This window comes from Dendrobates tinctorius, unplaced genomic scaffold (assembly GCF_039654945.1).
Source record: "Dendrobates tinctorius isolate UK_male_01 unplaced genomic scaffold, ASM3965494v1 ptg000251l, whole genome shotgun sequence".
NCBI classification, from domain to species: domain Eukaryota; kingdom Metazoa; phylum Chordata; class Amphibia; order Anura; family Dendrobatidae; genus Dendrobates; species Dendrobates tinctorius.
The window spans coordinates 9,475,499-9,547,587 of NW_027361918.1; the positions used below are offsets into that span (position 1 = coordinate 9,475,499).

At 46.6% G+C, this 72,089-nt stretch overlaps 3 non-coding genes across 3 annotated transcripts; 2 read left to right on the forward strand and 1 right to left on the reverse strand.

Annotated features, from left to right (window-relative positions):
- The first annotated feature begins 23,843 nt into the window (after positions 1–23,843).
- On the forward strand, positions 23,844–23,915 carry TRNAE-UUC (transfer RNA glutamic acid (anticodon UUC)). The gene has a single exon. It is a non-coding gene; the product is annotated as a tRNA-Glu (tRNA).
- An 8,943-nt stretch (positions 23,916–32,858) lies between these two features.
- TRNAN-GUU (transfer RNA asparagine (anticodon GUU)) lies at positions 32,859–32,932 on the reverse strand. The gene has a single exon. It is a non-coding gene; the product is annotated as a tRNA-Asn (tRNA).
- Positions 32,933–34,372: 1,440 nt separating this feature from the next.
- On the forward strand, positions 34,373–34,444 carry TRNAE-UUC (transfer RNA glutamic acid (anticodon UUC)). Its single transcript has one exon. It is a non-coding gene; the product is annotated as a tRNA-Glu (tRNA).
- Positions 34,445–72,089: the final 37,645 nt, after the last annotated feature.

Below are 72,089 nucleotides of genomic sequence, written 5' to 3' on the forward strand. Positions count from 1 at the left end.
TTAGCAGAGGATGGTTTCGATCCAATACCAATATCCAATACTCTGCTTGTGGTATTGGGTGTTCAGAGCCAAATTCTAATGACTGTTTGTGTTCAGGTCTATGACATGTAAATTATCAGCCATTGCATATTTGTTGGTGACTAGAGGAGATTTACTACAAATAATTCTAATGCTTATTTCTATGTCGCCAACATAGTCTGTAGCACATTATATCTTTGGCATGCTCGAATACTCTGTTTGAGCTGCAGGTCTCCTGGCTGTCCAACAGCTGTAAGACATGTACTAACAAACAGGCTATCCCTGCATGTGTTGTGGCTGTTGAACAGCTGCGGCGACTCGAACATAGTATTTGAGCACAGGGAAGATACTCTGCGAGCCCTGATAACTCCTTATCCGTCCACGCTCGCTTATCACTACTGGGCAGCTTCCTGGACCCGAAAGGTGAAGGATTTGTTCCCTGTGCCACTTACTTCCCACTTTTGCCTTCAGACACTGTCCATCATCTGGAGAAAGTATCATCACCATATTGCTCCTGGATGATCAGAGAAGTTGCTCTTGGGTTGAGTCTGTTCTTTATTTATGGTGAGTTCTTACGAAAAAATGAAGGGGCTTCATCAGAGAAAATAAGTGCAGGAAGTACATTGACTGGATGCCTCAGGCAGGTCAGATACAGTTCCTCAAATGACATTTTCAGCAACAATATGACAATAGAATGCACAAAAAAAATCTAAGAAACAATAGCAGAACCTCAGGAATATTCCAGTCTCTGATAACTCCAGAGGAAAGTATGACATGGGTGTGGTGCAGGATCCGTGTCTCCTCCTCTGAGTACATTGTGGAGTCAGTGACAGTACAGTAACTCCAGCACTTCACTGTCTGCAGGTAATGATCAAGTGACAGTGCCAAACATTATTACCAAAGCTATCTTACACCACGAGCCCATACTAGGAGGCGCCTGTCTGTATCCTGTCCATTTAGACACTGTTCACATGTTCAGGTCTTAAATACATTAGATAGGGACTGCTCCGTGAAGGGTTACCGTGACGAGGTGGAGCAGCTTGGCATATATTTTTTGTAAAAAACGTATCGACTAAATACCCTGTATTTTTTAATCCAGCACTTGCTGATTATTGTCATAATTTTTACTGCAGAGTATTTTTGCAAATTTGTCATTTTGTGTTTTCTTGTTGTATTATTACCAAAGCTGTAGTTGTGGCCGAGTGGTTAAGGCGATGGACAGGTTCGAATCCTGCTGATTACGAGTGATATTTTGGCCACAGAATTAAGCAGACGTTTTCTGTAGGAGGCCCTATGAACATTGTGCTTTTTTTTTACATCTAAAGTGGAACTTTCTTGGATTACTTGAAATACTTCAGCGGAATCGTCATAAAGAGTGGTTACCAGCCAGATCCTATTATGGAGAATCAGAAGCTTCCATGGATCTGGCCGACCTGTGATTGTATAAACCTCCCTCGTCGGTAATTATTCTAATGTACCAATATAATATTCTCCCTCCAGTTCAGCTCCAGGGTTCTCGGTCTGTGCTGCGTATGGAGCTGATTGCTTGGTGTCACATCTGGAGAGTTAGGAGACCACACCACCTATTAATACCCTGCAATCACACTGCCTAGGGTTTGATTGGGCAAGTGCATGAGCGCATCCACAATCCTGTCATTTACATGGATAAATATCAGTGACCTGAGTCCACTCCGGTGTTATACAGTGGCACCTGACCATATCAGAGGTGACCGGAGCCTGCGCCAAGCACCACACTATACAGTGTAAAGGTACATCAGAGTTTAAGACGGAAGTGTCATGATCTCAGTGCGGGTTTGACTCGCACACGTGGGGTTAATGTCTGGAACCAGTGCTGATGACTGGCATTCCTGGGGTTAAAGGTTGTGATCCCAATGCAGGCTTACCTGCACACCTGGGGCTATGATTGTGGCCTCTCCCTGGTTCTGGGGGAGGCTTCTTATAGCCTCAGGACGCTCCCATCCCTGTAGTTATACTTTCGCCCTTGGCATTGTGTGGTGACCCCTGAGTGTGTTTGTGCTGTGTTCTGGTTACTTGATTCTCTGTGTATGACTCGGTCTGTTCCCTGGATATTGCTTTGGATTCTGCCTGGTACCTTATATGTCTGTTTGGTTTGATCTCTGCTTGGCCCTGATTATCCGCTCTGTCTCCTCCCTGGTACTGTACTGTGATCCTGTGTATGACCTTTGGCTTTGTCTGACCCCCCGTCTGTTTATCCCTCCTGTGCCTCGTTTTCCCGGACTGCTGTGACCTCCGTTTTGCCTGACTCTGAGTTGTTGTATGGTGTCCTGTCATATCTGAAAGCAGGACGCTAAGCCACGCCCCCTTGCAGTCACATGACCATAGGTTCTGTGCAAGCTTGTTCATTTTCAGTGTCCGCAGGTCCCTTGCCTCTTTACTTTCCAGTGCTGACTGGACCCTGACACTAATAGTTGAAGCACGCTTTGTCACCTCTGCTGCCCTGCTCCCCAGGTAACTCTTAGCACTGCTTCTGTACTCAAGACACGCGCACTGGCTCTATGAGCAAGTGTAGTGCGGTGTCTTTGACAGGAAGGTTCTGCTTCTTCTCTGCTGACCGTGCATTCTGAGCCAGAGAGGAAGAGAAAAGTATAGGGAAGCTCATCCCAGAGCTCAGCACAAGAACTGGACACCGGATTCCGTGGCTGCAGAGCACTACGGTCTCAGAAGCTAAATCCAGAGAGCAGAAGAATGCAGGTCTTCTGGGCCCATCACACACCTGAAGGGAGAGCAGCAGGTTAGAGCCTGGAGATGCCACAAGGAGCGACACTTGTAAAAGGGCTCAAGCTGCCTGCCATGAGGGTAATGCTTTCTGACAGTGAGAGGAACAGAGGACTGAGCAGACCTTTAGGCACCAAGGACCTTAAATAGAGCAGCGCAGTAAGGAGGCCTCCAACCCACCTGAATTCTGAGTTACTTCAGGCTGCCAGACCTCCATTGTCATCTGTAACCAGTGCTCTGGTCTGCACCTCTATACCTCCAGTAAAGTTAAAGGAAACAACTACCCCGCTGTGTCCTCAGATTTGTTTGCTATACCATCTGCCCTGCACTACAACCACCATCATTTTACACCATAGTCTGCCCTGGGGTATAGCTCTGCCTGTGGAGAGCTGAACCAACTCTGCTGCATTAAACATCTACCCCAGGGGACTGAATCTGGAGCGTCGGCTAGCACCTTTACTTGCCGAGTACCACAGGTGGCATCACAAACTAATTCCCTTTTAAATCATACCCTATAAACTTTATTCGACATTTTCATTGGATGACCAGGGCCACGGACCAGATCACCGCTGTCATCACACTTCACCTTTAAGAACTGCCCGCTAACGAGTACCCCACGGCCCTGGCGGTAGCTCCAAATTCACTAGAAAAAAAGAATATTTGACTTGCCTTTATGCTCTGCTGCTGTCATCCAGCGGGATTGAGAAGACTTGACCAATCCAGGCCTTGTTCATTTAGAGACTAGTCAGCCTGTCAGTATTTTCAGATGATAGATGGATGCGCCTGTCAGTTATTATGCATCCACTAAAAACCCACAGAATCAACTTAAGAAGGGAGGGAGCAGTGACTGTGGCCTGCGAGCCTCAGATTTGCTTCAACTCTGTGTAAAATAAAAATAAAGATGCATTCATACAATGGTAGAAATGCCAAAATGGACCTCTTGTGTCATTAAATGGACAAAAACATGCAAAACACAAGCCGCGGAGACACCATCATGTTTCTCAACGCCAGCAATGACTAGCCAGGTCTTTCCCCGGGAAGGAACAACCACGGGAAGGGCAGTCTCCAATGAAGGACACCACCTATGCCAAAACATGGTATCCATCCACAGACGGCTGTTTCGGGGTATTGCCCCTCATCAGTGTGGAGTAGGAAACTGGCTAGTAGGAGCAATGCCTAGTAAAAGACTGTGAAAAATGAGGATGAATGAACTCATGGAGATCAACATCCAACACTGCGGAGACACCATCACATGTTTCTCAACGCAGTGATTCTAGAGCAATGCCCCCATCCCTTATGGGAAATATGCAAAAACATGCAAAACACAAGCCGCGGAGATTGTCTTGCGTTGAGAAACATGTGATGGTGTCTCCGCGGCTTGTGTTTTTCATGTTTTTGCATATTTCCCATAAGGGATGGGGCATTGCTCTGGAATCACTGCGTTGAGAAACATGTGATGGTGTCTCCGCAGTGTTGGATGTTGATCACCATGAGTTCATTCATCCTCATTTTTTACATTAAATGGACAAAAAACTTGAGGTGATCTTTCCACAGGATGAGATGGAGAATGTCATGTCCCACGACTTGGGAAATCATTTAATATTTGCATTGCTTGTGTTGTATCCCTGTTGCTAGGCAGAAGTTTGCCTTCCCCTGTATTTTGTCCCAACTCTCTCCCTGTAGTCCAGTGATGTATGTTTGTTCCCTCCTTTATTCTCCATTTTGTGATCGTCCCTCCATCTGTATGCATCCTGTTACATGTCCTCTGAAGAATATTCCTTTTTACCTGCTGCTTTCATCATAATACAAGAATTTCAGTTAAAGCATCCCTCTTTTCCTGGAGTCTTCTTACATGAGATCGTGGCTGAGTTAAGCTGTCTGATTAATCGGTATGAACGTGAGTACAGGTCGATATGGAAAGGGCCCAGAAAGAGAGGTCTATCCAGGCACCATACGTTCTACATATCCATGAGTCAGAATAGTAAAAAGGAATAACCTGCCTTCAGAGACAGTAACTCAAGGTCTGTGCTGAATCTCAGTGCAAAAGGACATTTCCCAGATAGACTGTAACCCAGTTCCAGCCAGACCCCAGCGTGCATAGAAGCCACACTGCAGCTGAACAGAGAGGAATATAACTCCCATTGTTACACAGGACCCTGCAGCTGCTCCAGCATTAGATACAAAGTATCAACTCTGTGCAGAGTCTGTGTATTTCCTGTTGCTGAACAGTGAGAAGTATAACCCTCATCATCCACTCTTCCTGCCTGCAATCTAATCATGTCTGAAGCAAGGAATACAATGTCCCTACCAGACTTACAAGCACAGGAAAGAGACCCAGACCCCCATCCACCATCTAGCGAAAGGGGAAAACGTACAGTCAAACCCACATGGAAAGTCATGGAGAATTTAGAGACTGCAAAATGTGAATTATATAGTGATGTGTCTTCAGTATGGAAGAAAGTGCTGAGTCACATAGACACTGTATCAAGGCCTGCTTCTCATGAGTTACCACCAGAGGGAGCCCTAGAACAATTATGCACAGCATACCAAATGTATATGGAGAAGAGTGACCAATACATTATTCTCCTGAAGAAACTGAATCTCCCAGAGACTTTAAACGAATTGCAACATTTCCAGCAGCTTAATTCTGAAAGAGACTGCACTGTACGTGACATTAAAGCCAAGATAGAGGCTAGAATCGCACGGACACCAGATGCATCAACTCGCTCATCCAAATCGTGTAAGCACTCAAAACGTTCATCTAGGTCAAGTTCATCAAAATATTCTACTCTTAGTGAGCAGCTTATAAGAGCACGTGCTAAGGCTGAAACTACTAAGGTATAAGCTGCCTTTGCACAAAAGAGAGCAGAAATGGATGCAGCTGCTGCACAAAAGAGAGCAGAAATGGATACTGAAGCGGCACGCATGGAAGCTCTAGAGAAGGAATGTGAGCATGCAACAGCCATGGCAGAATTAAAGGTACTTGAGCAGGCTATCAGTGGGAGTCAAAGAGACAGCGTCAGTTTGTTTGAAATGGAGGCAGAAGACCCTATTGAACGCACAAGAGACTACGTGCTAAGCCAAGATGGCGAACCGCAGATCATCACTAACACTCCTGATGGTGTTGACGCTTCTCCAGATCACCAGGATGCCGATCCACTTACAGAATCCTGCATTCAAGGTCAGTACAATGCTCCCAAACTTGAACTTCCTTCATATTCCAGTATGCGCCAAAACCCTGCATCTCACCAAACTCCACAGGCTAATACCTACATGCAACCTAATATGCCGGCAGGTCATTATACCCTCGACAACCACACAGTGCCACCTCCGCAGGTAGCAGAAACTATACCCACCAAACCAGTTGCTGGACTAAATGCATATGCCACTCCATACTTCCCCATGCTTCAAGGCCAAGACGTCTCCACCCCTATGTACAACACCGCTCAGCCTACAATTGTGCATCCTAAGTCAGAAAGAACAGACATGTCCGACTTCGCAAGGTACATGATTCACCGTGAACTTACTAAAACCGGTCTCACAAGGTTCGACGACCAACCTGACAATTACAGAGGTTGGAAAAGTGCCTTTAGAACCGTAACTAGTGACCTCGGCATCACTGCTGCGGAAGAGCTGGACCTGCTGATCAGATGGTTAGGACCACAATCCACAGAGCGTGTCAAGAGACTCAGGTCTGTACATATCAGTAATCCAACGGCTGGTCTCATGGCTACATGGGAAAGACTAGAGAGAAACTTTGGCAGTCCAGAAGCCATAGAGGATACACTGTTCAAGCGACTACAGAGTTTTCCAAAGATATCAAGCAAGGACAGTTCAAAGTTCCTAGAGCTCAGTGACCTGCTGTTAGAGCTCCAGCTGGCCAAGGCAGACACCCACCTACCTGGCCTCAGCTACCTGGACACTGCTCATGGAGTAAACCCCATTATCTCCAAGCTACCATACAATGTACAAGAGAAGTGGACTGCAATAGGGTCAAAATACAAGAAAGACCATCAAGTGTCATTTCCTCCGTTCTCCTACTTCTGTGAGTTTATAAAAGACATTGCAGAGCGTAAGAATGACCCAAGCTTTTCCTACGGAGAATCCAGTGGCCCAGCTTCACCTAATTCTAAATACGTGAGCACACGCTCGAATGACAGAAACCGCAGGGGTCCAGTGTCAGTGAAGAAGACGGATATTCTTCCCTTACCAACATCAGCCCCAGGCAAGAACAACAAGGGTGAAAAGATAGAGAACCCAAATCGTGAGTGTCCCATCCACAAGAAGCCACATCCCTTAAAAAAGTGCATCGGCTTCAGGAAGAAACCGCTCCAAGAACGCAAGGAACTTCTAAAGAAGTTTGGGGTATGCTACAGATGTTGTGCTTCTACTGAACACCTTGCTAAAGACTGTAAAACTACAATTAAGTGTATGGAGCGTGACAGTGAGGATCACGTACAAGCACTCCACCCATACCGTCCTGACTCTACACATACTCCTTCCCCCACCACGAGCCATGGCGGGGAGGACGCAGCTCAAACTGCAAGTCATACCACAATATCTTCTTCATGCACAGAAGTCTGCGGAGAAGGTCTCTGGGACAAGTCCTGTGCGAAGATTTGTCTGGTGAACGTATATCCCAACGATCACCCAGAGAAAGCCGTGAAGGTGTACGTCCTCTTGGATGATCAGAGCAACCGATCACTTGCAAGGTCAGAACTCTTTGATATGTTTAACTTAAAGGGAAATGCTTACCCTTACACCTTAAGTACCTGCAGCGGTGTTACAGAGGTCTCTGGGAGAAGGGCCAGTGGTCTTATAGCGACATCCCTCAAAAACACCGTAGAGATACCCTTACCTACACTTGTCGAGTGCAACCAGATTCCATCCAATCGAGAAGAGATCCCAACGCCAGAGGCTGCTCTTCATCACCCACATCTCAAGGGGATAGCAAACAAGATATCAGCCCTTAACAACAACGCAGACATCCTGATTCTGCTTGGAAGAGACATTCTCCGGCTGCACAAGGTACGTCAGCAAATTAACGGACCACACGACGCACCATTTGCCCAATGCTTTGATCTAGGCTGGGTAATTATAGGCAATGTTTGCATACTCAAGATGAAGAGACCTAATAACATCTCCTCTTACAAAACACACATCTTGCCAAATGGTCGCAGCACTCATTTTCAGCCATGCCCACATCATTACTGGGTGAAAGAGAAAGTGAGCAACACCAAGAGGCAACAGGAATCCTGCAACAACATGAACATGCTCCAGCCCTGGGACGAAAACCTCGGGTCAACAGTGTTCGATTCCACAAATGAAGACAACAAGTTAGCACCCACAAGGGAAGATAAAGAATTCATAAAGGTTATGGACAAAGAATTTGTTCAAGATGACTCCAACAGTTGGGTAGCTCCTTTACCCTTTCGTTTCCCAAGAGCGAGGTTGCCGAACAACCTGCAGCAAGCAACTGCAAGGTTCTCATCCTTAAAGCGTACCCTAAAGAGGAAACCAGAGATGGAGAAGCATTTCATTGACTTTATGCAGAACATCTTTGACAGAGATCATGCTGAACCTGCTCCACCACTGAAGGAAGGAGAAGAATGTTGGTACCTTCCATCCTTTGGTGTCTATCACCCTCACAAGCCTAACCAGATCAGAGTGGTGTTTGACTCCAGTGCTCAGTATGAAGGCCTCTCTCTCAACAACCTGCTACTAACTGGACCCAACCTGAACAACAGCCTCCTTGGAGTATTGATCCGCTTCAGACAAGAACCTGTTGCTATAATGGCCGACATTCAGCAGATGTTTCATTGCTTCATCATGAAGGAAGACAGCAGAAACTATCTTAGGTTCCTATGGCACAAAGACAACAATGAAGTCATAGACTACCGGATGAAGGTCCATGTCTTCGGCAACAGTCCTTCACCTGCTGTGGCGATCAACGGACTGAGACGGACAGCCCAGGAAGGTGAGAGAGAGTACGGATCCAATGCTCGTCAATTCATAGAGAAGAACTTCTACGTAGACGACGGGCTCAAGTCCTTGCCCACAAGTGAAGAGGCAATTGACCTACTCTCCAGGACACAGGAAATGCTATCCACATCAAACCTCAGACTCCACAAGATCATCTCTAACAGTCAAGAGGTAATGAGCGCGTTTCCATCTGAGGACCATGCCACGAACCTAAAGGACCTCAACCTAGGTTCTGATGTTCCTCCCACACAGCGCAGCCTTGGTCTACTGTGGGATATCAAACAGGACACCTTCACCTTCCAAGTGTCACCCTGTGACAAACCCTTTACCAAACGAGGAGTCATATCTGTCATAAACAGCATCTACGATCCTCTCGGGTTTGTAGCACCCATCACTATTCAAGGCAAGATACTGTTAAGACAGCTCACTGCCGAGAACACTGATTGGGACACCCCGCTGCCGACTCAGAAACAGCAAAGGTGGGAGACATGGAAGAAGTCCTTGAAATTCTTAGAGCAACTCCAAGTCCCACGTTGTTATTCTCCAAGATCATCTTTGGCTGCAATCAGAAGAGAAGTCCATATTTTCTGTGATGCATCTACAGAAGCCATAGCCGCAGTAGCTTATCTGAAGACCTTAGAAGCTAATAAGGTGCATTGTGGTTTCATCCTGGGTAAGGCCAAATTAACTCCAAAGCCTGCACACTCTGTACCCAGACTCGAACTTTGCGCTGCAGTACTGGCAGTAGAAATTGCTGAAGTTGTAAGAGACAAAATGGACATTGCAATTGATTCCTTTACCTTCTACGGAGACCTTGTTCTCTTAAAAGACAAAGAGGCACATCGTAACGACTGGCCAATGGGTCTTATCACCAAGGTCATGCCCAGCGAGGACGGAAAGACTCGTAAGACAGAAGTTAAGGTGACAAAAGGGGGCTCTACCCGAACCTTCTTCCGTCCGGTCACTGATCTCGTGCTGCTTCTACCAAAGGAGGACGTCACATGAACTGAACATTGCTCCTGGACGTTGCTCACGGCGGGGAGCATACCTACTCATCCCCCAGTTTTATTGAACATTGACATTTTCAATTGGATTGAACTTTGAACATTGCCATTGGATTGCTGGGTTGGTGGAAGAGTTGGCATGTTTGCGGCTTCCCCAATCCGAAGACAGGTTTAATAGACTTGGACTTATCTTCCGGTGTGATCTACGGGTCAACAACAACGAGTTGGACTTTAAAAATGTTTGATGTTTATTATTGCATGCATGTTTTTCTTTTCTATTGTTTTTCAGTTTCGAACGACTTCGAAGAATTAAGGACATCGTGAAATCCAAGGATTTCAGACGGGGAGTGTCATGTCCCACGACTTGGGAAATCATTTAATATTTGCATTGCTTGTGTTGTATCCTTGTTGCTAGGCAGAAGTTTGCCTTCCCCTGTATTTTGTCCCAACTCTCTCCCTGTAGTCCTGTGATGTATGTTTGTTCCCTCCCTTATTCTCCATTTTGTGATCGTCCCTCCATCTGTATGCATCTTCTTACATGTCCTCTGAAGAATATTCCTTTTTACCTGCTGCTTTCATCATAATACAAGAATTTCAGTTAAAGCATCCCTCTTTTCCTGGAGTCTTCTTACATGAGATCGTGGCTGAGTTAAGCTGTCTGATTAATCGGTATGAACGTGAGTACAGGTCGATACAGAAAGGGCCCAGAAAGAGAGGTCTATCCAGGCACCATACGTTCTACATATCCATGAGTCAGAATAGAGGTTTCCTTCACATGGTTCATGAGTTTTCATTGGCAAACGTCTCAGGAGAGATTAAAAATTTAGCCTCAGGGCTGTCTGATGCCCTTCGCCTCCACAAGAGGAACTGCTGTCCACCTTAGCTGGAGCAAAATTGAAGTTGGATGCCTGAAGGTCCTTGTTGTGCCAGTTGTACGCTGAGTAGTGGTCTGGAATCCTGGACTCCTAGTTGTTAGCCATAGAAGTCCCACTCCTTCTAAGGCCAGGGTCACACTTGTGAGTGCGATGTGAGAAACTCACGCGAGTCTCTCGCATCAATACCCGGCACTTGGGACCAGAGTGTGCAGCTGCATAGAAATACATGCAACTGCATACTCCAGTCCGAGTGCTGGCGGCAGTGCCGGGTAATGATGTGAGAGACTCGCGTGACTTTCTCGCATTGCACACACAAGTCTGATCCCGGCCTTAATGTAAATGTTTACTGAGGCTCCAATAATTCTGGAAAAGCTCTGATTGTAGAAACCTCCCTCATCGGTGATGGGTGTAACATCCTGGAGAGTTAGGAGATGGCATCACCTGTCGGTGCCCTGAAATTACTCCATGGAGACTAGATGGAGTTGATGTGCGACATCATTGACAGTTGTGCACTTAAATGACCAAACATCAGTGATCTGTTATAGACAGGTGTAACATTGTGTCTGAAGTGGAAGCTTCTGCTTCTTCTCTCCTGTCCATGCGTCTGATGTTCTGTGACACCTGTTGTCAGCTGCACGTCAGATATTATCCCCTCATGTGACTGCTGTCTCTTTTGTGCCACCTTTTATTTTGTCCATGCGATCTTGTGTATATGGCTGGGATTTGATTTTGGGATCTCTCCACATTTTTGCCTCCTGCTGAAAGGTAATGTCTGTGAGAATGTTACCAACAAAACAGAACACACCGAGGCCCAGAGATTATGCCGGATCGCTGCTCTGTCCTGCTGTTGGAAACCCCATGTAGACCCAAAAGACTTCCCGCTGCCTCCCGTATTAATGGGACCATTCACATTCAGAATAATATGTGCCAGTAATTAGCGAATCTTCAGGAATTTAAATTTATCAAAATCATCAGAATTTGGCTGAGAAGTTTGATTTAATTCAAATGTATTTATTAGTAAATTGAATGTTCCCACACTGATATGGACAGAGACTTTATAATATTGTGAGGTCTTCAGTGGTAATAGAACAGTAAGACGTCACCCCTAGGTCTCCTCTTCTCGGTCACCGCAGCTCCCACCCGTCCTCCGCTCGCTCCCATTGCTCCGTCCTTCTCTACTGTCTTTGCTGACACATCCTGTGCCGATTACACCATGAGATCATACCGTGTGCCGGGGCCGACACTTAACCCATTTCTATCATAAAAAATGTGAATTGTTCAGGATCCAATCTAAAGGAGCTTTTATGTAGGATCAATTTGATCATCATTATAAAAAATGTTCTACAAGTAAGTCCACAAAAACAACAAGCAAAACATACGTCTCTGTCCTGTGACACAACAGACGGAGAATGTTTCACAACATCTCCAGGACCCGCGGTATCGGCAGATTGTCCTGATCTGTCCATAGACATATTTTGCAGGTGGCCTCATCTGTGCAGTGGGAACCTGCTGTGATCGTCCGTCCTGTCGTAATTATCACAGCAAAGGATTATACAGGGTGGGCCATTTATATGGATACACCTAAATAAAATGGGAATGGTTGGTGACCCAGATCGGCTCGCTGAATTTGCAGAATAGGCAAAACAAAAATTGGAACAGGACCCATAAAGTTTACAATGAACATTATATTCAGTGATGAGTAGTGTTGAGCATTCCGATACCGCAAGTATCGGGTATCGGCCGATATTCGCTGTATCGGAATTCCGATACTTAGTTCTGATACTTTTTTCATATCGAATACCGGAATCGGAAGTTCCCATAATGCTAGGAGCCCGCTCGATTTGATTCAGCCAATGGGGATCCTCAGAAGTGTGGGCACATCCTGTTCGGCATGTAGGCATGTTAACTACTGGCATGGCTGTGATTGGCTGCTGAAATGATGTCATGATGCACTATAAAAACCGCAGCAGCCGCCATTACGGGTTCACTCTGCTGTGAATTCAGTTAGGGACAGGCTGCTGTTGAAGACTGTGAGGGACAGTTAGAAATAGCGATAATCAAACATATCTATTGCTCCACCCAGGCTACATAATCCACCACTGTAGCATTTTTGTAGCCCAGCAGTGCTGTTTTAATAGCTGTCTGCAAGGGCTGTGTGAGTGCAGACCCACGCTGTGTAGTGTGTCCTGCAGGCACGTCTGCTTGTAGGCCGCCCAGCGTGTGTCTCTGCCTCATACACCTTTTTCTTTTATTGCTGCTTTTTTTTCTCCTGTATAGTGTGCTTCCATACGTATCCATATACGTTGGTTGCAAACACTAAAGGAGTGGACAGTGGAGCCTTTCAGCAGCCTTTCAGTGCTATAGTCCATTTCTCTGCACTGTTTTTGGCTGTCTGATAGGTCTCTCTGTGTGTGAGTGCAGCTCACGTTGCAGTGTGTTCTACAGCCACCGCTGGTTGTAGTCCGCTCAGCGTGCGTCACTGCCTCATACATAGTCCTTTTTTTGCAGCTAATTTGTCCAGATTTTTGCTCCTATATTAGTGTGCTTCCATCCGCATCCAATGTCATTGGTTGGTTGCAAACACTATATAGGATTAGATAGAGGAGCCTTTTTGCTGGCTTGTGCCCTTCAGGGCCAGCCAGACTAGTATCACCCTATTTTTTGGAGCCTCATCAATTGCATTGTAGGTTAGCTTCCTGCATTGTAATTGCTCCAAAAAGTTTGTGATACTATAGCTCTCAAACTTTGGTCACATCCTTTTATTTCCCCCCCCAAAAAAAAGGAAATAAAGTTCACCAAACACTCCACTTTAGAGTTGTGTAGGCCACATTAGATCATATTAAAGTGTAGTACACACACTCTTAGCCAAATTAGTTTTTCTTATACTGGTTAGCAGGTGTTCAGGAATAAGAACACTAAGCCCCCCTTTTTTACTTTTCTGCCTATCTTTATCAGTCTACCAAGATGAAGAAGGCAGGGAGTAAGGCATGTGGTCGTTGCCGTGGAGTTTCAGCAGGGAGATGACGGGGGGATTCAGCAGGGAGAGGACGTGGGGATTCATTGTCTGCTGCGGCCACCAGTGACCCGGCATCCCCCACTTTTACCAGGCAACAGTCCTTCATGCGCAGCTTTGTAGGACCTCGCCGTACCCCACTGCTGCATGACGAACAAATTGAAGCCGTTGTCGGATGGATGGCAGCTAACGCATCCACTTCAATGACTTCCGCATCCTCCCAGGGCCAGAGCACTGAAGAGCAACTATCTGTCTCTTCACCACCTGCCAAATTGCCCAGGCAGTCTGAGAGCCCTGGACAGGAGCCATCTAAATCTTTACTTCTGTTCTCAGAATCTGTTGGCTTGGAAAGAGGTGGCCAGCCAAGCAGCATTCTAGAGCGTGAAGACGAGGGCGTATGCAGTGATGCGCAACTGCTTTGTCCCTCTGAATCTGAAGAGGCGGGTGGGCCAGTGCCTATTGTCAGCACACGTCAGTACTCATCTGATGATGATGAGACTCAGTTGCCAATTTCTGGTGCATACGGTGCTGGCGAGACAACCCAGGACCAGCCGATGCTTGAAGAGGGGAGTGGAGATGATGAGGTCCTTGACCCATTATGGCATCAGCCACAGGAAGGTGGTGGGAGCAGCTCTGAGGAAGAGATTCCCCGAATGGCCAAAAGAGGAGGGAGAGGGCGGGGGCAGACTTGGTTGCCTGTAGCCTCCACTTTGGCACCCGTGAGGAGCAATCAGGAGAGTCAGCATGGGTTTGTAACTAATAAGTCATGTCAGACTAATTTAATTTCCTTCTATGACGGTATTACTGATTGGGTGGATCAAGGAAATGCTGTAGATATAGTATATCTTGACTTCAGCAAAGCATTTGACAAAGTCTCTCATACAATCCTTATTGAAAAAATGACTAAGTATGGAATGGACAAGGCAACTGTTAGGTGGATTCATAACTGGCTTAGTGATCGGACCCAAAGAGTGGTCGTAAATGGCTGCACATCCAGTTGGAAGAATGTCTCAAGTGGGGTACCACAGGGCTCTGTCCTGGGCCCTGTATTGTTCAACATCTTTATCAACGATTTAGATGAAGGAATTGAGGGTAAACTGATTAAATTTGCTGATGACACAAAGCTAGGAGGGATAGCTAATACTAGAGAAGAGAGAGAGAGGATTCAAAAAGATTTAAATAAACTGGAGAAGTGGGCAGCAACTAACAGAATGGTTTTTAACAGGGAGAAATGCAAAGTACTACATCTGGGCAATAAAAATGAAAAAAGCATATATAGAATGGGAGGAATAGGGCTAAGTGACAGCACATGTGAAAAAGACTTGGGTATACTAATAGATCACAGACTGAATATGAGTCAACAGTGTGATGCAGCAGCAAAAAAGGCAAATGCAATTCTAGGATGTATTAACAGAAGCATACAGTCTAGATCACGTGAAGTCATTATTGCCCTCTACTCCTCTTTGGTCAGACCTCATCTGGAATATTGTGTCCAATTTTGGGCACCACATTTTAAAAAAGACATCAACAAACTGGAGCAAGTTCAGAAAAGAGCGACCAGAATGGTGACCGGTCTGCAAACCCTGTCTTATGAGGAAAGGTTGCAGGATTTGGGAATGTTTAGTTTGCAAAAGAGAAGACTGAGAGGAGACTTAATAGCTGTCTACAAATATCTAAAGGGCTGTCACATTGTAGAAGGATCAACTTTATTCTCATTTGCACAAGGAAAGACTAGAAGCAATGGGATGAAGCTGAATGGGAGGAGACACAGATTAGATATTAGAAAAAACTTTTTGACAGTTAGAGTGATCAATGAGTGGAACAGGCTGCCACGAGAAGTGGTGAGTTCTCCTTCCATGGAAGTCTTCAAACAGAGGCTGGACAGACATCTAACTGGGATGATTTAGCGAATCCTGCTTTGAGCAGGGGGTTGGACCAGATGGCCCAGGAGGTCCCTTCCAACTCTGCGATTCTATGATTCAATCCTCTTCCAAAACACAAAACGGGCGCTCCCAGGACTTGCAGTGCGTGGTCTTTTTTTGACACAGTTGCAGATGACATTTGCTTTGTCAAATGCAAGCTGTGTCATCAGAAAGTTAAACAAGGGAAAAATGTGAGCAACCTCAATACCACAAATATGTGGAAACATGTGCGTACCAAGCACAAGGTGGAGTTACACAGACACACTGAAGATGTAGGCCAACCATCAGCAGCACCTACCACCTCTTCAGCTCGTGTTGGGGCCTCTTCCTCCAGCTCACACACAGCTGGTTCGGCTTCCTCACTGGAACGCCATGGAAGAACCTCTGCCACTGTTGTCCAGAGACCCAGTGAAATTCCACCCACTGAACCACGTTCTCAGTCATCAGCACACTCCCAGGCCACTCACCAGCAATCGGTAGCACAGGCATGGGAGAAAAAGGGGCCATACTCGGCAAACCATCCCCGAGCACTGGCTCTGAATGCCGGCATTGCCAAACTACTGGCCCTTGAGATGCTATCATTCAGGCTGGTGGAGACTGACACCTTCCGGAACTTGATGTCATTGGTAGTTCCACAATACAATGTGCCCAGCCGCTTTTATTTCAGCAGGCAAGCTGTCCCTTCCCTGCAAAAGCATGTGGAGGGAAAAATTAAAAATGCGCTACTAAACGCCGTCAGTAGCAAGGTCCACCTGACCACCGATGCGTGGACCAGTAGCCATGGACAGGGACGATACCTTTCCCTCACTGCCCATTGGGTCAATGTTGTGGAGCCGGGTACAGATCTGGAGAGTGGCTCTGTACATATTCTGCCAACTCCAAGGATTGCAGGAATGCAGTCTGTACATATTGAGTCCTCCTCCTACTCTAGTTCCTCGGAATCAGCACTGCATGAGCCTGTTAGGCCAGATATGAGCACAGGTGTGGCCAAACGTCAACAGGCCGTCCTTAAATTAATTTCTTTGGGGAATCGGAGCCACACAGCACAGGAGCTCTGGAATGCCATCAAGCAGGAGAGCGATGTGTGGTTTGTGCCAGCGAATCTCCAGCCAGGTTTGGTAGTGAGTGACAATGGCTGAAATCTAGTGGCAGCTCTGGGCCTAGGCAACCTCACTCACATACCATGTCTGGCACACGTGCTCAATTTGGTCGTGCAGAGCTTTCTGAGGGACTATCCGGATCTTGATGCACTGCTGCACAAGGTTCGCCTAGAGTGTGCTCACTTGCGGCGTTCCAGCATGGCAAGATCGCGCATTGCATCTCTGCAACGCCGATTCCGCCTGCCAGAACATCGCGTCATATGTGACCTCCCCACCAGGTGGAATTCAACGTTACATATGTTGGAGCGGTTGTGTGAGCAGCAGGCAGCAGTAATGGAGTACCAGCTGCATCAGGCGCAAACAAGTCGCACTGTGCGCCGGACACACTTCACTACCACTGAGTGGGCCACTATGAGGGACATCTGCCAAGTTTTGCGTGCCTTCGATGACTCTATGCGGATGGCCAGTGCAGATGATGCACTAGTCAGCATGACTGTCCCCCTTATCTGTCTGCTTCAAAAAACCTTACAAGCACTAAGTGAGGAGGTTTTTGAAGAGGTCGAGGATGAGGAGTCCGAAATGCCATCTGCTTCTGGCAAGTCTGCGCAACGTGCTTCCACACAAAGGCCCAGGCAGGGGACACTTAGTGAGGAGGATGACGAGGAGTCAATGGAGGAGGAGGAACACATCTCTCCAGAGGAGGGAGGCACACAAGACTCTAGTAGTCAGTGTGTACAGCGAGGGTGGGGTGATGCTGAGCAGGCTGAGATGCTGCCTCAAGCTGGGGACAGCGTTTCCGGTCCAGTTGGCAGTCTGCAGCACATGGTTGATTTCATGCTGCAGTGCTTGTTAAATGACCGCCGCATCGCCAACATTCTCCAAATGGCTGATTATTGGGTGTACACCCTCTTAGGTCCTTGCTACCGGGACAACTTACAAAGCCTCATACCACAGTTGAACCGGGAGCGTAAAATGCGGGAGTACCAAGACACACTTGTGCAGGCCATCATGTTCTCCATTCCCCCCGCAAGTGTTGCTGGTAGTGCTTTTCAAAGCAGCCATGTGGGTAGAGGCAGTGGAGGAAGCTCTGCACAAAGAGGTAGCAGAGGCAGTGCCGCAGGACAAGGCAAGGCCAGTATGGCCCAAATGTGGAAAAGTTTTGTGGGACCGCCACAAACGGCTACACCATCACAGACGGCTCCAGTCAGCAGGAGGCAACGTTTCCGTCAGATGGTGACAGACTACTTGTCTTGCCCTGTTAGTGTACTCCCAGACGGCTCATCCCCGTTCAAGTATTGGGTCTCTAAGCTGGATACATGGCCAGAGCTTAGCCAGTATGCATTGGAGGTGCTGGCTTGCCCTGCTGCCAGTGTATTATCGGAACGTGTCTTTAGTGCTGCAGGTGGTGTGATAACAGACCGTCGCACGTGACTATCCGCCGATAATGTTGACCGGCTTACTTTTGTGAAAATGAACAAGGCCTGGATCTCACCTGAATTTGCCAGTCCTCTTCCAGAATAAATAATTGGCTGGCAACAGGATCCAGGTCTCCTGTTGTGTTCATGTTTCTATGACCTGAACTTTATTTCCTGGGCTACAGCAACGCCCGTTGTAGCTCAGAAGTGCTGTCCTCACAGACAAAACACTCGCTCATGAGTAAGTGGGGTTTGGTAACGTCTGCTGATCCCCTGCTGTGTGTATGGCAAAGTGTCCTGCTCCCTCCAAACTCAAAGTACCTCAGATTTACACCTGGCTCCAAGTAGGCCTCGGCCTACTACCTGATTTTCCCTGGGCTCCGACACCGCCAGTTGGTGCTCAGAAGTGCTGTACGCACAGACAAAACACTTGTTCATGTGAAAATGGGGTCGGTAATGTCAGCTGATCCCCTGCTGTGTGGAGGGCAAAGTGTCCTGCTCCCTCCAAAGTCAAACTACCTCCGATTTACACCTGGCTCCAAGTAGGCCTCGGCATGCACCATGATTGTCCCTGGGCTCCATCAACGCCAGTTGGTGCTCGGAAGTGCTGTCCACACAGAAAAAAACACTCGTTCATGTGAAAGTGGGGTTCGGTAACGTCTGCTGATCCCCTGCTGTGTGGAGGGCAAACTCTCCTGCTGCCTCCAAATTCAAACAACGTCTTATCTTAAACTGCCTCCAAGTAGGCCTCAGCCTACAAAATGACTATCCCTGGGCTCCAACATCGTCAGTTGTTGCTCGGAAGTGCTGTCCACACAGAAAAAAAACACTCGTTCATGTGAAAGTGGGGGTCAGTAACGTCAGCTGATCCCTGCTGTGTGGAGGGCAAACTGCTGCTGCCTCCATATTGTAACTACTTCAGATTTAAACATTCTCTGATTTGGCCTCTGTCTCCACTCTGTCTCTAGTATTTCCCCTGACCTCCAACACCGCCAGTTCCTGCTCACAGTTGCCGTCCACACATTCCACACTTGTTCCTGTGTTCCTGGTGTTCTGTAACGTGAGCTGATCCCCCAATGTGTGTCCGGCACTGTCTCCTGCGCTGTCCACCTTTATACTGCAAGTGGTGGGAATGTGGACAGAGCAGGAGACATTGGCAGACACACATCAGGGGATCTGCTGACATTACAGAACCCCAGTAACACAGGAACACGTGTGGATTGGGCAGACGGCTACTGTACGCATAAACTGGCGGTGTTGGTGGTCACGTGAAATCCTGGAAACAGAGTGGAGACAGATGCCTAATTGGAACACGTTGACAGTCTGTTGTAGCCTACAAACAAGCTAAAACTGCCACCAAGTAGGCCTCGGCCTACACCATGATTGTCCCTGGGCTCCAACAACGCCAGTTGGTGCTCGGAAGTGCTGTCCACACAGAAAAAAACACTTGTTCATGTGAAAGTGGGGATCGGTAACGTCAGCTGATCCCCTGCTGTGTGGAGGGCAAAGTGTCCTGCTCCCTCCAAAGTCAAAATACCTCCGATTTACACCTGGCTCCTAGTAGGCCCCGGCCTGCACCATGATTGTCCCTGGGTTCCAACAACGCCAGTTGGTGCTCGGAAGTGCTGTCTGTCATGATCCAGGACGGGATTTCGCTTTGACCCGTCCTGGTTAGACTATGGGTTAATTGTGCTGCCTCTCTCTGGCAGCAGGAGGCTATTTAGTGTTCACTGGACCTGGGTCCGGTGTCAGTTAAACTCCTGCCCTTGGCTGAGTTAAGTGACCCTCTTGTACTGCGCTACCTCTCGTGTATGACTCTCTGCTTGTGACCCGACTTCTCTCTGCTTGTCCCCTTGGTACCACTGCGCCCTCTTGTGTATGACCTTTGGCTCTGTCTGACTATCCAACTGTTTGTCCCTCCTGTACCTCGTTTGCCCGTACTGCTGTGACCTCTGTTTTGCCTGACTCCGAGTTGTTTGTGTGGTGTCCTGTCATATCTGAAAGCAGGACGCTAAGCCACGCCCCCTTGCAGTCACATGACCATAGGTCCCGTGCAGATCATTCAGTTTCAGTGTTCGCAGGTCCTATGCCTCTTTACTTTCCAGTGCTGACTGGACCCTGACACTGTTAGCCTGAAGCACGCATTGTCACTTCTGCTGCCCGTCTCCACAGGTATCTTTTAGCACTGCTTCTGCACTCAGGACACGCGCACTGGCTCTATGAACAAGTGCAGTGCGGTGTCTCTGACACTGTCCGCACAGAAAAAAAACAAACACTCGTTCATGTGAAAGTGGGGTTCGGTAACATCAGCTGATCCCCTGCTGTGTGGATGGCAAACTGCTGCTGCCTCCAAATTGTAACTACTTCAGATTTAAACATTCTCTGATTTGGCTTCTGTCTCCACTCTGTCTCTAGTATTTCCCCTGACCTCCAACACCGCCAGTTCCTGCTCACAGTCGCCGTCCACGCTTTCCACACTTGTTCCTGTGTTCCTGGTGTTCTGTAACGTGAGCTGATCCCCCAATGTGTGTCCGGCACTGTCTCCTGCGCTGTCCACCTTCCCACTGCAAGTGGTGGGAATGTGGACAGAGCAGGAGACATTGGCAGACACACATCAGGGGATCTGCTGACATTACAGAACCCCAGTAACACAGGAACACGTGTGGATTGGGCAGACGGCTACTGTACGCATAAACTGGCGGTGTTGGTGGTCACGTGAAATCCTGGAAACAGAGTGGAGACAGATGCCTAATTGTAGCACGTTGACAGTCTGTTGTAGCCTACAAACAATCTAAAACTACCACCAAGTAGGCCTCGGCCTACACCATGATTGTCCCTGGGCTCCAACAACGCCAGTTGGTGCTCGGCAGTGTCTTTGGCATGGGTACTCCCTGTTGCCCAGCCTGGTTCCAGCACGCCAGCTGTTTCCGGGTAGTGTCAAGGTCACTATGCCACCCAGCCGTTGTCCTGTCGTCTTGCAGCCGGGTTAGCCGACTCTACGGTGCCTGCAGTTTAGGTGACTCCTATGTGGGCTGCGGGAACTGGCACTGAAGGCTGGATCCGTAGTGCCAATCGGACATGGACCCCCTGTAGGATTGTGAGTTTCGGTAACTTGCCGCCGGCTTGCGGCCTGGCTACTTTGCTTTGGATGGATACCTTCTGCTACCCACCCGGGTTCCAGCACTGTCAGCTGGTTCTCGCCAGAGCCTTTGGCCTAGGTGCCTCCATCTCGGTATCCGAGGTCCAGCACCGTCAGCTGGTCCTTGGTAGTGCTTTTTAGCACAGGTACCTTCTGCTTAGTAACCGTGGTCAAGCACCGTCAGTTGGTCCTCGGTAGTGCCATTGGCTCTTGTTCCTTCTGCTACCCATCTGGGTTCCAGCACTGTCAGCTGGTTCTCGCCAGAGCCTTTGACCTAGGTGCCTCCATCTCGGTATCCGAAGGTCCAGCACCGTCAGCTGGTCCTTGGTAGTGCTTTCTAGCACAGGTACCTCCTGCCTAGTAACCATGGTCCAGCACCATCAGCTGTTCCTCGGTAGTGCCATTGGCCCTTGTAGCTTTTGCTACCCATCTGGGTTCCAGCACCATCAGCTGGTTCTCGGCAGTGTCTTTGGCACGGGTACTCCCTGTTGCCCAGCCTGTTTTCAGCACGCCTGCTGTTTCCGGGTAGTGTCAAGGTCACTATGCCACCAAGCCGTTGTCCTGTCGTCTTGCGGCCGGGTTAGCCGACTCTACGGTGCCTGCAGTTTAGGTGACTCCTATGTGGGCTGCGGGAACTGGCACTGAAGGCTGGATCCGTAGTGCCAATCGGACATGGACCCCCTGTAGGACTGTGGGTTTCGGTAACTGCGGCCAGCTTGTGGCCTGGCTACTTTGCTTTGGATGGGTACCTTCTGCTACCCACCCGAGTTCCAGCACTGTCAGCTGGTTCTCGCCAGAGCCTTTGGCCTAGGTGCTTCCATCTTCTTCCCCTTTTTGAAGATAGGAACAACATTTGCTCTTCTCCAGTCTTCTGGCACTTCTCCTGTTCTCCTTTGAAAATTCTTGGAGAACAGGAGAAGCGCCAGAAGACTGGAGAAGAGCAAATGTTGTTCCTATCTTCAAAAAGGGGAAGAAGGTGGACCCAGGCAACTATAGGCCGGTGAGTCTGACTTCTATACCAGGAAAGATCTTTGAACAAATTATTAAACAACATGTATGTCAGTACCTGGATAAGAATGAAGTGATTAAACAGAGTCTGCATGGGTTTGTAACTAATAAGTCCTGTCAGACTAACTTAATTTCCTTCTATGACGGTATCACTGATTGGGTGGATCAAGGAAATGCTGTAGATATAGTATATCTAGACTTCAGCAAAGCATTTGACAAAGTATCTCATACAATCCTTATTGAAAAAATGACTAAGTATGGAATGGACAAGGCAACTGTTAGGTGGATTCATAACTGGCTTAGTGATCGGACCCAAAGAGTGGTCGTAAATGGCTGCACATCCAGTTGGAAGAATGTCTCAAGTGGGGTACCACAGGGCTCTGTCCTGGGCCCTGTATTGTTCAACATCTTTATCAACGATTTAGATGAAGGAATTGAGGGTAAACTGATTAAATTTGCTGATGACACAAAGCTAGGAGGGATAGCTAATACTAGAGAAGAGAGAGAGGATTCAAAAAGATTTAAATAAACTGGAGAAGTGGGCAGCAACTAACAGAATGTCGCCTCCCTGAAAAAGTAGAAAGTGAACAAAATATCAAATGTTCCCCAACTTCATATCAATAAACGCGTCCGATCAACCCACAAACAGCTTGTTATAATAATTGTAATAAAGTCCTTTCTTTTATGTGTTTGTATTTATGTATGTGTGTATAGATACATGATTGCATGTATGATATTTAAGTTTCTTGACTTAGAAACTTTTCTGCTGACGTAATGTGAAGACATGGATGTAATGCTTAGTTTGCTTTCCTAATCTTACGTACAAATTTAGTGTCATCCCTTTTTCTTCTCTGGTAACGTAGATAAGGATTGCTGACAGTTAAGAATATTCCAACATATGTATTATTTGCAAACTTTGTATTTTGAACGCTCTTCTGTTGTTCTATTTAAACTCCTAGAATCTGTATTGGGGCAGACAGGTGACTGCTGACATCTGGTGCGGCCGTCATTCTTTCTCCACGCCGGCGTGATCAATAAAGAACAAATCATCTTTCCTTATTCAGGTCTGGACGATTTCTAACTGACACAGCTCAATCAGTGGAAAGAAAAAATGCTGCGAAAATGATCTGTGAAAATGGTGACAGAAACTGTTTGTTTTTTCTGAATTGTTTTCTAATGTAACAATTAATAATCTGTGCACAACTTTGTCATCATGTCGCTGGAATCGCACTGACCTGGAGAATCGTGGTATCAGACATCTCTCTGCACAAAAGACAAAGTAAGAACGTCTAAATAAGAAACACCAAACACCTGTGAGGGATTCATTAGGATCGGCAAACTATTCATCAGTCATAATAAGAGCGGGCTGCAGAAAGAGGTCCCCTGCACCTTGTAATAATCAGGAACAGATCTGGGGTCTTATCTCCAGGAGTGATGGGTGGAGGACACATGAAATGACGGGCGGCACAAGCCTGTGATGAGGCTCCAGCAGCCGCCACATAAATGGAGGAGTCCGTATAAGGGAAGAACATCCAGCGACTCCTGTGTCATTTCCAGAGGTCGGGTCTGAGAGTCTCGACTCTTTGCTGGTGCTGCACATCTACAGCTTCTCCCATATGGTCTAGCGGTTAGGATTCCTGGTTTTCACCCAGGCGGCCCGGGTTCGACTCCCGGTATGGGAAGATGATTCTTTTTATTTTCTCGGTTTCCTTATTGTTACAGTCAGAATCTAATTGATCAGCATATAATGTACATGTGTAATATATTATAGGAATGTCCAGTGTTATGTGTCCCATAAACCTGGAGACGCAGCGAGGAGATGACGGCAGGAGAGCTGCAGCACACGAGCCTTCGATAGCTCAGCTGGTAGAGCGGAGGACTGTAGTGGAGCACAGACATCCTTAGGTCACTGGTTCGATTCCGGTTCGAAGGACATTTTATAACTTATTAGTAGAATTATATAATTATCCCCAGGATTAATCAGCCACATTGCTGACGGGGTCTCTTCCGTCTCGCTCTCCTGATGTGGGGCTTCTAGTACGACAATTAAGTTTCATCATTTTCCACCGGATGGTGGCAGATACAGCAGACCATCCATACAGAAGGGCTCGCTCTCTGATTTCCTTCTTTCCATCTTTCCCTTCCAAAATGTCACTTTTTTTTTATCTCTTTGGCCTCAGTTCACTATTGTGGGGTTTTTATGTCTCGGGGTTTTGTGTTTTCATCTGTGTCTTATTCATCTTTTCATTTGCTTATTTTTCTAAGCCTGCTTCCAGGGTTTCTATGTCTTTTATGTTTGCCATTGTGGTCAGGATGTGGAGTTTCATCATGATTTTGGTTCATTCAATTGCGATTTTTTTTTTTTTGCAAAATTCTCCAATTCTTTCAGTAAATGTTCTCACATCCTCCCTGCAGTGATTCTTTCTATGTCTTGTGGCAGAGCGGCTGCACGCGGAGGTAGATTGCGACAGTAAGAACTTCCTTTAATTTGTTATAAGGCAGCATAAACCAAGCAAAGAAAACACAGCCCTCTGGGGAAACAAAACAAATTGGTGGAAGGGCAAACCCAGTCCTTCTGTGAGTGGGGTCCCTCCTGCTCACGGCTGACAGAACATGCGGTTCAGGCTCTCTAGTCCATGCAGCACTCTCCTGCATTGCGCCTTCTCCAGGCCACACACTGAACACTGAGAGTCCATTCCTTCAGCCATTTCAGCTTAGACCATGTGACTCATCCATCACATGACTGATCACATGACTGTGACCTCACTCAGGTCCTGTCAGCACACAGTGGTCCTAGCTCCATAGGGGGAGATATGAGGGACACTCTCCCACCCGCTCTATGAATGTCCCCCTAAAAAGCAGCCCATAACATAACCTAACCCTCACAACACTTACTCTGCTGGAGGAAATACAACTCTGGATTGTATAACACTGACGCCATTAGGTGTAGAATCTCACCTCTATTACGGTCTGTCATTTTTGTGCATACTCCAGCATAACAAAATCTTTCCGTTAGTGAAGAGCCTGGAGGACGCGTCCAATGTCCTGTCCTGCTGACACTGACAAACCCTCCTGCACATCACACGGCTCAGCTACCAGGAAGGAATTTCTCATTTTCCTTTACACGAAAATTCCTCCAGAGCTCAGGAGTAACACTGTGCTCATAGTAACAGCCTGGTTCTATAGGAATCCACTTTTATATGCTAAGGATTGTGACTCTGAGCTTTGGAGTCCCATAAATTCCTCAAAATACTCAGTGCTAAGAACATTATTTTTTAGTAGATTCTCTCCATAATCGTCTTCAAAAGTTGTTGAAAAAACCTCATCCCATTCATTTTTGTGTGAAATCCACTTTCCTGTTAGTAGTAGAGATGAGAGAACATGTTCGGAAAATGTTCACTCATCTCAAATTCGGCACGGATCTGGCAGATTCGAATTCCCAAGTATTTTCCTCAAGATCGGTACAAGTTGGCCAAAGTTCGGTAAATGACCAAGATTCCACTAATGCTTTTGTTGGACTTTGGCTATGATAGTGCAGCTGTATGATGAGAGGGGGAACATGTTTGATGAGGAGCGGAGGGGGTGAGGAGAGGTCAGATGGGCGGCGGACAGTTATTTATTTTTTAAATTAACTTAATGTGTGGAGATTCCGGCAGCCAATCAATAAATAGTGATTGTTCATTTAGTGACAGGTGACTTGCTGTTCTGGGCCTATGGTTGTGAAACTGCGATTTAAAAGAGGGGAAGGGTACATCCATCATGAGTGTGAAAAAGTGAGGTCGTGGTGGAAGGGGAAACAGGCTTGGTGTTCGATGTGTGCGTGGGTTAGGTGTTAATGTGAATGAAAGCTCATCTGTAGAAACACCATCTCATCCTATCCAAAGACCACTGACAACATCTGTTACTGGACGGGCTTCTCAACTTCCTTTCTTTGGCGGCCACAAATTGGGGCACCTTGTAGATGAGGGCCAGAAAGAGCATGTGCTCCAGTGGATGGCAGGAGCTGCATCAATTGGCCTCTCCTCTTCCTCCATCTTAACATCACACACAGTACACAGAGGTGACACCAGAATTACCCTTGTTTCCCCCCATGTCACAACTCTCCAACCACCCAACTGACAGTGCAGAACCACAGATGAGCCAGCGATCGAGGGACTCATGGTACCAGACAAACTGTTAGTGAAGGTGCAGGTGCTGAGGAGGACGAGGAGGAAGAGGTGATGGGTGAAGAGGTGATGGGTGCGCAACAGTCAGGAGGTGAAGAGGATAATGAAACCCTTTGTGTTGAATGTAGTTGGTGGGAGGGGATGGAGGAAGCAACCTTGTGTATTTCCCCACCACGAATGCACCATGGAATTGTACCTCATGGAAGCACCTGACACATGAGCACCTTCTTGCTGCACTACAGTATCTGCAACATGATGCCCTTATTGTTAGTATTAGATCCACGGTGCAAGAGTAAATTTTCCCAGATGCTTCCCCTCCCAGGAAAAGGGACGCGTGCATGCTGGAGTATAGAAACACGCTTGTAGACAACCTTAGGAGTGGTTTTCCCCAAGATAGCAGTGAGGCACACAGAGTGCATTGCCGTTATAGACGTCCAACCAAAGGAACATCGAGTCGTCAATGCAAAAACATTAGCAGCAGGAGAGTAAGTTTGAGGTTCTGAGCCATGTTTCTGTTCTGCCTGACTTTGCCCTTAATTTTGCCTTTATCAAAGATGGAGTGAGTAGCTTCACAAGGGGCCATCTTGTTCCTGTTTGACGTTTCCTGTTTCCTGCCTGCTGTGTACAAAAGGGACTCTGCACATTATACCTGTGCTTGTGTATCTGGATCTTTACCTGCTGCCAAGCTTGGAGAACTTGCATTGTGCCTGCTTCTTCTAAACCTTGGGATTCCCCGTTTGTTACTTACCTGCCATCCTGCCTAACCACCTCTCCTGTCCGGATCTGCTCTGCCTCTGTCATCTCTGCGGCCTGCTCTCCGCTTGGAGCCCGGTCCAGTCTCAGGTCCTTAGGACTGTGTGCGCCTGGACCTCAGACTCTCGCCAGTCGGTTCATACAGACTTTACCTGTTGCCAGAACTTATATCTGCTTACCGTGTAATACTGAAGCCTGTTTACTGTAATACCCTGAACTACATCTGCATAGTACTGAGACCTGTTGCTACAATACAATACTGAACCTTTGAACATATACTGTGTTTGTCTTCTCTGACCCATGCCACCGAGTTCCATAGAACCTATAGTACTAATGTGACAGGATACACAAGCCATCAAATATGGAGCTCGCTGGGTCAGATTCTGTGGATGTACGCCTTAAAAAGATATGCACATTTATCTCAGGACTTCAAGGGGAGCTTCAGGCTACCAAAACAAAATTGTCAGCACTAGAGACTCAAGCTAACCATAATGCTACTATTGCCGATACATCCATTCAGGCGTTAGCTACTCGCCTCTCAAAGCTGGAGACTACAGTTTCAGCCCCAGCCGCAACCCCACCTTCGTTTCCAGCTTTCCCTAAACTCCCGCCATTCAGGTTCGGTGGCGAAAGAGAAAAATTCCGAGGGTTCCTAAATCAGTGTCAGCTGTATTTTGCTACGCATGCGGCTCAGTTTCCAACAGGACGAGACAAGGTGTTGACTATGATAATGCTGTTAACCAACAAGGCTCTTGCTTGGGCAAATCCCCTGATTGAAACTAATGATGTCTGTTTGAATTCTTTAAATGATTTTATTTCCGCAATGTGTCAGATGTTCGATGACCCTAACCGAAGTGCCACAGCAGAAACCGCATTGCTAGCCCTCCATCAGGGAAAGCGTCCTGTCGTAGAATTCGCAATGGAATTTCGGAGGTGGGTGTTGGACACTACGTGGTGCGACTCAGCAAAATACGCAGTGTTTAGGAGGGGTTTATCTGCCACAATTAAAGATGAACTGGCTAGAGGCGAGTCACCCGCTGCCCTGGGAGACTACATAAATCATTGCATTTGGATTGATATCCGTCTTGCAGAACGCCGGCAAGAGAGATGGGCAGATGCTAGCCGCAGTAATTTTGTAACCCTGCCGTCTCCCTCCAGGGAAGCCCAGAGCAAGTCCTTCCTCCCAGTAGAGTCAGAACCTATGCAGGTCGATGCAGTCCGGAGAAGTCCTCCTGTCCCACGCAAGGAGCACCGTTTTAGAGAAAATTTATGCTTCTACTGCGGAAAATCAGGTCACTATATTTCGAATTGTCCCGGTAAGAATCGCAAGACCACGGCTGCGGTAATCGAATGTGACTTTTCGGACGTATCTTCAGTAGTTTCCCACTCAAATCCTACTAGGAAAGAAATAGTCAACTGGAATCACGACTTCTCCGACTGTACTTCAGAAATATCCTCACTGGTGAATGCAGCCATCTCTTCAGTGAGTTCCACTACTTCGACCTTGGACGGCTCAAGGAAGGACTCACTCTGTTATATCCCCATCAAGATATGGACCCAGTCACAATGGATTGCTAGTTTCGCTATGGTGGACTCAGGGGCAAGCGGCATTTTTATGGACATTACATTCGCTAAAGAACACAGTATATGTTCACAAAAGAGGATCTCTCCGGTATTGATGGAAATGGTGGATGGTTCCCCACTGGTGTCCGGGCCCGTAGATCTTGAAACAACATCACTGAAAGTCCGTATGGGGGCGGATCACTCAGAAAGACTGTCCTTCTTGTTAATTTCCTCCCCTCATTTTCCCATAATCCTAGGACTACCATGGCTATGACTGCAAAACCCTACTATCAATTGGGAGATGAAGGAAATACAGTTTCCTAGTAGACAGATATCATCTAAGGAACCAGCTTTAGTTGGGTCAGCATGCTCCATTGACTTAAATCTACCAATAGAGTATCAGGATTTCATCGATGAATGTGACAAGAAAAATGCAGACAAATTGCCTCCACATCGGCCGTACGATTGCCCCGTGGAACTGCTACCTGGTGCCGCGATTCCGTTCGGTAACATTTACCCTTTGGCTGGGCCAGAATTAAAAGCCCTCAAGGAGTACATCGATGAAAACCTAGCCAAGGGTTTTATACGACCATCTTCCTCCCCGGCGCGTGCCACGATCTTCTTCATGAAAAAGAAGGATGGCTCACTCCGCCCATGGATTGATTACCGAGAGCTCAACAAAATTACGATCAGGAACTCCTATCCACTTCCATTAATTCCCGAATTACTGGAAAGGGTGCGACACTTTAAAAGCTTCATGAAATTAGATCTCCGTGGAGCATACAATCTAGTACGGATCCGTCCCGGTGACGAGTGGAAGACAGCCTTCCGGTCACGCTATGGACATTTTGAGTACTTCGTCATGTCTTTTGGTCTCCGTAATGCGCCGGCTACGTTTCAACACTTGGTGAATGACATTTTCAGAGACATACTCGATATTTTTGTTGTTGTTTATTTGGATGACATTTTAATCTTTTCCAGCAACATCAAGGAGCATCAGCAGCACGTGAGAGTAGTCTTGGATCGCCTACGGCAGAATCACATGTATATCAAGCTGGAGAAATGCGAGTTCCACAAAACGGAAATCCAATTCTTGGGGTATGTTATCTCTTCTCAGGGTTTCAGCATGGATGCCAGTAAAACTCAAGCCATCCAGGGCGTTTTTCAGTTAAAGAGCCACCGTCAGCAGCACTAATGCTGCATTCTGTGAAGGTGGCTCTTCCTTTTCTGACCCCTAGTAATACTGAAATATTGACTTTTACAAATAGCTCCTCATACCTGTAATGTGTCCCATAGGTATGATGTGTCCCCGTGTCAGCTGCCTACAATCCATCCTTCATGCCTGTCATGTGTCTCAACACCACCCACCATCCGTTCATCATGATGCACCTGTGCATCACTGCCTCCTCCTGATTTGAATGCCGGCGCCTGCGCTGTAACAAAAGTTCTTGGGCATGCACAGTGCGTGCTGCCCGAGAACCGACATCAGGCTATTGTGCCTGCATGTTGCGGAGGCCCCAGCCCCACAGTGTGAATATGTGGCGCCCCTGAGGCTCAGTCGCTACAGAGGTACTGCACCTTCTCCTAAGGTGTAGTGCCCCCCCATCCAGGTAAGGTGGGAACTCCTTTTTCCACACTCCAACACTCGCACCCCACACAACAGGGTAGTTCTGCACAACCACATTGCGGCTCAGTGCTTAGAGAGTAGCAGAGCACCTCTGGTGGTTCCCTGCATGGAAAACAGGATGTGTTGGGAGGTGGGTGGAGTTTAGATATATAAAAGAGTGGGAAAGTGTAGGATGATAGTTCAGTCGGGGTTCAGTCTGACAGAAGGAAGCCACTCGGGAGGAGTGGGGTTCCCTGGAAGAGGGATGGAGGAAGGAGTGCTGCAGCTGCCTCAGTGATCTGAGCCAGCTGGCATGGGAAAGGAACAGAAGGAGAAAGACATAGAACTGCAACCTAAGCTTCCATAAGAGAGAGAAGGATCAGTACGGAATGAAGGAGTAGGAGAACAGAGAGGAGACGTGGGTCTGAAGAGGAACCCTGCCTATAGGTTCTCAGCGCAAGGCCGGGGCCCGGTCCCTGAGGTTGTATGGACACTTATGGTTCTGCTGCAGACACCGGTGGAGTAGTTGGCTATAAATGCACTACTCCCATCTAAGACTTGGGGCACAACAGCAACTGAATAGAGTGCCAGTACTCCGGAGAAGGGAGTCCCCGAGAGAGGCTACAGCTGTCTGCCATATGAGTAGAGTTGTTAGGAACATCTGACAGGAGGAACTCCAGAGTACCACGGTATCACACCTTAAGGTGCAATAGAGGAGTCGTTCAGGAAAGGTACATGTTGGTGGAGTGTTGGAGAGGAGCTTTCCATCTGGCCTGGAGGTTGGCTGAGTCTCTGACCCGGAGGACACGGCCCGGAGGCAGGCACCCTTGTGTACCGCAGACTGTGAGTAAAGTTTTGGAACTGCAAGCCTTAGTGTCCTCCATTCATTCTCGCGCCAATTCATTCAGCACCGCTACATCTGGGTACCATCTTTTACACTGCCTGCGCCTTTCCACACCCATTACAACTACACTGCCCTGCGACATCAGCCCTGCCTGTGGAGGGCTATACCATCACTGCTGCATCCTGCCATCTGTCCAAGAGGATCTGTCTGCAGCATCAGCTTAACACCTCCCTTGCCGAACACCACAGGTGGCATCACGAACTATTCCATTCCACTTAAACTACATCACATTCCACCATTGCTTGGGTGCCCAGGGCCACGGACTGGGTCACTGCTGTGGTGACACATCCCCCTGACACCGGCCTCAGTACCAAGTACCCCGCCGCCCTGGGAGGACGACCCAAATACATCATAACACACTGCGGGGCGGGATCTGATGCCTCCACAACGCGCAGGCGCAGTAGCCTGATGTTGGTTCTCGGGCAACGCACACTGCGCATGCCTGAGAACACTTGTAACAGCACAGGCGCCGGCATTTAAATGAGGAGGAGGCAGTGACGCACAGGGGCATTATGATGGATGGTGGGCGGTGCTAAGACATAGGACAGGCATGTTGGACAGATGGTAGGCAGCTGATACAGGGGGACACATCATACCTATGGGACACATTACAGGTATGAGGAGCTATTTATAAAAGTCGATATTTCAGCGTTACTGGGGGTCAGAAAAAGAAGAGCCACCTTCACAGAATGCAGCCTTAGTGCTGCTGACGGTGGCTCTTTAACTGAAAAATGCCCTGGGGGGGTGACAGGTTCCCTTTAACCTCTGTGACATGTCAATGGCTGTAAACAAAGAGAAACTTGTAAAGAACTCATGAAAGAATAAAGTTACATTAAAACCAAGTACACCATTGTTTTTCTTGTGAAACTCTCAATAAGTTTGATGTGTCACATGACCCTCTTCCCATTGAAAAAAGTAAAGTTGGATCCAAAATGACCGACTTCAAAATGGCCGCAATGGTCACCACCCACCTTGAAAAGTTTTCCTCCTCCCATATACTAATGTGCCATAAATAGGAAGTTGATATCACCAACCATTCCCATTTTATTTAGGTGTATCCATAAAATGGCCCACCCTGTGTAAGGCTCAGCTATCAATCAGGAAAGAAAAAAACATCTGGTGGAAAGTGACCGACCGCCTGGTGACAAGAGAAGTTAAAGTATATCAAGGGGAATTAGCTCAAGTGGTAGAGCGCTCGCTTAGCATGCGAGATTTAGCGGGATCTTAGGATGCCTTTTTCAGTTGGCCGAGTGAGTTGTTTTTACCGCCTGCTCGTGGCACACACGTCCAAACCTTGAAGACTTTCAACACTGCCAAAATCAAGTCTTCGATAGCTCAGCTGGTAGAGCGGAGGACTGTAGATCTAAATTACCAATCCTAAGGTCGCTGGTTCAATTCTGGCTCGAAGGAAGTTTTGTGTATTCTATCAGATGTTTTCAGCCTTCTGGCAAATACCAGACAGCTATTCTCTTTCTGGACATGTAGAAAGAAACACAACCGGAAAGTTTTTTCTCCAGTTTGCCTTGTGAATTCAAAACTTAGGCAGCAACAGTGCTTTTACTTTATGGAGATGCTGAGCACCAATGTGAAAACGTCTTCAACTGTAGCATGCTACCCAAGCAAAAGGAACCAACGTCCCTGGGTGGACTCGAACCACCAACCTTTCGGTTAACAGCCGAACGCGCTAACCGATTGCGCCACAGAGACACAAACGCCTGCCGAACTTTCGTCTAACAGCCGGACGCACCCACCAGTTTTAACCGGAACCTTAAACAATGGTCAGACACCATTTCCTCTAATGATTTTCAACAATAATATGACACAAGAAAGCAAAAAAAAACAAAGAAACAATTGCAGAACCCCAGGAGTACTCTAGTCGCCAACAAATATGTAATGGCTGAAAATTTACATGTCATCGACCTGAACACAAACAGTCATTAGAATTTTACTCTGTACATCTGTTAACACAAGCAGAGTGGCGCAGCGGATGTGTGCTGGGCCCATAACCCAAAGGTTATTAACCCTACAAAAAATGAAATTGTATGAAAAATTAAAAAACATCAGAATTGCGTTTTTTTTGTCGCCTCCCTGAAAAAGTAGAAAGTGAACAAAATATCAAATGTTCCCCAATTTCATATCAATAAACGCATCCGATCAGCCCATAAAATATGACAAGTCCACAAACAGCTTGTTATAATAAATTCCTTTCTTTTATGTGTTTGTATTTATGTATGTGTGTATAGATACATGATTGCATGAATGATATTTAGGTTTCTTGACTTAGAAACTTTTCTGCTGACGTAATGTGAAGACATGGATGTAATGCTTAGTTTGCTTTCCTAATCTTACGTACAAATTTAGTGTCATCCCTTTTTCTTCTCTGGTAACGTAGATAAGGATTGCTGACAGTTAAGAATATTCCAACATATGTATTATTTTGCAAACTTTGTATCTTGAACGTTGTTCTATTTAAACTCCTAGAATCTGTATTGGGGCAGACAGGTGACTGCTGACATCTGGTGCGGCCGTCATTCTCTCTCCATGCCGGCGTGATCAATAAAGAACAAATCATCTTCCTTATTCAGGTCTGGACGATTTCTAACTGACACAGCTCAATCAGTGGAAAGAAAAAATGCTGCGAAAATGATCTGTGAAAATGGTGACAGAAACTGTTTGTTTTTTCTGAATTGTTTTCTAATGTAACAATTAATAATCTGTGCACAACTTTGTCATCATGTCGCTGGAATCGCACTGACCTGGAGAATCGTGGTATCAGACGTCTCTCTGCACAAAAGACAAAGTAAGAACGTCTAAATAAGAAACACCAAACACCTGTGAGGGATTCATTAGGATCGGCAAACTATTCATCAGTCATAATAGGAGCCGGCTGCAGAAAGAGGTCCCCCGCACCTTGTAATAATCAGGAACAGTTCTGGGGTCTTATCTCCAGAGGATCAGATCTCCAGGAGTGATGGGTGGAGGACACGTGAAGTGACGGGCGGCACAAGCCTGTGATGTGGCTCCAGCAGCCGCCACATAAATGGAGGAGTCCGTATAAGGGAAGAACATCCAGCGACTCCTGTGTCATTTCCAGAGGTCGGGTCTGAGAGTCTCGACTCTTTGCTGGTGCTGCACATCTACAGCTTCTCCCATATGGTCTAGCGGTTAGGATTCCTGGTTTTCACCCAGGCGGCCTGGGGTCGACTCCCGGTATGGGAAGATGTGTCCTTTTATTTTTGCTGTTTCCTTATTATTGCTACAGTCAGATCAGCATATAATGTACATGTGTAATATATTATAGGAATGTCCAGTGTTATGTGTCCCATAAACCTGGAGACGCAGCGAGGAGATGACGGCAGGAGAGCTGCAGCACACGAGCCTTCGATAGCTCAGCTGGTAGAGCGGAGGACTGTAGTGGAGCACAGACATCCTTAGGTCACTGGTTCGATTCCGGGTCGAAGGACATTTTATAACTTATTAGTAGAATTATATAATTATCCCCAGGATTAATCAGCCACATTGCTGACGGGGTCTCTTCCGTCTCGCTCTCCTGATGTGGGGCTTCTAGTACGACAATTAAGTTTCATCATTTTCCACCGGATGGTGGCAGATACAGCAGACCATCCATACAGAAGGGCTCGCTCTCTGATTTCCTTCTTTCCACCTTTCCCTTCCAAAATGTCACTTTTTTTTATCTCTTTGGCCTCAGTTCACTATTGTGGGGTTTTTATGTCTCGGGGTTTTGTGTTTTCATCTGTGTCTTATTCATCTTTTCATTTGCTTCTTTTTCTAAGCCTGCTTCCAGGGTTTCTATGTCTTTTATGTTTGCCATTGTGGTCAGGATGTGGAGTTTCATCATGATTTTGGTTCATTCAATTGCGATTTTTTTTTTTTTTGCAAAATTCTCCAATTCTTTCAGTAAATGTTCTCACATCCTCCCTGCAGTGATTCTTTCTATGTCTTGTGGCAGAGCGGCTGCACGCGGAGGTAGATTGCGACAGTAAGAACTTCCTTTAATTTGTTATAAGGCAGCATAAACCAAGCAAAGAAAACACAGCCCTCTGGGGAAACAAAACAAATTGGTGGCAGGGCAAACCCAGTCCTTCTGTGAATGGGGTCCCTCCTGCTCACGGCTGACAGAACATGCGGTTCAGGCTCTCTAGTCCATGCAGCACTCTCCTGCATTGCGCCTTCTCCAGGCCACACACTGAACACTGAGAGTCCATTCCTTCAGCCATTTCAGCTTAGACCATGTGACTCATCCATCACATGACTGATCACATGACTGTGACCTCACCCAGGTCCTGTCAGCACACAGTGGTCCTAGCTCTGTAGGGGGAGATATGAGGGACACTCTCCCACCCGCTCTATGAATGTCCCCCTAAAAAGCAGCCCATAACATAACCTAACCCTCACAACACTTACTCTGCTGGAGGAAATACAACTCTGGATTGTATAACACTGACGCCATTAGGTGTAGAATCTCACCTCTATTACGGTCTGTCATTTTTGTGCATACTCCAGCATAACAAAATCTTTCCGTTAGTGAAGAGCCTGGAGGACGCGTCCAATGTCCTGTCCTGCTGACACTGACAAACCCTCCTGCACATCACAACGGCTCAGTTCCCAGGAAGGAATTTCTCATTTTCCTTTACACAAAAATTCCTCCAGAGCTCAGGAGTAACACTGTGCTCATAGTAACAGCCTGGTTCTATAGGAATCCACTTTTATATGCTAAGGATTGTGACTCTGAGCTTTGGAGTCCCATAAATTCCTCAAAATACTCAGTACTAAGAACATTATTTTTTAGTAGATTCTCTCCATAATCGTCTTCAAAAGTTGTTGAAAAATCTCATCCCATTCATTTTTGTGTGAAATCCACTTTCCTGTTAGTAGTAGAGATGAGAGAACATGTTCGGAAAATGTTCACTCATCTCAAATTCGGCACGGATCTGGCAGATTCGAATTCCCAAGTATTTTCCTCAAGATCGGTACAAGTTGGCCAAAGTTGGGTAAATGATCAAGATTCCACTAATGCTTTTGTTGGACTTTGGCTATGATAGTGCAGCTGTATGATAAGAGGGGGAACATGTTTGATGAGGAGCGGAGGGGGTGAGGAGAGGTCAGATGGGCGGCGGACAGTTATTTATTTTTTAAATTAACTTAATGTGTGGAGATTCCGGCAGCCAATCAATAAATAGTGATTGTTCATTTAGTGACAGGTGACTTGCTGTTCTGGGCCTATGGTTGTGAAACTGCGATTTAAAAGTGGGGAAGGGTACATCCATCATGAGTGTGAAAAAGTGAAGTCGTGGTGGAAGGGGAAACAGGCTTGGTGTTCGATGTGTGCGTGGGTTAGGTGTTAATGTGAATGAAAGCTCATCTGTACAAACACCATCTCATCCTATCCAAAGACCACTGACAACATCTGTTACTCGATGGGCTTCTCAACTTCCTTTCTTTGGCGGCCACAAATTGGGGCACCTTGTAGATGAGAGCCAGAAAGAGCATGTGCTCCAGTGGATGGCAGGAGCTGCATCAATTGGCCTCTCCTCTTCCTCCATCTTAACATCACACACAGTACACAGAGGTGACACCAGAATTACCCTTGTTTCCCCCCATGTCACAACTCTCCAACCACCCAACTGACAGTGCAGAACCACAGATGAGCCAGCGATCGAGGGACTCATGGTACCAGACAAACTGTTAGTGAAGGTGCAGGTGCTGAGGAGGATGAGGAGGAAGAGGTGATGGGTGAAGAGGTGATGGGTGTGCAACAGTCAGGAGGTGAAGAGGATAATAAACCCTTTGTGTTGAATGTAGTTGGTGGGAGGGGATGGAGGAAGCAACCTTGTGTATTTCCCCACCACGAATGCACCATGGAATTGTACCTCATGGAAGCACCTGACACATGAGCTCCTTCTTGCTGCACTACAGTATCTGCAACATGATGCCCTTATTGTTAGTATTAGATCCACGGTGCAAGAGTAAATTTTCCCAGATGCTTCCCCTCCCAGGAAAAGGGACACGTGCATGCTGGAGTATAGAAACACGCTTGTAGACAACCTTAGGAGTGGTTTTCCCCAAGATAGCAGTGAGGCACACAGAGTGCATTGCCGTTATAGACGTCCAACCAAAGGAACATCGAGTCGTCAATGCAAAAACATTAGCAGCAGGAGTGTAAGTGTGAGGTTCTGAGCCATGTTTCTGTTCTGCCTGACTTTGCCCTTAATTTTGCCTTTATCAAAGATGGAGTGAGTAGCTTCACAAGGGGCCATCTTGTTCCTGTTTGACGCTTCCTGTTTCCTGCCTGCTGTGTACAAAAGGGACTCTGCACATTATACCTGTGCTTGTGTATCTGGATCTTTACCTGCTGCCAAGCTTGGAGACTTGCATTGTGCCTGCTTCTTCTAAAACTTGGGATTCCCCGTTTGTTACTTACCTGCCATCCTGCCTGACCACCTCTCCTGTCCGGATCTGCTCTGCCTCTGTCATCTCTGCGGCCTGCTCTCCGCTTGGAGCCCGGTCCAGTCTCAGGTCCTTAGGACTGTGTGCGCCTGGACCTCAGACTCTCGCCAGTTGGTTCGTACAGACTTTACCTGTTGCCAGAACTTATATCTATGTACCGTGCAATACTGAAGCCTGTTTACTGTAATACCCTGAACTACATCTGCATAGTACTGAGACCTGTTGCTACAATACAATACTGAACCTTTGAACATATACTGTGTTTGTCTTCTCTGACCCATGCCACCGAGTTCCATAGAACCTATAGTACTAATCTGACAGGATACACAAGCCATCAAATATGGAGCTCGCTGGGTCAGATTCTGTGGATGTACGCCTTAAAAAGATATGCACATTTATCTCAGGACTTCAAGGGGAGCTTCAGGCTACCAAAACAAAATTGTCAGCACTAGAGACTCAAGCTAACCATAATGCTACTATTGCCGATACATCCATTCAGGCGTTAGCTACTCGTCTCTCAAAGCTGGAGACTACAGTTTCAGCCCCAGCCACAACCCCACCTTCGGTTCCAGCTTTCCCTAAACTCCCGCCATTCAGGTTCGGTGGCGAAAGAGAAAAATTCCGAGGTTTCCTAAATCAGTGTCAGCTGTATTTTGCTGCGCATGCGGCTCAGTTTCCAACAGGACGAGACAAGGTGTTGACTATGATAATGCTGTTAACCAACAAGGCTCTTGCTTGGGCAAATCCCCTGATTGAAACTAATGATGTCTGTTTGAATTCTTTAAATGATTTTATTTCCGCAATGTGTCAGATGTTCGATGACCCTAACCAAAGTGCCACAGCAGAAACTGCATTGCTAGCCCTCCATCAGGGAAAGCATCATGTCATAGAATTCGCAATGGAATTTCGAAGGTGGGTGTTGGACACTACGTGGTGCGACTCAGCAAAATACGCAGTGTTTAGGAGGGGTTTATCTGCCACAATTAAAGATGAACTGGCTAGAGGCGAGTCACCCGCTGCCCTGGGAGACTACATAAATCATTGCATTTGGATTGATATCCGTCTTGCAGAACGCCGGCAAGAGAGATGGGCAGATGCTAGCCGCAGTAATTTTGTAACCCTGCCGTCTCCCTCCAGGGAAGCCTAGAGCAAGTCCTTCCTCCCAGTAGAGTCAGAACCTATGCAGGTCGATGCAGTCCGGAGAAGTCCTCCTGACCCACGCAAGGAGCACCGCTTTAGAGAAAATTTATGCTTCTACTGCGGAAAATCAGGTCACTATATTTCGAATTGTCCCGGTAAGAATCGCAAGACCACGGCTGCGGTAATCGAATGTGACTTTTCGGACGTATCTTCAGTAGTTTCCCACTCAAATCCTCCTAGGAAAGAAATAGTCAACTGGAATCACGACTTCTCCGACTGTACTTCAGAAATATCCTCACTGGTGAATGCAGCCATCTCTTCAGTGAGTTCCACTACTTCGACCTTGGACGGCTCAAGGAAGGACTCACTCTGTTATATCCCCATCAAGATATGGACCCAGTCCCAATGGATTGCTAGTTTCGCTGTGGTGGACTCAGGGGCAAGCGGCAATTTTATGGACATTACATTCGCTAAAGAACACAGTATATGTTCACAAAAGAGGATCTCTCCGGTATTGATGGAAACGGTGGATGGTTCCCCACTGGTGTCCGGGCCCGTAGATCTTGAAACAACATCACTGAAAGTCCGTATGGGGGCGGATCACTCAGAAAGACTGTCCTTCTTGTTAATTTCCTCCCCTCATTTTCCCATAATCCTAGGACTACCATGGCTACGACTGCAAAGCCCTACTATCAATTGGGAGATAAAGGAAATACAGTTTCCTAGTAGACAGATATCATCTAAGGAACCAGCTTTATTTGGGTCAGCATGCTCCGTTGACTTAAATCTACCAATAGAGTATCAGGATTTCATCGATGTATGTGACAAGAAAAATGCAGACAAATTGCCTCCACATCGGCCGTACGATTGCCCCGTGGAACTGCTACCTGGTGCCGCGATTCCGTTCGGTAACATTTACCCTTTGGCTGGGCCAGAATTAAAAGCCCTCAAGGAGTACATCAATGAAAACCTAGCCAAGGGTTTTATACGACCATCTTCCTCCCAGGCGGGTGCCCCGATCTTCTTCATGAAAAAGAAGGATGGCTCACTCCGCCCATATATTGATTACCGAGAGCTCAACAAAATTACGATCAGGAACTCCTATCCACTTCCATTAATTCCCGAATTACTGGAAAGGGTGCGACACTCTAAAATCTTCATGAGATTAGATCTCCGTGGAGCATACAATCTAGTACGGATCCGTCCCGGTGACGAGTGGAAGACAGCCTTCCAGTCACGCTATGGACATTTTGAGTACTTCGTCATGTCTTTTGGTCTCCGTAATGCGCCGGCTACGTTTCAACACTTGGTGAATGACATTTTCAGAGACATACTCGATATTTTTGTTGTTGTTTATTTGGATGACATTTTAATCTTTTCCAGCAACATCAAGGAGCATCAGCAGCACGTGAGAGTAGTCTTGGATCGCCTACGGCAGGATCACTTGTATATCAAGCTGGAGAAATGCGAGTTCCACAAAATGGAAATCCAATTCTTGGGGTATGATATCTCTTCACAGGGTTTCAGCATGGATGCCAGTAAAACTCAAGCCATCCAGGAGTGGCCAATTCCCAAGTCTGTGAAGGAAGTACAACGATTTATTGGATTCGCCAATTTTTACAGACGATTAATTAAAAATTTTTCGGAGATCGTCATACCCATCACCCAATTGACCCGGAAGAAGATACCATTTGTCTGGTCACCGCAAGCGCAGATGGCATTTTCCAAATTGAAAGCTAAATTTACATCAGCACCGTTCCTCGTACACCCGGATCCGGATCGAGCTTTCATAATGAAAGTAGACGCTTCCGACTGTGCGATAGGGGCCATTCTCTCGCAAAGAACAGGTGAGAAAAATCTTTTACATCCTTGTGCCTTTCTTTCACAGAAATTATCGCCCGCAGAGAAGAATTATGATGTCGGAAATAAAGAGCTATTGGCCATTATAACCGCATTCAAGGAATGGAGGCATCTACTGCAAGGAGCATCTCACCAGATTGTCGTACTTACGGACCATTGGAACCTCGAATTCATGAGATCGGCAAGGTGTCTAAAGCCCAGACAGGCCCGATGGACTTTATTCCTTAATCAGTTTGACTTCATTGTTTCCTACAGGCCAGGCTCTCGTAATGGGAAGGCCGATGCACTATCTAGGATTCACTCAGGTAACGTAACTCCAGTATTACCTCCGAGGACCATACTCTTAGAAAGAAACTTCATAGGGGTGTTACACAATCAAGATCCATTAACAAGTATTAAGGAAGCCTACACTGGAGACCCACTACTGATCCGACCCCCCCCAATCAGGTAAACCTAACCTTGAAAAACAGACTTTGGTTTCAGGGACAACACCTGTATATTCCGGAAACAGTCAGACTAAGTGTACTAAAATTAATGCATGACTCAAAGATCGCCGGTCATAGAGGAGTCCAGAAGACCCAGGAATTCTTGTCTTGCTTCTTTTGGTGGCCGACCTACCGGAGAGACGTTCAGCATTACGTCTCGTCATGTGAGGTATGTGCAAGATCAAAGGTTCCCCGCTCCTCACATACGGGATTGCTACAACCCCTCCCTATTCCATCTCACCCTTGGGGGTCTATTTCAATGGATTTTATTGTAGAGTTGCCTACTTCTAAGGGGAAAAACACTATCCTAGTAGTGATCGACCGTTTGACCAAGGCTGCCCATTTCATTCCCTGTATCGGTCTTCCGACAGCCAAACAGACAGCGGACCTCATCGTACAAAATGTTTTTCGGCTACATGGAGTTCCTGACGAATTGATATCAGATCGAGGGGTCCAATTTACCTCAAAATTTTGGCGAAGCTTCTGTGCCGCCCTGGACATCAAGGTAAATCTATCATCTGCTTTCCATCCGCAGTCTAACGGACAAACGGAACGGACTACTCAAACATTGGAGCAGTACTTGCATTGCTACGTATGCCACTTACAAGATGATTGGGTAAACTTACTCCCGATGGCCGAATTCACGTATAACAACTCGCAGAGTGCCTCCACCAAGCAGTCTCCTTTCTTTGCTAATAATGGGTATCATCCCAGCATTCTCCCTCGACTCCCGATAGACACGTCCGTACCCGCAGCAGCTGACCGAATTACGTATTTACAACAGAATTTAGAGTCTTTGAAACAAATGCTGGCTGCAGCTCAGGAGAGATACAAGGCTGCAGACAGGTTCCGTAAACCAGCACCAACATACAAGGTAGGAGACATGGTCTGGCTTTCGACAAGAAATTTAAAATTAAGGATTCCGACATCTAAGTTGGGACAGAAATATGTTGGCCCATACAAAATCAACAACATAGTAAGTCCCATAGCCTGCCGTCTTAAATTGCCTACATCTGTGAAAATACACCCTGTTTTTCATGTCTCCCTGCTTAAACCAGTAGTACCAACCAATCTGTTGGCCCTCACTGAAACCTGGATTCAGGATTCTGACACTGTCTCTCCTGCTGCCATTTCCTACGGTGGCTTACAATTCTCTCACTCCCCGAGACCCACAAACAGACCTGGTGGTGGAGTTGGCATACTCCTGTCCCCACAATGCACTTTCCAGGTCATCCCCCCAGTCCCATCACTCTTATTCCCTTCTTTTGAGGTCCACACCATCAGGCTCTTCCGTCCCCTCTCCCTCAGGGTAGCGGTCATATACCGGCCCCCAGGCTCACCCACCCTCTTCCTTGACCACTTTTCAGCCTGGCTGCCACACTTCATGTCCTCAGAACTACCAACCCTCATCCTGGGAGACTTCAACATCCCCATTAACAGCCCTAATTCCACATCTGCATCCCAGCTTCTATCACTAATCACCTCTCTAGGCCTCTCACAGCTTTCAACCTCTGAGACACATAAGGACGGTAACACCCTTGATCTGGTCTTCTGCCGGCTCTGTTCAATCTCCCACCTAAACAACTCACCGCTTCCACTCTCTGACCACAACATTCTCTCCTTCACGCTCACAAATCCTCGCCCACCCCAGCTCATTCCTACCTACCACACAGTCAGAAATCTACAAGCTATTAACCCTCAGACACTTTCAGATTCCCTACACTCATCTCTGTCCCCAATCTCCTCTCTTTCCTGTCCTAATCTGGCTGTTCATCACTACAATGACACTCTTAGAAGCACCCTTGACCAAGTAGCTCCCCTCACCCTCAGAACCTCCAAACACAGAGTAAAAGAGCCCTGGCTCACATCGCAAACTCAACTTCTCCAGCGATGCTCCAGGAGTGCTGAACGCCTATGGAGAAAAACCCGCACACCAGAAGACTTCATCCACTTCAAATTTATGTTAAGAACCTATAACGCTGCCCTTCACCTTGCCAAACAGACCTACTTCACCACCCTGATCTCCTCACTAGCCCACAACCCCAAGAAACTTTTTGACACTTTTCACTCCCTCCTCAGGCCAAAAGCACAAGCCCCTATCACAGACATTTGTGCTGATGACCTGGCCTCCCACTTTACAGAAAAAATAGATAATATCCATCAAGAAATCTGCTCCCAACCACCAAGTGCTGTGACTCCCATCCCTTCCTACATCTCCCCTGGCTCACTCTCCACATTTGATCCCATAACAGAAGAAGAAGTCTCCAGACTCCTCTCTTCTTCTCGTCCGACTACATGCACTACCGACCCCATTCCCTCACATCTCCTCCAGTCTCTCTCTCCAGTCGTCACAACCCACCTAACTACAATCTTTAATCTCTCCCTCTCCTCGGGCATTTTCCCATCCTCCTTCAAACACGCCATCGTTACTCCACTACTAAAGAAACCTGCTCTCGACCCATCCTGCACAAACAACTACAGACCAGTCTCCAATCTCCCCTTCATCTCTAAACTTTTGGAACGCCTAGTTTACTCCCGCCTTACCCGTTACCTCTCCATTCACTCCCTTCTAGACCCTTCACAGTCCGGCTTCCGCCCCCTGCATTCGACTGAAACTGCACTCATCAAAGTGACCAATGACCTTCTGACAGCAAAACGTAACGGTGACCACTCTCTGCTCATTCTTCTTGACCTATCTGCAGCTTTCGATACTGTTGACCACCATCTCCTACTCTCTAGGCTCCAGTCACTAGGCATTAAGGACACTGCACTCTCCTGGTTCTCTTCCTATCTCTCTGACCGCTCCTTCAGTGTTTTGTTCTCTGGCTCCACGTCATCTCCTCTTCCTCTTGCTGTCGGGGTACCTCAGGGCTCAGTCCTTGGCCCCCTTCTTTTCTCTCTCTACACGGCCCCAATTGGACAGACCATCAGCAGATTTGGCTTTCAGTACCATCTTTATGCTGATGACACACAACTATATAAGTCTTCCCCCGACCTTACCCCCGCTGTACTACAGAACGCCAGTGACTGTCTGTCCGCAGTCTCCAATATCATGTCCGCTCTCTATCTGAAACTCAACCTCTCCAAAACTGAACTTCTTCTGCTCCCGCCGTCTACTAACCTCCCTAAATCTGACATTTCCTTCTCCGTGGGTGGTACCACAATAACACCCCGGCAGCAGGTGCGCTGTCTGGGTGTTATGTTTGACACCAATCTCTCCTTTACATCCCATATACAATCCCTTGCCCGCTCTTGCCGCTTACACCTAAAGAACATCTCTAGAATCCGCCCTTTTCTCACTATGGAAACAACAAAAACCCTCACTGTTGCATTGATCCACTCTCGCCTGGATTACTGCAACGCTCTATTAATTGGCCTCCCCGTCACTCGACTATCCCCTCTCCAGTCCATACTCAATGCAGCAGCCAGGATCGTCCATCTGGGTAATCGGTACTCGGACGCGTCCGCTCTTCGCCAGTCCTTACATTGGCTGCCCATTCATTATAGGATCCAATTCAAAGTACTTGTTCTCACCCACAAAGCTCTCCACAGTGCGGCACCCCCTTACATCTCTTCTCTCATTTCTGTCTATCGGCCTAGCCGATCGCTGCGCTCTGCAAACGACTTTCGACTAACCTCTGCACTAATCCGTACCTCCCACTCCCGACTCCAAGACTTCTCCCGTGCTGCTCCTATCCTCTGGAATGCTCTACCCCAAGAAATCAGGACTATCCACAATTTGCATAGTTTTAGGCGCTCCCTCAAAACACACCTGTTCAGAGCGGCCTATCACATTCACTAATCAAAGTCATTCTATGTGTAAGTGTGCGTGCGTAGCCCATTCACTATCTCCATCCATCCTTCACTCCTGCAAGATGGCTGGACCTTCATTGTAAATACACCATTGTAAATACACACCTGTACTCTGTATCTCCCTCACCTCATTGTAGATTGTACGCTCTCACGAGCAGGGTCGTCTTATTTCGTCTTATTTTGCTTTAATTATTGTATTGTTAGCGTTGTTACTTATGACTTGTGTTTTGAAACTGTTAAACTGTAAAGCGCTGCGGAATATGTTGGCGCTATATAAATAAAGATTATTATTATTATTATTATTATTACCGAATCCCTTTCCCGGATGTACATCCGTTCCACCTGGTCTGGTTCTCATTGACGGGCAAGAAGAATTTATTGTGGAAGGGATCATCGACTCTCGGATCCATAGGAGGAAACTTCAATACTTGGTGAAATGGCAGGGTTACCCATCGGAGGAGAATTCCTGGGAACCTCAGGAGAACATTCGAGCTCCCCGTCTGATCCAACAGTTCCATAGCCGATACCCCAGTAAACCAGATCTAAGGTCGTCCGGAGGACATCCTTGAAGGAGGGAATGGTGTGAGGTTCTGAGCCATGTTTCTGTTCTGCCTGACTTTGCCCTTAATTTTGCCCTTATCAAAGATGGAGTTAGTAGCTTCACAAGGGGCCATCTTGTTCCTGTTTGACTTTTCCTGTTTCCTGCCTGCTGTGTACAAAAGGGACTCTGCACATTATACCTGTGCTTGTGTATCTGGATCTTCACCTGCTGCCAAGCTTGGAGAACTTGCATTGTGCCTGCTTCTTCTAAACCTCGGGATTCCCCGTTTGTTACTTACCTGCCATCCTGCCTGACCGCCTCTCCTGTCCAGATCTGCTCTGCCTCTGTCATCTCTGCGGCCTGCTCTCCGCTTGGAGCCCGGTCCAGTCTCAGGACCTTAGGACTGTGTGCGCCTGGACCTCAGACTCTCGCCAGTTGGTTCGTACAGACTTTACCTGTTGCCAGAACTTATATCTACGTACCATGCAATACTGAAGCCTGTTTACTGTAATACCCTGAACTACATCTGCATAGTTCTGAGACCTGTTGCTACAATACTGAACCTTTGAACATATACTGTGTTTGTCTTCTCTGACCCATGCCACCGAGTTACATAGAACCTATAGTACTAATTTGATAGTAAGTGGCAGAAGCAATTTTTGCCTAACACATAATTATCGACTGGAGACGATGGTGCAGGAGTATCTCAAGCTCAATATAAATAACATCAGGAGGGATTTGGACCCTTTTGCATTTTAATCTTCAAAAAAATGGATGAGTGGACTGAGATCGCCTCAAACGCCATGGAGGATTTGCCATGCCCGGCAGCCAGTGTTCTCTCAGAACGTGTCTTCAGCGCTGCTGCTGCTGCTGTCCTGATGAATAACCGCAGCTGCCTGTCCCCTGAAATTGTAGACCGCCTAACTTTCATCAAGATGAACAAGTTGTTCTGTCTCCAACATCTAATTTGTAATCTCTGATTGTCTGTTTATTAATATTTGCAATAAATCACTAGTAGAATATAGAGAAATTTACATTTTCATAGACTCTATTTGTTTGCAGTGTTTTGGCTCCCTCTAGTGGCCAGAGTAATATTCGCAGTCTTTTATCTATTTATTCTTTTTCATTCCATGTCTGAATCTCCTCTCTTCTTTGCAAAGCATTATGGTAGCTTTCCCTCCACTTTCCTCCATTTTCTTTCAGCCTGTATTCAGGAAGAATCTCATCTATTCCTCTCCCCTTGTGATTGCATCGCTGGTATGTACTTATGCTTTCTGTAGCTAACTCCTGTCTTAATATTAGCCTGGTTTAATCAGTTCTGCCCCTGGTCAGCTATTAGTGTGCAAATGTTCATTCATAATGTATGTTATATTTATAGTTTCACCGCTCCAATATATCAAGTTAAAAAAAAGCACAGATTCAATCACAGTCTCCTTATTGGACCACGGTATAGCGGTTTAGCCGCAATGATGTCTGCCTCATTCAGTGAGGACAGAACATAAGTCATAGATCTCCAGTGACTTTTGCAGCCCAGTCACAGATTGTACAGACTATGGTGTAGATTTAGTGTCATGTATTGATCTTGAATTATTGCAGTCTGTGCCATCTTTGTGTTGTCTTCTGTTGCTACTGCTGCTGATGTTTCTAACAATTTTTTGAAATGTGGAGACTCCAAGTTGGGATTCCATCTGGTGGGCTGACTGTAGTGGAAGGTGTGTCAGAGGCCTATTATAGTGTCTTTACTGTGGGTCAATTGATGCCACTTTTCTTGGTGTCTGCCCCTAATTTTTGGAAATGTTTGGCATTCAAGGGTTCCCAGTAGGGTTCCAAGATAGACAGGCCTGCACTTACTTTCAGACAACAACCTGTGTTGCTCTCCTTACATTTTTCTAACAATGATAGTCTATGAAGCTGATATTTGTGCCACCTGAGTGTGGCTGAGCAGAAAACCAGTTTGAGCTTTTGCTTGTGGTATCAGGGCTCTCAGCACAGCAGACCAACACCGATCCATCACCCACCTCTTCATTTCAAAGCTGTAAATTCTGGCCCAGATCCTGTCTCAGGCCTGGCCCATAGCTGACTGCTGCTGTGCAATTGTAAAATTTCTACGTGGGTCATATGATGCTACTTTTATTTGTGCCCAGGGCCGGACTGGCCATCTGGAAATTCTGGAAAATTGCAGAGTGGCCTATCTGGTCATGGGCTGTCTTGTCTGTGTAGTATGGTAATGGTTTTTCTACCATTAAGAATGTTGATGCAGTTCCGTCACCGGAGGTCTCCCTTGAGTAACAGACAAGATAATAACAATGCTGTTGAAGTAATGTTGCTCAGCCTTCAGTTGCAGACAAGAAGATTCTGTAAACAGGACACGTTACCTCAGAGAGTTTTTCTGGGCATCTTTTGAGGAGAAGCAGCAAGGTGATGGAGAGAGGGGAATCCAGAGCTTGAGGCAGTCCTGTTTTTGCAACCGTGTGATTTCAAGAAACCGGCTCTTGTGAGTAACCAGAAAAGTGTGACCGGTCACCGAGTGTGTAGTTACTAGGGATAGCTAGATAGGAATCATAGCTTATTTAAGGACACTCTTATATTAAGAATTACATAAGAACTAATAGAGACTGTGTGGATTCCTGTGCTTCAAGATTCTGGCTGTGGGAAAATTCCTAGAATTATTTGAAAAATATTCAGGATTGAGAGTCCTCAGTAGTTGATACCTTTTAATGGCTAACTGAAAAGATGGTAATACATTGCAAGCTTTCGAGACTACTCAGGTCTCTTCATCAGGCTAGACTAATACAAAATCTGAAGTCACATATTTATGCACAATACAGCCTAGAAAAAATGCAATAGATAAGACAAGTGACGTGAAGCAGATAGGGACATTCTACATGCTTCCCAAAATCCACAAATCTGGAAATCCAGGAAGACCAATTATTTCATGTGTGGGCACCCTCACTGAGCAGGTATCTGGATGGGTAGAGGGTATTCTTAAACCACTGGTGAAGGATACATCCAGCTACATTCAGGACACAACTGACCTATTGAATAAACTGGCAGCAATAGGTCCTCTACCAGAAGGAACCATCCTGGCCACCATGGATGTGGAATCTTTGTACTCTAATATCCCACACCAAGATGGTTTACATGCCTGCAAATTCTTCATGGAAAACACAGGGACTGATGCTGATGCTGTGGTGAAACTTATAAAATTCATCCTCACCCACAATTACTTTGAATTTAACAACAGGATCTATCTACAGGAGACTGGCACAGCTATGGGAAGTAAAATGGCTCCACAGTATGCAAATCTTTTCATGGCCAAGCTTGAAAGCGATTTTTTGTCCTCATGCCCCATCAGGCCCCTGGCCTACTACCGCTTCATTGATGATATTTTAATCATCTGGACGGAGTCTGAGCAACAGCTAAAGACGTTCCACGAACAGTTTAATCAATTTCATCCCACCATCAATTTAACACTCAACTATTCCAGTACCGAGATTAATTTTTTGGACACCATCATTAAGCTAAAAAACAATGAAATAGAGACATCCCTGTATCAGAAGCCAATCGACCGTCCAACATACCTTAAATGGGACAGTTTCCATCCAAAACACATAAAGAACTCTATTATCTATAGCCAAGCCATCAGATACAATCGTATATGTTCCAACCCCATGGATAGAGACAAACACCTTGGTCGCCTCAAAAAGACCTTTTTGAATCAGGGTTACCATCCAAGAACAATTGAAAACCAAATTACAAGAGCCACCAGATTGTCAAGGAATCACCTGCTACATTACAAAGCTAAAGAAGAAAATAACCGAGTGCCTCTAGTCGTCACCTACAACCCAAATCTGGAGGTGCTAAGGGGAGCTGCACGGAAATTACAACCTTTACTACAAAAAGATGCCCGATTAAAATCCATTTTTCCAGACCCCCCACTGCTGTGTTTTAGGCAGCCCCCAAATTTAAGAAGCATCATTGTCAGAAGCTCCCTGTCCTCTCCAACAGCTGCAGGAACCTTTCCTTGCAACCAGAAAAAATGTAAAACCTGTCCATTTATAATGACCACGGACAAGATAAAGATCCCCAACTCACATCAGGACTACAAGATCCCAGGTACTTTCACCTGCATTACATCTAATGTGGTGTACTTAATCATTTGTACTAAATGTCCAACTGGGGGTCTGTATGTGGGGGAGACAGGGCAAAAGCTTAGAACAAGGATGAATGCTCATCGTCACACAATAAGAGAAAAAAGAATGGATCTACCTGTGGCAAAACATTTCTGTATCCCTGATCACAGCAGCATGGATATGAAATTACTGGTATTGAAAGGTAACTTCACATCTCAGAGAGAGAGACGAGTTTGGGAGTACAAATTTATGACGAACTTTGACACTCTCAGTGCTGGAATGAATGTGTCGCATGGATTTATGTCTTTTTACATCAATTAAGGAATTTCCTTTTAAAACCTTGCGGGGCAACACAGAACTAGACCCCAATCAGAGGACCATAAAACATCCAGACTCCTTATCTATGAACTGGTCCAATGTTTATATTTATGTTTCTCCCTCTCCCATATTGATAGTTCTGCTTCACGTCACTTGTCTTATCTATTGCATTTTTTCTAGTCTGTATTGTGCATAAATATGTGACTTCAGATTTTGTATTAGTCTAGCCTGATGAAGAGACCTGAGTAGTCTCGAAAGCTTGCAATGTATTACCATCTTTTCAGTTAGCCATTAAAAGGTATCAACTACTGAGGACTCTCAATCCTGAATATTTTTCTATCCACTGGCTAACACGGTACAAAGATATACATCTTTCCTGTATTAGAATTATTTGTGAACTTTATCTGGATCTGCATCAGGAGATTTGATGGCTCAACAAGCTATTTAATCTGCTGCTGGATGTGACGACTCCTGGAGTGGACCCTCTGGGTCGTGGCACCAACCAACCCATGGGGAGCTGACCTAGTGAGGACCACCCCCCTACACAGGGAGTATCAGGGGCAAGCCCAAGGGGGTAAGGTACCAGGACTGCTGGCACCAGGTGTTGGCTCACAGTAGACACGAGTGAGTGTGTCTGCAGGAAACAGGAGACATGCAGAGCTCAAGTGTGTGCAAAGCGTGGACGCAGGGACATGCAAGGTATAGGACAATATAGGGCGAGTGTATGGGAGAGAGTTAGGCACAGGATAGTGCCAGGCAGGTACACAAGGGCACATATGGTGAGCACTGACAGGCACACCCGGGCACGTGCAAAGCAGGGAGCGTGCACAGGATCACTCCAGAGCGCAAGATTAGACAGTGGGTGTGCTGAGAGCATGACATGAACAGGGTAGGAGCTGAGCGTATGTATTGCCAACTGTTCAGCAATAAAGGTTTGGATACTACTTGGATATAACACAAATTTATTATACAATGATTAATTTAAATGATAAAACACCAAACTAATGGAATGGAATTAATTTCATGTGAATCATACAATTATTATGAATTATAGTACATAGAGAAATAAGCATCCATACATTACCAGGTAGTATTGCAACTTCACTTCTCCACTGGAGGGACCACAGTGTCAATGAGAAGGAAAAACTCTGGCCTTTTCATCACAGACACCGTGCACCCACGATACATTCTGGAAATCATAGAATCATAGAATCATAGAATCGTAGAGTTGGAAGGGACCTCCTGGGCCATCTGGTCCAACCCCCTGCTCAAAGCAGGATTCGCTAAATCATCCCAGTCAGATGTCTGTCCAGCCTCTGTTTGAAGACTTCCATTGAAGGAGAACTCACCACTTCTTGTGGCAGCCTGTTCCACTCATTGATCACTCTAACTGTCAAAAAGTTTTTTCTAATATCTAATCTGTGTCTCCTCCCATCCCAGTTTCATCCCAAGGAAATGTCCCTTCCTCGCTGAACCGGGTCCACCATTTTATACACAACACTCCCACATTACAACTGTGCAGTACGTTTAGTCTGCATCAGAATCTTGAATCTGCACAGTACGTTGCTGTCTTGATAATAGCACAAGACTTCAAGGTCTGTTTGCTATAGCCTCTTAGTGTGTTTGCACCAACCTGAGATTTGTTTTCCATTAGTATGTCTCTTTACAATAGCACAATGCATCAGAGTTGTTTTGCTACTGATTATAACCCAGGCTCTGTTTGCCTCTGGTCAACTTGTCAAAGTTGTCTATCACTGTTCAAAGTTTAACATATGTTGCTTGTTGCAAAGTTAACTCTTCATGCTCACAGCATAACGCTCTAAGATGGTAACATATGGGCAGCATGACTTCCATAATCACCTATTCTGAAAACTGGATACCTATCGTAACCCAGGCACACACGCATACATGTCAGATGTGTATCACAATCAGTCCTTGATTATTGATGTCATGCATAACCATTGCTACATGAGACCATAACATTTTGGTCTCTCTTGTCAATCGAGAATCATACTATTACCGAGCACAAGACTTCCTTGTTCAAGCAGCATAAATATTCATTATCTGTACAGCTGTTATTCCTATTGTCCTAGCACATATGTAAGAATACTCCACACAGAATTAGTTGGAAAGCTCCTTCCCATCAACCACCCCCCAAGTGAGGCTAAGTGCACACGTTGCAGAAAATTTCTGCACAAAAACCTGAATCCCTTCCCAGAAACCGCACCTATTTTTCCGCGGCGGTTTTTGCGTGTTTTTTGCGCGTTTTTTGATGCGTTTTTTACCGCAGCGGTTTCTAAACGCATGGAAGAAGCCAAAGCCGCAGAAAAATCCGCAAAATTAATGTGCATGCTGCGTTTTTTACCGCGATGCAGTTTTTTCACGGTAAAAAACGCATCAATGTGCACAAAAAGTGCAAAATGCATAGAAAAGACTGTGCAGCTTATTTTTAGCCGTTTTATAGTGAAAACCGCAGTAAAAACCGCTAAAAAATGCTGTATGTGAACACAGCCTGAAAGTATTCAGTATCTATCACTGTTTGTCAACAGGGGTCACTTGCGTGCAAATCAGGATAATGAATCTTTGAAACACAGAGCTTCAAAGACCACAGAACAATTCCTTGTCTTACGGTATTGACACAGAGCAAACGCTTTGTGTCTCAGTATCAGAGTTCAGCATTAATGATATTACACCATAGTATATTGCAATATAGTGTTTGGATTCAAACAACCATATTTCATATTTACAATACTTTCCACCCTTGGTCTAATGACCACACTATATCAAAGCATATAAACAATATATTACAATATGTAGGCTATAAGATATCCATATTTTTGTTAGCACCACAATACACCCTTGGATATCTTATAGCCACACATTTATCCAACAACAAACCAATGCATGCATAATACAAATTACTCCTTAAAGTTAACCTAGAGCTAACACATGACCCACTAGTTATATTAGTTGGAATATAACCCCTCAAGCTTTAAACATGCCTCCATCACACCTATCCTCAAAAAGCCCTCTCTTGACCCATCCTCTGTATCTAGCTATTGCCCTATATCACTTCTCCCCTACGCCTCCAAGCTACTGGAACAACACGTCTACCTTGAACTGTCCTCCCATCTCTCTTCTTGCTCCCTCTTCGACCGCTTACAATCTGGCTTCCGGTCACACCACTCCACTGAAACTGCCCTTACTAAGGTCACCAATGACCTCTTAGGCCTCTTTCACACATCAGGTTTTCGCCGTCAGGCGCGATCCGGCGGTTTTGACAGAAACCGGATCCGGCTAAATGCAATGCCAGATCCGGTTTCCCCCCCATTGACTTGCATTTGCGCCGGATCGCGCCGGATGGCCATGCGTTTCATCCGGTTTTCGCCGGATCCGGCAATGTGTCGCAATGTGTCGCGATCCGGCGTCTGGAAAAAACGTCTACTGTAACGTTTTTTGTCTCCGGCGAAAAAGCCGTACTCGCCGGATCCGGCGCGTCCGGCTTTTTCACACAATGAAAGCCTATGAGCGCCGCAATCCGGTGGCCGGATCCGGTTTTTTTGGTCTGAGCATGCTCAGTAGCTCTGCCCACAGGAGATATATAAATGCAAGACAATGGGACCCTCAGCCACACCCAACATGCCACCCAAGCCAAGAACCAGGTGCAGGAGAAGGCAGCAGACATCTGCAGCAGCAGCACCATCAGCACCACCCCAAATGGAGCAGCATGCTGAACGGGAGGGGAGTCCAGAAGCAGATGAGAGACGGTAATTATCAAATCCCCCATTCCTCCAAACTAGGGCCATGGAATATCAAGATATTCATTGGCCCTTTGTTTCTCTTTATTCAACAGCCGCCAAAGAGATGCAGCAGCAGCAGCAGCAGAAATGGCATCACTGGCAGCAGCAATACCCACAGCCATGGAGTCTGGCCATCAACAGGACAGCACATCTTCTTCTGGGAGCCCTCCCTCGCATCGTCAGCGTTTGACGGTAAGTTTTTATTTCCAAAATCCATCATCTCTGTAATATATGTCTATTCATTGCCTTTTATTTCAAAACAGGAATCACAAGATGAAGAGGAGCTCCCAGAAGAAGAAGGAAGGGGTGGACAGACGCTTGGAGTGGGCTCACAATTGGTAAGTTTTTTGCATCAAACACAACATCACACTACACACAACACATAGAAAACAATGTTCTGCAGACCACACACAGCAAACAAATGCCTACATCCAAAGACATAACATTTTTTGTTTTCTTCTCTAGTCTTCCCAATCTGGTGCTCGGCCAAGAGGTCCTCGCAGTGCCTCCCAGGGTCGTCGGCGACAGCAACGCGGCGGTCACCAGCGTGTAAGTATAAATATTTTTGATTTGTTTTTTTGCACTTTTTATTTCATTTCTTTTGTGGAGGCTAATTATGTTATTTTTGTCTTTTTCTTTAACAGCCTTCACAGCGTGCTCCCGACTCTGACGGTGAGGATGGAGGGATTGATGTGGACCGCCTCATCGATCTCGTCAGAGAAAGGGAGCCGCTCTGGAATATGGCTGACCGCCGCCACGCTGACCTGATCATTACCCGACGACTCTGGGAGGAAATCTGTTCTCTCCTTGTGGGCCGCTGGGAGGACCTCGAAGCTCGGGCCCAGATTAAAGAGCGTAAGTATATACAGTACAGGTTTCTTGATGTAAACCAGTGTTTCCCGAACTCCAGTCCTCGTGGTCCCCACGGATCATGTGTTCAGGATTTCTATTTACTATGGAAATCCTGAAAACATGACCCCTGGGGACCATGAGGACTGGAGTTTCTGAAACACTGATGTTGTATACTAACCACTCCTTTCTCGTTTCAGGGAACAGAATTGTGAATCGGTGGCGGTCTGTGAGGGATCGTTTCAAGAAGGAGTTCAATAAAGAGATGCGGGCCCCGAGTGGATCTGGAGGACGCAGGAGCAAGTACAAGTACGCACAAGCCCTGTCGTTCCTCCGGGAAACAATGGTCACCAGAAGGTAAATATTACACACCACATGTGAAAAAAATGTTAGATGTAACTTTTTTTTTTCAGCCAGGGCCATACCATGTCAGTATTTTAATTGTTTTTTTTTCTCTTTATTCCACAGCACGGTGAGCAGCACTCGGGAGCCTGCACGATTGGACCCTTCTGAGGCGATCCCTGAGGAGACCGGCACCGAGGGACACTTCGACCGCCCCGGTACATCTGCACCTTCCCTGCCTTCCCACACATTCGACCCATCTGTCCCATCCACCAGCACAGGAGCATCGTGGCCGCCTACATTACATGAAGCTGCTGGTGAGGAGATCGCTTTCCCTTTACCCCACCCTTCTGCCCCTGCCACCTCTAGTACACCTGCGGGTACTGGGCGGCAGCGGCAGAGGGGTCAGGAAAAGAGTTATGCGCAAGAGTTATTGCATCTGAATGCATCTTTCCAGAACTGTCTCAAAGTCTTGTCAGAGCAAATCTCCGCAGGCTTTCAGCAGATCAACTCCAGCATTCTGGAGGTGAAGACACTTCTGCAAACCATGCATTCAGAAGCAAGATCTTCGCCAAACCACACCTTTTTCAGGTCTGTTGTGGAGCGCATGGAAACACTATCTCCTACCCAGCAGATGCATGTAATGCATTCGTGCCACGGTGCTCTACAGCAGGTTACCTCCCAACCTCCACCTCCCACCACTGTAGTTCCTCCACCTGCACCCCCTCCAGCCACTTTCCATCCTCCCCCTCCTATTACATCTGCACCCCCTCCAGCCACTTTCCATCCTCCCCCTCCTACTACATCTACACCCCCTCCAGCCACTTTCCATCCTCCCCCTCCTACTACATCTGCACCCCCTCCAGCCACTTTCCATCCTCCCCCTCCTACTACATCTGCACCCCCTCCAGCCACTTTCCATCCTCCCCCTCCTATTACATCTGCACCCCCTCCAGCCACTTTCCATCCTCCCCCTCCTACTACATACCAGCAACCTGCCCAGTACCAGCAACCTCCCCAGTACCAGTCATCTCCCCACTTCCAGCAACCTGCCCCGTACCAAACTCCTTCCCCGTACCAAACTCCTTCCCCGTACCAAACTCCTTCCCCATACAACTTTCCATCAACATCATCTGCTCCTACAGTCCCTGCCCAACCCTCCACTCCACCACCCACCACCTCTTCTGCTTCCCACATGTCCACCCATTCTGTAGTTTTTTCCACACCTTCACCTCTAACTGTTCCTTCCCCACCACGATCCCAGTCCTCTCTCCACACACCCAGTGTCGAAGTGTCCCGCAGCCCCTCCAGCAGTATTTCCACCCCACAGTACACAGAATTGTAATATGTGTTTTTTGTAATAAAAATGCCCATTGGGTTTAAAACCTTTATTAAAAAAGTTTTTTGCACTTTAAAAACATTTTACAAAAAAAAAAAAAAATTTAAATAAAAGTTAAATTATCGTTTCACAATGGTTGTCTGTCATTTCTTTCTGCGGCGAACTATGTTTTAAAAAAAGGTTAAATACAGGGTATTTCAAAGGTAAAAAGGTATTCAAAACCAGGTATAACTGTGGGTAAATTTTAGCTTTTTGCCACAGTTGTGTTCCTGGTTGTGTTTGAAGCAAAGTATTTCACTTAAAAAGTTGTGTTTATTGTTGGTGATTTCCTACCAATGTACACAACTTTTGTTAAAAGGTGAAATACTTTGCATAAAACACAACCAGGTACACACCTGTGGCCTAAAGGTAAAAATAGTAAGACCATGACAAGATAGCCAACTTTGGTTGGCAAAGGTATATACTGTTGGTCCAGAAGGTACACAAGTTTAGGGCAAAAATCTCTCACACTCTGTCATCCCAGTGTACTCTGCCTTGAGGTGACATAAAGTATAGTGGAAAATTGTCCCTGAAACCGTCACAGAACTTCTAGTGGTAATATTTCCAATGACAACATCCATCTTCGCCAGTAACTTGCTCTTCTCTCCAACCTGCACTTTCTTCTCTACAACCTGTCAAAGAAGGGCTGTAGGAACATGCTATATCTAGTTTTCCAGTAGCCAATCCCGTTCGGAAGGCCACAAGGGTCAATTTTAAAAACCGGATCCGGCGTAATCCGTCGAAAAACGGATAGAAAAACAGATAGAAAAACGGATGAACCGGATGAGACGGATCCGGTTTTGTTTGTCAAGAACAAGACGGATCCGGCAGAAAACCGGATCCGGCACTTCAGGTTTTACAAAACATTTGCCGGATCCAGCATACCGGCACGACGCCGGATCGCGCCTGACGCCGAAAACCTGATGTGTGAAAGTAGCCTTAACCGCCAAGAGCAAGCGACACTACTCTGTCCTCCTCCTCCTGGACCTGTCGGCTGCCTTTGACACAGTGGACCATTCCCTATTATTACAAACCCTCTCATCCCTCGGCATCACAGACTTGGCCCTATCCTGGATCTCATCATACCTAACAGACCGGACATTCAGTGTCTCCCACTCACACACCACCTACTCACCTCGTCCCCTATCTGTCGGAGTCCCACAAGGTTCAGTCCTTGGGCCCCTGCTGTTCTCTATTTACACCTTTGGCCTGGGACAGCTCATAGAATCTCATGGCTTTCAGTATCATCTCTACGCTGATGACACACAGATCTACATCTCTGGACCAGATATCACCTCCCTACTAACCAGAATCCCTCAATGTCTGTCCACTATTTCATCCTTCTTCCCCGCTAGATTTCTGAAACTCAACATGGACAAAACAGAATTCATCATCTTTCTCCCATCTCACGTGACCCCCCCTACGAACCTATCAATTACAGTAAATGACTGCCCACTCTCCCCAGTCCCACAAGCTCGCTGCCTCGGAGTAATTCTTGATGCTAATCTCTCCTTCAAACCACATATCCAAGCCCTTTCCACTTCCTGCCGACTTCAACTCAAAAATATTTCACGAATCCGTTCATTCCTCACCCAAGAATCTTCAAAAACCCTAGTCCATGCCCTCATCATCTCTCGCCTTGACTACTGCAACCTCCTGCTCTGTGGCCTCCCCTCAAACACTCTCGCACCCCTCCAATCTATTCTAAACTCTGCTGCCCGACTAATCCACCTGTCCCCCCGCTATTCCCCAGCATCTCCCCTCTGTCAATCCCTTCACTGGCTCCCAATTGCCCATAGACTCCATTACTAGAGTTGAGCGACTTTTGGTTTTTTAGGGTCGCGTTTCGTTTCGTGAAACCCGACTTTTCCAAAAGTCGGGTCGAGCAAGATCGTCCTATTATAGGGAAAAGTCGGGGTCGTCCCGAAACACGAAACCCAATGTAAGTCAATGGGGAATAAAAGTCGGCAGTGAGAGGAGGACAGGAAACACACCTACAGTGCCCATTTGAATGCCAAAAGCATCAATTCTTCTTACTTAAGCTTGTCAACCTTAATTAACTTCATAATACAAGTTACGCACTGAAAAATGGGGGTTATTTGGCTACAGACTGTGGGGGGGGGAGGGCTGGCTCCAGGTTTTCATGTGCCCTGGGCGAAAGAGCGCCCCTTTAACACATACCACAACTCATCATGCTCCGATACGGCAGAGAAATAGCGGTATAGTACAATGAAAAATACTTCAATTTTTACATCTCATGACGAGGCCCATCTATTTCTCCATACAGAATCATTGGTCCCATGTAATGTTTGAAACAGTATATGATGAGCTCCACATAATGCTACAGTATATGTTGGTCCCCATGGATGAAGCTCCACTGTCTTATGGGCCCAAATAATGCTCCAAACATAATGGGCCCCATTTCTAATGCTCTAGTGTATAATGGGCCCTGTAAATGCTGCTCCAGTGTCTGATGTCCACCTTTGGAATGTTCCAGTGTATGGTGGGCCCCATCTATCATTCTCCAGAGTATAGTGCTCCCCAAAAATTGCTGTCCCAACATTGAAAACAATCAAATAAGTCTCTTCGCTAGGGAATCCCTGTACTTGTCTGGACTCCTCGTCGTCCCCATCTTCCATCTCACTGCACAGTATTTCAACTTTGCAAGTGCTATGATCCTTGGCAAGCAGGGGGGGCCCACTCGTTGGCGATGGCACTGGCACAGGGCCCCTGATAGTACGGTGGTGTGTCTGATGGCGGGTGGGCCGAACCTGCACTTTCATCTGCAGCTTCCTCTTTGTCACCGTGTAAGATGGAACTGTATATGGGAAGGGTAACCTGAGTTTCATCAGGGTCAGATTCAGGTCGTGTAGCGTGCGAGGGGAATGTAGTGGTCTGGGTCAATGTACCAGCAGATTCATCGAGCAGTGGCTGGGCATCAGTGCACTTGTGTCGCCCCCAGGAGTACGGTCGCCACAGTGGCATTACCTTCTTCCTAGGGAGTGTGATGTCATGCTTGGGAGCAACGAAGGATCTCTCTAGCAGGTTAACTGATTGGGCGGCGTTATTCCCACGAGTCATGACCCTCAAAACAGCGTTCATGAAGGCAAAGTGTTTGTTTTACGTGGGCAGTATGGTTGCAAAGCTGAACCTTAAAGGAATGTCCAGAAGGGCACCACCAGGAGTGGAGCCTACGGTTAAATTCGACTCCACCTGGGAAACCTCAACCATGCCAGCTACAGAACAGATGCACACATTGCAAGCTTAATTCCGTTAACGAACGAGACTCCGTCATGCCCCGCGGTCCGAGTCCGGCTTACTAGAGGGACACGTGAGGCTCTGGCACATGAGATTGGCCAATAACTGGTGTGTCATGCCCTTACATGTCCGTGGCTGCATGTGCGCTACACTGAAAAGGCCAGCGTTTGTCGCTTACAGGTGCAGATAACCCGCTGAACAACGTTAGTGATGGGGATCACTGATTACAATTATTACCCGCGAACAATGATTTCCCAGTAAGTGCAGGTCAACCGCAGTTCCGGAATTAGGCCTAACCGTCATTCCTGAAAAAATGAAAAACTTACGTGTGCAAACCACAGGTGCTGTAGCTTGCTTAACAGCTCGCCAGCCGTTCTCACGCCCAGTATGGATTACACGTGATTGCACAAAGGTTAGAAAGGGTACCGTATCCCCGGATAACATGTATGGATAGCGTACACATTCAAAATATATGTCTCAGGAGGCAGGCTCAGACGGTGTCAGGCCCAGTATGGATTGCACGTGATTGCACAAAGGTGAGAAAGGGTACCGTATCCCCAGATAACATGTATGGATAGCATACACATTCAAAATATATGTCTCAGGAGGCAGGCTCAGACGGTGTTAGGCCCAGTATGGATTGCACGTGATTGCACAAAGGTTAGAAAGGGTACCGTATCCCCAGATAACATGTATGGATAGCGTACACATTCAAAATATATGTCTCAGGAGGCAGGCTCAGACGGTGTTAGGCCCAGTATGGATTGCACGTGATTGCACAAAGGTTAGAAAGGGTACCGTATCCCCGGATAACATGTATGGATAGCGTACACATTCAAAATATATGTCTCAGGAGGCAGGCTCAGACGGTGTTAGGCCCAGTATGGATTGCACGTGATTGCACAAAGGTTAGAAACGGTACCGTATCCCCGGATAACATGTATGGATAGCGTACACATTCAAAATATATGTCTCAGGAGGCAGGCTCAGACGGTGTTAGGCCCAGTATGGATTGCACGTGATTGCACAAAGGTTAGAAAGGGTACCGTATCCCCGGATAACATGTATGGATAGCGTACACATTCAAAATATATGTCTCAGGAGGCAGGCTCAGACGGTGTCAGGCCCAGTATGGATTGCACATGATTGCACAAAGGTTAGAAAGGGTACCGTATCCCCAGATAACATGTATGGATAGCGTACACATTCAAAATATATGTCTCAGGAGGCAGGCTCAGACGGTGTTAGGCCCAGTATGGATTGCACGTGATTGCACAAAGGTTAGAAAGGGTACCGTATCCCCAGATAACATGTATGGATAGCGTACACATTCAAAATATATGTCTCAGGAGGCAGGCTCAGACGGTGTTAGGCCCAGTATGGATTGCACGTGATTGCACAAAGGTTAGAAAGGGTACCGTTTCCCCGGATAACATGTATGGATAGCGTACACATTCAAAATATATGTCTCAGGAGGCAGGCTCAGACGGTGTTAGGCCCAGTATGGATTGCACGTGATTGCACAAAGGTTAGAAAGGGTACCGTATCCCCAGATAACATGTATGGATAGCGTACACATTCAAAATATATGTCTCAGGAGGCAGGCTCAGACGGTGTTAGGCCCAGTATGGATTGCACGTGATTGCACAAAGGTTAGAAAGGGTACCGTTTCCCCGGATAACATGTATGGATAGCGTACACATTCAAAATATATGTCTCAGGAGGCAGGCTCAGACGGTGTTAGGCCCAGTATGGATTGCACGTGATTGCACAAAGGTTAGAAAGGTTACCGTTTCCCCGGATAACATGTATGGATAGCGTACACATTCAAAATATATGTCTCAGGAGGCAGGCTCAGACGGTGTTAGGCCCAGTATGGATTGCACGTGATTGCACAAAGGTTAGAAAGGGTACCGTTTCCCCGGATAACATGTATGGATAGCGTACACATTCAAAATATATGTCTATACATCAAGAGGCAGGCTCAGACGGTGTCAGGCACAGTATGGATTTGACGGCCCAGATTACACAGCGGAGGAGCAGGGAGAGGTAAAGATTGCAAATGCTGGGGCCCTACCCAAGCAAGGGGGGCCCACTCGTGGGCGTCGGTACTGGCACTGGGCCCCTCATAGTACAGCGGTGTGTCTGACGGCGGGTGTGCACCACCACCGTCAGAGACACTTGATTGCACTATGAGGGACCCTGTGCCAGTGCCCGCGCCCAAGAGTCGGCCTACCCACCTGTCCAGGGCAACGGCACTCGCACGGTGTCGTGCGCTAGGTGGTGACCCCGGCCATGGGGGGGGAGGCAGCACAGTTAGGGAGTTTTAGAAAGTGGCATATGTTGATGTTGGACATTCAGCTGATGCAAAAGGCGAAATAGGTGAAGTACCAGGAAGAGGTGGACCAAAGCAAGCCATTTTTCTGTCACCCTATGTGTCATCAGGGGAAGGTGGGACAAAATCCTTGGAAACCCATGCGTGGTTCATTTTAATGAAGGTTAGATCATCCACATTTTGGGTTGACAGACGGGTCCTTTTTTCTGTCAGGATTGATCCAGCTGCACTGAAGACTCTTTCCGATAGCACACTTGCAGCTGGGCAAGCGAGCTCCTGTAAGGCATATTGGGCTAATTCAGGCCAGGTGTCCAGTTTAGCGGCCCAATAGTCAAAGGGGAATGACCTGTGTGGGAGAACATCGATATGGGAGGAAAAGTAGTTTGTAACCATAGTTGACAACTGCTGTCTCCTGTCACTTTCCATCGATGCAGTATTACCAGTTGTGTGAGCGGTACTTGAAAAATCAGTCCAAAACATTGTCATGAAACCCCTGTCTCCAACGCCACTTCTGCTGTGTGCACCATGAACACCTCTGCCAAGCTGCCCCCGGCCCGTACGGCTCGTGTGAGAACCATCACCGCTGCTGTGTGCTGGGAATGCCTCAAGCAACCGATTTACCAGAGTTGCTTGTTTATTAGCCAATATTAGGTCAAGGTTCTCCTGTGGCATGATGTTTTGTAATTTGCCTTTATAGCGTGGATCCAGGATGCTGGCCAACCAGTAGTCGTCATCGTTCATCATTTTGGCAATGCGGGGGTCCCTTTTTAGGATCTGCAAGGCATAATCTGACATGTGGGCCAATGTTCTCGGTGTCAATGATGCACTGCGAGTGCTGGTTGGAGGAGCACTTTCTGGCAAATCCACATCCCTCCAGTCACGCACAAACCCTGTACCAGACCTTGCCACGCCAACATTTTCACTTGCCCCACGAGATGCATCCTCCTCCCCTAAGTAATCATCCCCATCATCATCCTCCTCCTCCTCTTCTTCCTCCACCTCGTCCAGGAGAGGTCCCTGAGCAGACAATGGCTGAATGTCATCAAGGATTCCCTCCTTTTCCTCCTCATCAACATTGGCTGCAGACGCCTGCTCCTTAAGGTGCGTCAAAGTTTGCATGAGCAGACGCATAAGTGGGATGCTCATGCTTAGGATGGCGTCGTCTGCGCTTACCAGCCGTGTGCATTCCTCAAAACACTGAAGGACTTTACAAAGGTCTTTCAGCTTCGACCACTGCACACCTGTCAACTCCATGTCTGCTCTCAAAGTGCCTGGCCGTGTATCCTCCCACAAATGCATTATGGCCTGCCTCTGCTCGCACAGCCGCTCCACCATGTGCAGGGTGGAGTTCCACCTTGTTGCAATGTCGATAATGAGGCGGTGGTTGGGAAGGTGGAGCAATCGCTGCAGCTTCTACATACGAACGGAGTGTACAGGCGACCGGCGGATGTGCGCGCACAGTCTTCGCACCTTCTGGAGCAGGGCTGTTAACTCCGGATAATTTTTGAGGAAGCACTGCACCACCAGGTTCAAGGTGTGAGCCAAGCAAGGTATGTGGCTGAGTTTTGAAAGGGCTATGGCTGCCACAAAATTACCGCCGTTATCACTAACTACCTTGCCTGCCTCAAGATGTACACTGCCCAGCCATGACTCAGTTTGTCGCTTCAAGTACTCGGCCAGCACCTCGGCGGTGTGTCTGTCGCCCAAACACATCATCTGCAACACAGCCTGCTGACGCTTTCCACTAGCTGCTCGATAGGGGGACACATCGTGTGCAACAGTGGCAGCTGCAGATGGAGTGCTCGTACGACTGCGCTCTGTGGACGAGCTTTCGCTTCTGGAGGAGGAGGAGGAGGAGGAGGGTCGAACGCCTACAGCCAACTGTTTCCTATACCGTGGGCTAGGCAGCACTGTCCCACCACCGCTGTCCCCTGTGGACCCTGCATCCACCACATTAACCCAGTGCGCAGTGATGGACACGTAACGGCCCTGGCCATGCCGACTGGACCATGCATCAGTTGTGAGGTGCACCTTTCCGCTCACTTACTGCTTGAGTGCATGGACAATGCGGTCTTTCACATGATGGTGGAGGGCTGGGATGGCTTTGCGAGAGAAGAAGTGGCGACTGGGTAGGTCATAGCGTGGTACTGCATAGGCCATGAGTTCGTGGAAAGCTGTGCTTTCCACCAACCGAAAGGGCATCATCTCAAACGAGATTAGTTTGGCAATGTGGGCGTTCAAACCCAGTGTACGCGGATGAGAGACTGAGTACTTTCTTGACCTACTCATAGTGTCTGGGAGGGTGAGCTGGACTTGGGAGCTGCATATGGTGGAAGTAGCGGTGGACAGGGCGGACTGAGAGAGGGTTGATGATGGTGATGGAGTTGGTGTTCTTTCTGATGGCCTAGAATCAGTCTTTCGTTGATATAGCAGTGGGATTCCCTGACTGCTGTGGTCTTGCAACGACACCTCAACATTTGCTGCTGTGCTAACCGGTGGGCTTACAGTGGGGGAAACAATGTAGCGTTGCTGACTACCTTCGTTGTGATCAGTTGCACATGTGGCACTTGAGGTTTGGTGTTGTGTCCACGCTTGCAAGTGCATGCAACTGGTATTCTAATGTCTAAGCATGCAACTGGTATTCAAATTTTTCAGATTTTTCCCTCGGCTAAAGGTCTTTGCGCACTTCTTACAGATAACCTTGGCCTGATCATGAGGATTTTGGTCAAAAAAGTGCCACACTGCACTCTTCCTACTTTGGCAGACATTTTGCGGCCTAGCACGCTGTGATCTTTTGACCCTCTGGACAAGCTGTCCAGCAACTCTTTTGATGTTTGGAACCTGTCTTTGGAGTGCTCCGGCCTGCCAGATAACAGCTGTTGTGATGTCGATGTCTGCTGTGGATGCTCCTCATCTGAGCTATTGGAAGCAGCACCCTCTTCCCCCAATGGATGCCAATCTGGGTCAACAACTGGGTCATCCATCACCTCCTCTTCTATGTCATGTGCACCTTCCTCTGTGTCACCGTGTATGGTGGTATAGTGTGCGGGAAGGGGCACCTGAGTCTCATCAGGGTCAGAATCTGGCTCTGTACACTGCGAGGACAATGTAGTGCTCTGAGTGAATGTACCAGCAGAATCATCCATCAGCGGCTGTGCATCAGTGCACTCCATGTCAGATTCATCTTGGCCTGGGTAATTCACCATTTCACTTGATAATCCAGGCATGGTATGTGAAAACAGCTCCATGGAGTAATCAGTAGTATGGCCTGCGTCATCCTTCAATCTTGGTTGGGGTGAAGGACACAAGGAAAGGTGTGGTTCATGAACATGAGCCTCCAATGACGACTCAGTGCTTTTACTTTTTACAACTGACAGGCTCGATGGCACAGCTGTGACCAAAGTGACTAGAGGATAAGGGAGATTTTGAATCTCTGCACACACTTTTGGACACTGGACACTTTTGGATTGTGTGAGGCCCACTGATATCTGAGCGCTATGTGACAGGCTCGATGGCACAGCTGTGACCAAAGTGACTAGAGGATAAGGGAGATTTTGAATCTCTGCACACACTTTTGGACACTGGACACTTTTGGATTGTGTGAGGCCCACTGATATCTGAGCGCTATGTGACAGGCTCGATGGCACAGCTGTGACCAAAGTGACTAGAGGATAAGGGAGATTTTGAATCTCTGCACACACTTTTGGACACTGGATGGACACTTTTGGATTGTGTGAGGCCCACTGATATCTGAGCGCTATGTGACAGGCTCGATGGCACAGCTGTGACCAAAGTGACTAGAGGATAAGGGAGATTTTGAATCTCTGCACACACTTTTGGACACTGGACACTTTTGGATTGTGTGAGGCCCACTGATATCTGAGCACTATGTGACAGGCTCGATGGCACAGCTGTGACCAAAGTGACTAGAGGATAAGGGACATTTTGAATCTCTGCACACACTTTTGGACACTGGACACTTTTGGATTGTGTGAGGCCCACTGATATCTGAGCGCTATGTGACAGGCTCGATGGCACAGCTGTGACCAAAGTGACTAGAGGATAAGGGAGATTTTGAATCTCTGCACACACTTTTGGACACTGGATGGACACTTTTGGATTGTGTGAGGTTCACTGATATCTGAGCGCTATGTGTCAGGCTCGATGGCACAGCTGTGACCAAAGTGACTAGAGGATAAGGGAGATTTTGAATCTCTGCACACACTTTTGGACACTGGACACTTTTGGATTGTGTGAGGCCCACTGATATCTGAGCGCTATGTGACAGGCTCGATGGCACAGCTGTGACCAAAGTGACTAGAGGATAAGGGAGATTTTGAATCTCTGCACACTCTTTTGGACACTGGACACTTTTGGATTGTGTGAGGCCCAATGAATATCTGAGCGCTATGTGACAGGCTCGATGGCACAGCTGTGACAAAAGTGACTAGAGGATAAGGGAGATTGGATTGCTTTTAAAAAAGCAGTTTGCGGAGCAGTGGGTAAACAGCAATGCAGGAATGTCAGGAAGCCTTAGAAGGCAGCCCAACAACCAACACCACTGATACACCACTATATAGCCTCCCCTTGCACTGCACACACAGTGACTGGTGTGTTGTGCAGGCCAAATCGCTAGCAGCAGAAGCAGTTTTTTTGTCTTCTTCCCTGCCTAACGCTCTCCCTACAGAATCAGCAGCAACCTCTCCCTATACTAAGATCGGCAGAAGTAAGATGGAGGTCGGCATGCACGCCCTTTTATACCCCCTGTGACGCCCACCAAAGCAAGCCAATCACTTGCATGCCCTTCTGAAAGATGGTGGTGACCCGTGCCTATGTCATCACGTTGCCCACAGTGTCCGTGGATCCTGATTGGCTGAAAAAGAGTGCAAAACAAACTTTTGAAACGCGACTTTGGCGCGTAAGTCGCCGACCTCGTGGCCGACCTCATCCTAGGGTCGGGTTTCGTTTCATGAAATCCGACTTTGCCAAAAGTCGGTGACTTTTGAATTTTTTTGACCCGTTTCGCTCAACTCTATCCATTACAAAACCCTAACCATGACATACAAAGCCATCCACAACCTGTCTCCTCCATACATCTGTGACCTCGTCTCCCGGTACTTTCCTGCACGCAACCTCCGATCCTCACAAGATCTCCTTCTCTACTCCCCTCTTATCTCCTCTTCCCACAATCGCATACAAGATTTCTGTCGCGCATCACCCCTACTCTGGAACTCTCTACCACAACATATCAGACTCTCACCTACCATCGAAACCTTCAAAAAGAGCCTGAAGACCCACCTCTTCCGACAAGCCTACAACCTGCAGTAACCACTGATCGACCAAACCGCTGCACGACCAGCTCTACCCTCGCCTACTGTATTATCACCCATCCCTTGTAGATTGTGAGCCCTCGCGGTCCTCTCTCCTCCTGTACCAGTTATGATTTGTATTGTTTAAGATTATTGTACTTGTTTTTATGTATACCCCTCTTTACATGTAAAGCGCCATGGAATAAATGGCGCTATAACAATAAATAATAATAATAATAATAATATAACGAAAAGTGATATTTCCAAAGGAAAACAACCCACCTCTAGGCAATCTTACATGCTCTGTAAATGATGGAGCGATCACTATTGCCCGCCCTCATAACTGGAGCCACATATAATAGCCCTCTCCCCATCCCCAGTCTGATTCATCATATTTAAATGTTTATCACAAGTCCACTGACAGCATGGATCAGCTGGCATCATACTTGGAATCCTTCTGTTAATCATATCTCCCATTAGACATTTTCTTTAGTACAGTTCACACTTTGGGTCACATCTTCTTGGTCTTTTGCTCTTCAAAAATGGCTAGTGTTCATCAATCACTGAGCCAAGCAAAGCCATAGATTCTGTTTGGTTTTCAGACATCCACACTTTCCATAGCTGGCATCTGTCTGAAGGTTGCTTGGCTCTTGAAAGCAGTCGCACAAGATGAAAGCAATAATACAACACTTACAGATCAGATTTTGAACTTAGGGGAAAACAAAAACATTATTATCTGAGATCATTGACTGCTACTTCAGAAATGACCTGAGCAGATTCAGGACACCTAATTGATTCCACCAAATTTTAGAAATCCACTGGCTGAGCTATTCTAGCTTCTCTCTGTATTATTGAGATGTCACTTTAGTCAATATTCATACATTTCTGCTGGATAAATCTTATCTATCACATTACCTCCATTCATTGAAATATCAAACGTAACTGTTCAAGATACATCTTACAAATGGATTTTACAAACTTATTATGTTCCTAATTGAAAATAAAGATTAAGAACATACATAAAAATAAACCACAACTTTTAGCTAAATACAGTCCGATTCATCACAATGGGATGATTACTTATTTAATAGCTTGCAAACAATTATTTTAACCTTTACCTTTGAGCTCATAAGTCTACCCCCATGTCTTATATATAGCTAAATACATTGAATCCGATTCCTCTGAAAAACTGGTTTGTCCAGTCTGGAAAAAGAAAACACAAAGAGGTTAGAATACGTTGAAGTCTAATACTGCACTTTGTCCTTATCCTATCTGGACAAAAACAAACAAACAACCTCACTAGATTGTCTTATAAGGATAACACAGGAATGATGACTGGTGACCAAGGTAAAATGGGGTTAGGAAATGGATCCATTTCCATCTCCCCATTAATATGATCACCCCCCTGCTCTGGGTTGGTGACAGTTTCGGAGTCAGTTGACTCCTGTGCATCACCATCCCTCTGATCTGGGTTCCTCTCCATTTTTGCTCTGGCCATGGCCAAAGCTTCATTCCTGTTCACCTTCCCCCTCTTCTTTCAGCGCTTATACTGTGTTACACATACAGCAGCTTGTTCTGCATCATGCGGAGTTCCAACACATTTGTCCCTAACTAACTTATTCTGACCCTGTGCTGCCACCAATGCATTCTGGGCCTCACATAGCTGTATTTCCAATTCCTGCACTTTAGTTAACATTCTTTGCTTTTCCTCATGCTGTTTTCTATATGCAGATAGCAGGATCCAGCCACACCTACCAAGAGCACATAATTCTTTCCCTTTTTCTACTTTTACTTTCTGTAAGCATTCTGCTTCCTCAACAGGCTCTGCATCTTGTAAACGTTTGTCCCAATGTTCACTTGAACCAACACTGTGCGACCACATAGTCACCAATATATCATATGGGGTTTGGGTTTCCACCCACCCTGGAGTCTCAATAGACTCACTTAAAACCTCTTTTTGTTCCATTTCTGACAACTTTCTTTGCATATGGGTGTTTTGCTCATGCATATCTCGGTATGTACTGAGTAAAATCCACATACACCGTCCTACAGACACTACATCACCTGCCTGAGCAGGGACACCCCTGAGTACTTCAATCAGTGGGTGCTGACTGCATCACCTGCCTTTGCAGGGAAACCCTTGAGTAACTCACCAACATCGAGGGGTTAACCACATCACCTGCCTTAGCAGGGATCCCCATGAGTAAACCAACAACATCATGGGTTAACTGCATCACCTGCCTTTGCAGGGACACCCTCGAGTAACTCACCAACATCGAGGGGTTAACCACATCACCTGCCTTAGCAGGGATCCCCATGAGTACACCAACAACATCATGGGGCTCTGAGCCCTTGAGCTTATTCTCCCAGGGTTCTGCCAATCCACAACAACGCATTTCCTGCTCTATAATATTGTATGGAGCCCTGGTCCAGCCAGGGATCTCCACACAACCATCCTCTTTCTTTTTCCCTTTCTTAAACATTTTGTTTTTCTGACTTTGTGCCAAAAACCCAAACATTTTGGCCTAGTGCCAACAAATTATTATCCTATAAAATAAGTTAGGACGTGAGGATTATTTCTTATCCCAACAAAGAAAAAAAAAACTGAGCCTTGTGCGTAACCTGTCAACTACGCCAATTTATGTATTGCCAACTGTTCAGCAATAAAGGTTCAGATGCGGCTTTAAAGAAGGCTACTACTTGGATATAACAAAAATTTATTATACAATGATTAATTTAAATGATAAAACACCAAATTAATGGAATGGAATTAATTTCATGTGAATCATACAATTATTATGAGCTATAGTACATACAGAAATAAGCATCCATACATTACCAAGTAGTATTGCAACATCACTTCTCCACTGGAGGGACCACAGTGTCAATGAGAAGGAAATACTCTGGTCTTTTCATCACAGAAACCGTGCACCCACGATACCTTCTGGAAATGTCCCTTCCTCGCTCAACCTGGTCCACTTTTTATACACAACACTCCCACATTACAACTGTGCAGTATGTTTAGTCTGCATCAGAATCTTGAATCTGCACAAGACTTCAAGGTCTGTTTGCTATAGACTACTACAATCTTAGTTTGTTTGCACCAACCAGAGATTTGTTTGCCATTAGTATGTCTCTTAACAATAGCACAATGCATCAGGGTTGTTTTGCTACTGATTATAACCCAGGCTCTGTTTGCCTCTGGTCAACTTGTCAAAGTTGTCTATCACTGTTCAAAGTTCAACATATGTTGCTTATTACAAGTTTAACTTTTCATGCTCATAGCATAACGCTCTAAGATGGTAACATATGGGCAGCATGACTTCCATAATCACCTATTCTGAAAACTGGATACCTATCGCAACCCAGGTACACACGCATACATGTCAGATGTGTATCACAATCGGTCCATGATTATTGATGTCATGCATGGCCATTGCTACATGAGACCATAACATTTTGGTCTCTCTTGTCAATCGAGAATCATACTATTATTGAGCACAAGACTTCCTTGTTCAAGCAGCATAAATATTCATTATCTATACAGTTGTTATTCCTATTATCCAAGCACATATATAAGAATACTCCACACAGAATTAGTTGGAAAGCTCCTTCCCATCAACGACCCCCCAAGTGAAAGTATTCAGTATCTATCACTGTTTGTCAACAGGGGTCACTTCCGTGCAAATCAGGATAATGAATCTTTGAAACACAGAGCTTCAAAGACCACAGAACAATTCCTTGTCTTACGGTATTGACACAGAGCAAACGCTTTGTGTCTCAGTATCAAAGTTCAGCATTAATGATATTACACCATAGTATATTGCAATATAGTGTTTGGATTCAAACAACCATATTTCATATTTGCAATACTTTCCACCCTTGGTCTAATGACCTCACTATATAAAAGCATATAAACAATATATTACAATATGTAGGGTATAAGATATCAATATTTTTATTAGCACCACAGTGTATGCAGAGGAGAATGACAGAGCACAGACTAGAGGCAGAGCATGTGTAATGAGGCACGATAGAACACAGAGCAGAGTATATGTATGGAGCACATGCTGGGAAGCACGGCGAGACAAAGTACAGGACCAGAGCACAAGACAGAGGACCCGAATACAGCGCACAGCCAGGAAAGGACTGAGCAGACCAAGACAGGAATCACAACAATAATCAGTCACCTCCCATAGGAATAGGTAGCCTGATATAGAGCAGGAGCACAGGACTTCCGGGTCAGGTCCTCCAGGACCATAGAGAGGACAGTACAGGAGACAGAGCTAAGAAGAGCGCGTGTGCGCACTGGGAACATAACGCTACCATGGGACTAGGAGCAAGAGGTGCACGTGAGCACCCGACAGGACCTCCGGAGCGGCCGCGGCACCGGAAGTGGTGACGACGGGCCCAGGGTCCCACCCCCAGGCGAGAGTGGCGTGACACTGGAAATCTGTATAACAAAGTCAGTTCTTTACTGTTGAAGTATATTCTGTGAAGGGGTACACTCTGAGCGCTCAATGATAATACAGTGCACTGCATATACATTGAGTTTATATTGAGGAAATTATTAGAGCAAATGGCTCCTACATTTACTACAAAAGGCAAATATTGATGGGAAGTTGGGAATGCTTCATCTTTATTTTTCTTCTGTTTGAGAAAAATGATAAGAATTGATGGTGAAAATAAGAGAATTTATATTATTATTATTATTATTTATTTATATAGCACCATTGATTCCATGGTGCTGTACATGAGAAGGGGTTACATACAAATTACAGATAACACTTACAGTAAACAAACTAACAATGACAGACTGATACAGAGGGGAGAGA